Genomic DNA, 72,089 nt, shown 5'->3' on the forward strand with positions numbered 1-72,089 from the left:
AGATGCTCTTGTAGGCAGCGGGCAAAAGCTTTTTCAGTGAGTCTGCCATTTTAGGTACACCGTTTTTAATTTTTTTAAAAAATATATTATACATAGAAAGATCTACAATACTAAGAAAAAACAAGCATTAAACAATAATAGTAACCATTTACAAAAGGACCTTACATGATGCAACAAGTGTTTGATTTCTATAAAGGAGCATACTTGCAGAATTAATACAGTGCAAGTAACTGACGCTACTGACGCTACAGTACACCTCATAAGACAACATGGTTGTGCGTTATCTTGAACCTTGTTATTCCAGAATGGAATGAACAGATACCATTTTTCAACAGCTTGCCTGCCTTCTCTTTTAGCTTTGCTAAAATTGTTCATTGTTTTCTATGGGCTGCTCTCATTTCTGCCACAGGTAAATGGAAAATGACCTCTAAGAAAAATGGAAAGCTGGCTAAAGTATGCAAATCTAGCAATGAAGTCCATGGCTGGAGGTTGTTGAAGCTGCAAATTGAGCATTTAATGCTGCCAACATTATGTATCAAAGGTCTAGTTTCTCAAATATAGTAAGCCCATGAAGTAATTCATCTGGCAGTAGTCTTTAACTAGCATTTTCCCCATTTGTTTTCCTCATCCGTGGCTGACCTTGTCTATTTCCCCCCTACTCTTTTCCGTACAATTAATACTAATGCTATTGCTTTAAAATAAATAAATGTAAAATCTGATGTGTATTTTTTTTGTCTTTTCTTTCTTTTTAAAAGATGTAAACCCACTCAATTAAAAATAAAGTTTAAAAAAGGGGAGATGGAGAGAGGAAATTGAAGGAGGGGCTCAAGCAGGTTAAACTGTTTTTGTTATCATGTATATGAATGTCAGGATCAAGGGGAGGCGCACTGTAACATCAAAAAAGAATCCTTGCCATATTGCCTCCTTCCCCCAGCTATGGAGAAATAAAGTATTATCAAGTCAGTGCTGGTAGTCTTTTAGTACTAAATAAATGAGAATTAAAGCTTCTGCTAGATCATACCGAGGCTCACCTACAGAAGACTGCAACTGAAATCTCCCCACTTGCAATTCCCAGCAACCAACCTACACCGGCATTCTACCCCTGACATGGGTAGAATGCAGCCACTGCAGTTAATGAATACCACAGCAGCAGTGTATGGTTCAGAAGGATAGGCAAGGGAGGGGGGGAGCAGTACACTGCTAGTCTCAAGCACCTCCACAAGGTTTTTGTTCCAGCCCTTGTGTCAGGGCTGTAAATATACTACTGCATTTTGCTCTGAGGATGGTAAAAATACAAATATTCATGGCACACAACTGATATCAAGCTGTGGAGACTTTATCACATCAATTACAGTCGAACCTCTACTTTCCACCGCCGCTTCTTACGGCAAACCTGGAAGTAACCGGTGGGTTTGCAGCCGTTTGCACATGCGCAGGAGCGGCGATCGCCGTTTGCACATGCACAGAAGCGGGCAATCACCGCCCGTGCCTGCAAACAACGGCGCCTCTCCCAGAGACCCGTTTCGACCTCCGGATGGACCTCCAGAACGGATTATGGTCACAAATAGAGGTTCCAGTGTAATTGTGAAATTTAGGTCTTCAACTATAATGGACAAATCACAACATTCCTGATTACCAGAACTACTACTAAGAAAGTAGTTTGTAGACTTAAACCTTAAAGTATACTGCCAAATACAGTAAATAAATGCTTACTGGCATTTGTTAGAATAACTGTTATATCAAGAAGCCAACTGCTCAAACAGAAGCTATATTATTATTTTTTTACTTAATGTATCTGAGAAGTAATTTTTTGCAGTACCCAAATAATTACATTTTTAATTTCAGTTTCACAAAATGACCAGGACTTAATTTAACATATCATGCAGCAGGTATTGCTGAAGTTGTATCAACTTTTGCATCACTGACTCTATTTCACAAAGCTTACGGTTAAAACCTGTTTCCACATACATTTGCTCACAAACAAGTCCCACTGTGGTAGGGCATGATTTGAGATTAATGCAGTCCACCAGAGCAGTCCACCAACCACTACACAGCCTCCCTATGTGCTTTATTTGGAAGCTTTTGTATTGTCATTCTTTGGTGAACTACAGCCTAAAGCTGCAATTCTGCAGTTACATACATCCAGGTCCCTTTGAAATAAATGAGGCAAATATACACACTTTTAGGACTGAAAGCTAATTTGCATAGGGGGCTTCAATGAATTTACAAAGGGATGATTTAGATGTTTGCCATTTTTACATATTTAGGTTCAAATTGATGCAGGAGGTGTGATCCACAACTTCAGAGAGGGCAAGATTAAATGCTCTTCAAATCCACACATAAAAAACAAAAGACCACACACACACACACACACAATCATTTTAAGTGAAGGATTCTCATCACATAACATTCCCAAACTTTAAAACAGTCCTTCTTGGAATAGTTTTATTCAGTATTAAGCTGTGTTTCAAAGAAAAAAACCCTCATGCTAACAACCATTTATAGCTTTCATTAAATTAACAAACAAAAGGCTATCTTAGAATAACAAATGTTTAAATATATAAAAATAAGTTTAGAGTTAAGGCTCATATTCCAGCTGCAATTTTCAGAAGTACCTAGTGATCTTGGCCATGCAAAACTAAGCACCTAAGTTGCAACAAGAGACCAACTTACTAGAAACCACAGGGATTCATGATTCAGCCACTAAAGTATTTTAATATGCCTCATGTTAGGCAATCTAACGAGTCAGTTTTGAAGATCTTGGTTCATATCTCCTGGCCACTAAAGTAATTTCAACAGCTAAGAGAGAAAAACTGTAATTTTAATTAGGTCAACAGAAGAGCAAGTTCAAATACTGCTTGTTCTTCAGCAAAAAGCCAAATGGTTGCCATGACATTAAGCCATGTTTGCCACTGTTTATCTGTTTTGTAGATTTCTTCCCTTATGAATTCTTGTAGATCAATCATCTTGATGTGTCTGTCGCCTGCAACGGACATCTTTCTGGGAAATATTTGACATATTACACATACGAATTAGCTTAACGAGACCGCAATACCACGCTCCAAAATTACTTCTTCTTTCAGTTCTTACAAGTTTAAAAACTCTTTTCCCAACTCCAGTTTGTTGGGGGAGTTTCTGTTGAAACACAAGGCACAATTTGGGAGGGGATATTTCAGCAGAGTGATTGTCTTAAAATATAGTCTACAAAGTTCTTCAAGTCAACAAATTAAGATCTTTGCTTGTTCTACTCATGCAACATCCTCTAAGTAATCTGCTTCACCGCTTAACTGAGAAATGGTGAAATCTTGTGTGAAGTCTTCAAGCTAGGAGAAAAGAAAATATTAAAATGTTAACTGATGTTTAAAATCCAGTGTATTTTATAGCTAAGCTGTTCTTTAAAACATTATCTTCTATTAAAAACTCCTATCAAGAAGATCTCAAGTACTTTCCTATGAGCAAGAGGCAACACACTACTATCTATCTATATGGGCTGCCATATTTTAAAGAACAAAGAGGACACATTTGCTATGATGACTCTACCTGTGAAAAAGAGGACATGCCCTGGAAAAAGTGGACATATGGCAACACTACGTAAGTCTCAGTGAGTTCAATGAAACATATTCCTAGGAAAGATTGTATAGGATAGCAGCTTTAGTACATTAAATTTCCAGTAAAATAAGGAAGGAGAGCATATTTTAAAAATCAATATTTAGAAGCTTTGTGCCACTGCTGATGCTTGTGTTCATTTTATTATTGTAATGCTACCAACAGGGCTTCCCCTTCTCTTCTTCACTACAGCATGCCCCTAAAATCTGCTCCAGAAGATTGGGAGACTCTCTGCAGCAGATTGTGGTGCAGGATGGAGCAGATGCAGGCATAAGGAGAAGAAGGGGAAGTTCCACTGTGTTTGCTGGCAAGATGATGGATTTCATCCATAGTTGGGGAAATATATTAGCAATTTCATATATTCAAACACATTATTAATTTTTTTTCAGTGAAGATTAAAAAAATGAACTTTTACAATATATAGTTGCTACTGAAGCAAAATGAAGAATGAAATGGCATTTGTTAATGTACAGAGAGGCTACAGAATACTCCTGAGGTAAGAGAACAGTGATGCAGATCATACAGATAATTCTGTCCGAACTGTAGACTTAACAGTATTAATCTTTATTAAGTGCACATGAGACTGTTAGTTACTTGGGAAAATCTCAATGTGTTTCAGGTACCACCCCTCCCTCCCTTATTTTGACCATATGGTTTTTAAAAGCATGTGTGAGCTATACTGTGCTATGCTTCTTGAAATATGTGGTATCTCTGAAACCATAACCTCCACCTCTCATCCTCTTTCAAATAGAGAATATACTGCAATTATTAAGGAGATCTTACATTCAAATAAATTAAGCAGAGCTCAGTTCATACATTACTCATTCTGCACAGTAAGGAAAAAAGGCAGGGGTTGCTAATGTGGTACCATCCAGATGTTGTGAACTAGAACTCCCATTCCCCTTAGCCTGTCCTTCAATCCCATCCCCCTGCCTGGTGTTCCAATCAGTGGTGCAAGGCTAGGTCTGAGAGCCATCAGTTAAATTTCCTACAGTATCCCTGATGTAGTGTTGCTCTGGGGCACTGTGGGATTGAAATGCTGATTCCCAAACTCAACCACCAGGCACTGTTTGGAGTACCCCTGCTGCAATCAAGTAAACCGCCTGGGGAGCGAGGATCCCACTAAAAGTAGGTAGCCCACTAGGTGGCACTTGGCAAGGGTCCCTTAAACACAGTTGCAAACAGGTACAGCTATTGTTTGGCTTAACAGTTTCTCACAATAACGATATGTTTGCAAGAAACCTTAAGAATACAAAAATAGGATTCTATGCAAATAGCTTTCTACTGAGAATGAAAATGGATACATGCCCACCCTGATGTAAAGTATAATATACATACTTTATCGCTAGGATTGAAGTCGTCTAATTCTACGGAAATATCATCTATTTCTTCACCAATGCTGGCTTCACTTTTCTCTGACCGATGACTAGTACTGACATGAGGGAAAGTTAAAAGATGGAAACAATAAAGCTCTATTCTTTAATGTTAAAGAACACCTTATAAATTAAAATATCTACGAGAAACATTTCTAAATACCTAATAAATAAAATGTTGAATTTCAAAGTTATGTGTGGGCTGAACTGCTTAAAAGATCCTACATTAAAGTAAATTCATCAAATACCAGGAGTCATTACTTCAAAGTACCAGTGACTTACATGGAGCTCCCCACATCCCACAAAGTGATTCTATAAAGAATTGCTGGTGCCATGTGATCACTTAAGGAAGCGTATATATACTTGACTTCAAGAACCAACCAAGACAGCTCATTAAAAAATATATTTTCACACATCAAAATTGGAAGCACATAATTGGCTGTGTTCATGTCATAGTAATCAATGGCTAATAATTTATGTTGAACATGTAGATAGCTTTTACTCTACTCCTTTCTACTAGCAAGCAGGAGAAAAACACCATGATCCTTGGCTTAGTGTTACATCTGAACCAGGGATCAGGGTCTTGTTTCACTCCAAACAAATCACTACCTGAAGCAAAGGTTTGTGTAGAGTGAAACAAACATGATCCCCAGCTCAGACACAACACTAAGCCAAGGATCATGGTTTGTTAACCAAAAGGAGCAAACTGGAAATTATCAGCATGTTCACTAGTCATGACTTTCCATAATGTGTGAACATGCCCAGAGTATTAGAACATCAAGAAATTAATAAAAGAGCAGTAAATAGTTTGAAAATGCTTGTGTGGTGTATAGCTATATGGAAACACAACTTTTTAAACCCTTTTTGAAAAATAATGGGCATTCTTTTTAACTTATATCAAATGCAAATAAATGCTTTAAGTATACCACTCTGAATTTTCTCTTACCTATTGAAATCATCAGCATATTCCTCTTCATCCCCTGCTTATAAATAATTAAAATGGAGGATTAGAAAACTTGAAATTACATACAGTATTTAATTAGAAAGATGTGTTTGCTATCAACCTAGTTTAACAATGAAAATGACCATGAGGATTCCCCCCCTGAAAAATAGTAACTTTAGAACAGCTTTTAACATGCTGCAAAGCATTTCATCAAACTTATTGATCTATGCATAGAAATAATTTTTATCTTTTGTCTGAACAATTACCAAACAAGATGTGGCAATAAAAAGTTCTTAATGGTGTCCTTCTAAGAAGAGCTACTTGCCTAGTTCAAGTGATCCAAATTTAGAATTCATCATCTTTACATCTTTCAAAATTGAGTTTGCATCTGTAAAACAGAGGTTAGGAAGATCAAAAGTGTGTAACTGCTTCCTACAGAACCTATTTAAAATGCAATGTTAACCAGATAGATGACAGAGTGAAAATGTGAAGTTGCTATGTTGGTATTAAGAGCAGCCATGCTGATTTTCTATGCTCATGTTCTCATGTCAAGATAAGACAAAAACCATGGCTTACTATGTATGAACAACAACAGCAACAATTTATTATTTATACCCCCCAATAAACAAAATAAATAAATATAATGATAATGATAATGATAATGATGATAATGATAAAATAAAAATAATAATTTTTTTATACCCTGCCCATCTGGGCGGCTTCCAACAAAATATTAAAATACAGTAATCCATCAAACATTAAAAGCTTCCCTAAACAGGGCTGCCTTCAGATGTCTTCTAAAAGTGTGGTAGTTGTTGTTCTCTTCGACATCTGGTAGGAGGGTATTCCACAGGGTGGGTGCCACTACTGAGAAGGCCCTCTGCCTGGTTCCCTGTAATTTGGCTTCTCACAGTGAGGGAACTGCCAGAAGGTCCTTGGCACTGGACCTCAGTAGAACGATGGGGGTGAAGATACTCCTTCAGATGTACTGGACCGAGGCCACTTCACTACTCCTTTCCTGCTTGGACTGGAAGCAGCTGCAGTTGGTGTGAAGGCTGAACTGCACACCTGGCTTCTGAATAGCAAGCACCAGTGCTGCTTTCTGAGCAGGAAAGGGGCAAGGTGTGGGGAGCTCAACACTGTGTGGGTCCAGTGGTGGAGCCAATCTGACTCTCCTGCTCCCCCCCTCCCCATGAGCTCCCTGTGCCTCTTGGCTCCTAGTAAGTGCGAGAGGTGTCTGCCAGGTGCCCCGCTGACTGCCATTGACTGGGAGGAAACAAAATATGATCAGTAAGCCAAGAAAAAACCTTGGCTATAGACTGTGTTTGTTTGTACTGAAATAAACCATGATCCCTGGTTTAATGCCAAGCCAACAATATTGGTTTCTTTCATCCTAGCAATGAGTAGGGAGAAGAAAAAGCAGGCGAGATTTGTTTGTGCACAGTAAGTCATGATTTATAGCTTACTGTGACATGTGAATGCAATCTTCATATAATACTGGAGAACATACTTGCCAATTCATTCTCCTACTTCATAAAAGCTGACTGTTGCAGTTGAAAACTGATAGCTATCCAAGAAATATAGAATGAAAATGTGCCTAAGATGTTATTTAATTGTTTTGCTGATTGAACAGATTCTTTTTAAAAATTGTAATCTGCTTTGGGTCCATTATAATAGTCAGCAGATCATATAAAAGAAAGATGCATGCTATATACAGTGGTGCCCCGCAAGACGAATGCCTCGCAAGACGAAAAACTCGCTAGACGAAAGGGTTTTCCCTTTTTTGAGTCGTTCCGCAAGACAAATTTCCCTATGGGCTTGCTTCGCAAGACGAAACGTCTTGCGAGTTCTTGCGAGTTCGTTTCCTTTTTCTTAAAGCCGCTAAGCCGTTAATAGCCGCTAAGCCGCTAAGAGCCTCTAATAGCCGTGCTTCGCAAAACGAAAAAACCGCAAGACAAAGAGACTCGCGGAACGGATTAATTTCGTCTTGCGAGGCACCACTGTAAATTAGAACCTATGTACAAGAACAGTGGGGGACGCAGAAATTTGAATGGATTCTATACAGAATGGGTGACTAGCATGTGGCCTTCCAGGTGTTACTGCACTGCATTTCCCATCATTCTTGACCACTGGCTATGCTAGTTGATGGGATTGGAATTCAACAATTTCTGCAAGTCCACAGGTTAGCTTTATAGCATCTGAACTGGTTGTCGGGAGTAACGTGCTGCAACCCAGCAATGCACAAGAACACCACATCACTATTTGCCAACTAGTCCTGGTTGCACAGCATTTCTCACAGCTAGGTACCTATCCCCTTTTTCTGGTGCAAAATAATAAATTTAAACTGTTTACAACAACACCAGAATGGTAATGATCTAGCACAAAGCTAAGTGAAGGTATGCTCTTGTAATGCAAGATTATTATAATATTTAGAGCAAGGGAGTGTAATTTCTCACTCAACAACTTACTGTCAGACTTTTTTAGAGGAGGTGCTCCAGACAAAGAGCTCAGACCAGTCTTTATAGGTGGTACATCAGAAAGAGAAGCATTTCCTTCCTTGATAGAGTCATTATTCCTTTAAAAAGGAGGGAAGGGGGAGAGATACATCATTTTTTAACTGCTTCAAACTGAGTCATGAATGATGGCTCTTAATGCCAGATATGGCAAGAAAAGCTCTGCACACATTCTCACCTATTCCAAAGCCTCTTCAGTGTAACTGTTTATGTCATGTGATGTTTTATCAACATAACCCAGAGGAAGAGATTCAGGTGTAAATATAAATATAAACTGTATCAACCATGTTATGATTTTGAATTCAAGTAAAATTTTCTTCAGAAGAAGCAGATCTGAGTTGACATGGCATCAGAGTTGATTATTCCTTGAACCTGTATAAAGTAGTATGCAATAACAACCATTTGGTTGTTACAATTTTTCCACTTGCCTCAAGGAAAATATTCTGTGCACAACATAGCATTTGCACGTGGGCAGAGCAATCCACCACCACCCCTCAATACATCAGATTGTTGTTCACTTTTAGACAGGGTTGAAGTGTCTTCTGCTTTCCTCTCCCAGCTAAGCTGGACTCTGCAGGCTGCCAAAAGTGCAGGCTGCCTGCTGGTGGGATGCCTGGAGGCAGCAGTTAGCAGAAAGCCCTGAAACAGAGCATTCCAAGACTAGGGAGGGGCTGAGCTAGTCCAAGATCTGCTTGATCAAGTCTCACTTCTGTCATGCAGTGACATTGAGTTTGATCAGTGTTGGCTTGTGTTGGAGGCGGGTTTCGGAGTGCCATTTAGTTTCTGGGACAGCTTAGTTGATGCACAAAGCTACTTTTAGACAGAATGTTCTGAAGCTCTGCTGCATGCAGGGCTTCATCCATCATTCTCTAAGTTGAAGCACTGGTGTCCCGACACTGCCAGCCTTTGCAAACACACTGAAGCCATTATGGTGTCATCATCACAAAATACATCTGCATATATAAAGACATGAATATAAATATTTCTGAATTACAGGGTTCTATTGTCAAGTAGGAAATATATTTTCTTATTTTTGAAAAAAGCGATTTCTGTAAATGGGGGAAACACAAGGGCAATCTATGGGCACTGCAACAAACTGTTCTTCTACATTTTGTGCAAAACATGAACCCTCTCTTTTATTTATTCTAAGGTAGAAAACTGCAGCATCCTGCAGCCTAAAACGTCTAACTATTTTATTGTCAAAAGGAAACATTTATAGTTGTAGTTCATTCAATTTACCAGTCATAACTTTGTTCTGGTTTTGGTATGGGATCATCAAAGAAGGAATCTCCCTCTGCATCATCTTCTCCTACTGCTAGATTATTCTTTTCTTTGGTATCTACATCTTTGTTTGGTTGAGAAATTAGTTTTGTTTCATTGGGTAAGGAGTGAATGCTGCCTTTGCTCTTTGCTTCTCCAGACAAGATGCTTGTATCACTATGACTTGTTCCAGTAACCTAAAAAAACAAACAAACCATTTCCTTAAACAAGTCATATAATTTGCTTCCCTTGAGCTATAATCCATTTTTGTATACAAAAAAAGAACATACAGTAGTACATCAATAGTCATGTAGGCACAATGTCACTTCAACAGTTTTTCAATTATCTGTTAAAATGTGTAGACAGAAATGCCAGTTTCACAATCTTGTAAAGAAATAAGTTTAAAAGATAAAGGTTTCCCACTTATTTATCTTTTAAATATGTGTATTCCACTGTAGCATTAAAAAAAATAATCAAAGTATGTTTACAGCAATAATGCCATATAATAACACCATAAAAAGTTAATGAGTTATTACAGTTATTAACCCGTAACAGTTATAGTTATTAAAGTTTTGAGATGTTTGCTATTCACTTGAGCCCCAAATTAATTTTACAATATAATCCTAAAACACACTTACTTGGCAGCTTCATTTTATATGGGATATACAACCTTTACACTGCATGAGCATCCAAGGCAACATAAAAACATAATCTAGAAGAAGTATTAAATACTATCCTAAAGCCCAACGACTTCAATGGAATTAAATCCCAGGTTAAATAGATGTAGGACTTCAATTTAAAATTACCAGATTAACAGAAGCAAAATAAATAAAATGCAGTACTCAATAAAACAGCAGTATCATTTTTCATTCATAAGACTGGTAAATTTATTTCCACATCTGCACCAACCATTTTGCCCAAGCCTGCATGGAGTTCCACCTCATTATCAGCCTGATGGGTCAGGACATCGCCACCATTCCAAGCCAGCACTCCACACATCAGCATAGGCAGCCACATGCTTGAGGTGGTAGACTGGGCTTCACCATAACCAGCAACCTTTCAATCGATGTTGAGCTGGACAATCGTATTGGCAAGGCAGCTAAAGCAATGGCTCACCTCTCCAAAAGGGTATGGGAAAATGTCATGCTAACAACCAATACCAAGATGAAGGTCTACCAGGCTTCTGTAGTGCGTACACTGTTTTATGGAAGTGAGTCATGGACAACTTTCACCCGCCAGGAGCGATGCCTCAATGCCTTCCGTTTGTGCTGCGTCAGGCAGATTTCCAGCATCACATGGCAAAACAAAATGTCAAAGAAAGATGTGCTCTCCCAAGCCCACATTCCCAGCATGTTTGCAACCCTGTCTCTGTGACATCTACACTGGTTTGGTCATGTACACAGAATGGAAGATAGCAGGGAGCACTAGGCCTGCTGGCAGACCAATTCTGTGTTAAAAAGATGTCTGCAAATGTGACATGAAGGCTGGTATGGGAATCCCTTGCAGACAATTGTAGTGCCTGGAGACAGTCAGGTCATGTAGCCATAGTGGTGACCAGAGGAGGAATAACCACTTTGAGAAGCAGAGGGAAGAAATGCCATGGCACACCTATAGCACCAAAACCAGATGACTTCATCTGCCCCACCTGTAATAAAATATGTCTCTACTGTATTGTTCTCTACAGCCACAGCAGCTAACTCTCCAACGGTTTGACTTTACTCCCAAAGGCACACTCTTCCCAAGACAGACAGATGCCAACAATATCTGCATAAGGAGTGTCAGCGATTACTTTTAAATTCAGGTCCCTTACCCCAATATAAAACATTTACAGTACTAGAGTTAAAAATTTAAAAGGTGTGGTATCAAAAACTCTTCTTCGGGCTCTCACAATTCAACAAAGCTACAATTTTTTTATAATAGAATTTTTGTATTAGTAATCTGATTAATTTTATAGTTAAGCATTTATGTCAGTTTCATTGTAACCAGTTCTGAAACCAATTTAGTAGTTTTAGGAGGTAAATTGACATTAACCGCTCATCTAGAAATTTCATCTAGATTTTGAAGGCTGACTAATGCAAATTTCCATATAAGTAAAGAAATTACAACTTTGGATGAATGATTTAAAAACTATTCTGAACATTTAAAATGTGGTATACAAATACTAAGCACTTCTCAGTAGCAGCATCCTAGAAGGATGATACCCAAACCCTTGTCCTTTGATAAAGATTTACAGGCTGAAAAAAACTATGCAATGCAAACAGGTAGGCACATCATTCCTCAAACACCTGCTATAGAGTTAATAGCAATATTGGGGAGGGGGTTAAGGTGGGTTTTAGTGCAGTATCAGAAGGTAGGAGTGCTTAACCTTTTCCTTCCCCCCACCTATCATTCCTTCCCAATTCTTCAGCTGGAGGCCTATTTTTTATATTTGATCTGGCAATAAGGGGAAAATGGCCACTGAAAAAGGTTGCAAATGAGAAGGCAGTGGCCACAGCTCAGTGCTAGAGCATGTGCTTTGCATGCAAAATGTTCCAGGTTCCATCCCCGGCATATTCAGGTAGGGTTTAGAAAAAACCCCGAGTGAAATTCTGGACAGCCACTGCTACACAGTGTAAGCTGTACTCTGCTGGGAGTACCAATTGTCAGCCTCAGTATAAAGCAGTTTCCTCTGCTTATCTGCCCAACTGATAAATTTATTAAAATATTTCTATCTTGCCTTTTCATTAAAAAACTGCTCAAGGAAGCCTCTAGAACAGTGGAGGTGACATAATGAATCCAGGGAAATATAATCTTAAGAACAAATTAGAAACTAATAAAAAATAGAAAAGCATCACAGCGTGGAAGAAAGGTTAAGCATCGCTGCATACATGCAAATATCCCCCGCCACCCCACCAGCATTCACACAATAGGAGGCAAAGACAAAACTGGGGACTGTCTAGTTTCATCCTGAATACACACCAGTGAAGCTGGTTCAGAGTTAGGTCACATCCACCCCATGCATTTAAAGCACATGGCTTTCCTCAAAGAATCTTGGGAACTGTAGTTTGTTAAGGGTTTTCTGTGTATGAGTGTGTCTGCATGTGGGTAAACTTCAGTTCCCACAATTCTTTGGAAGAAGCCATGTGCTTTACATCACAGTGCAGATGTGACCAGCTGAAAGTAAAAGCTGCTTTCAGAATAGAAAAAATGCTGAAACACTTAAAAAAAAGCAATCCCACAAATGCCTGCTAGCCCTCAAACCATCTTATGACCAATGGCAGTAAAGTGTTTCAAAAAGAACTAAAGGCCAAGTGCAGTCATCCATTACTCGGCCTTTAAAGAACCTTATGGTATTTTCCTATATGCACGCACTGGAACCTCAGTTCATAACCCAAGGCCTGCTCTAAGTGACTCTGTCAATTGAAGTATAGGTAGTAGCTATGCGTGAAAATACGTTTTTTGCTAGTAGCCCCATGATAGTTGTACGGTCTCCCTAGAGAGACTTTGCTGGTATCTACTTTAACATATTTTTAGTGCCAGGCAAATGCATTTTTTACTTTCCCATGTTTCTTAATTTTTGGGTTATTTTACACTTTGTGGACTTTATCCCTTTGTTTTATATGATTTAGTGCTCTAGTTTTTGATTCTCTGCTTTCTATTTTGGTGTGATCTGTCCTTAGACTTGATACATGTTTTTATTATCTGCTTTTTACCACATTTCAATTGTAATTGTGTTCCTTTTTTATCTTGTTAATCTCCCAATAGCTTCTGTTACAGGAAGGCTTATAGACTTTATATGCAAACAAACAAACAAACAAACAAACAAAACAAAACAAAACAAAACAAAACAAAATAAAATACACTACTTGATGGTGTAGTCTTTGCCTTCTCCATTCCTTCAGGACAGGGTAAGGAAGGGAATATGATAGATAAGTAAAGGTAAAGGTACCCCTGCCCGTACGGGCCAGTCGTGTTCGACTCTAGGGTTGTGCGCCCATCTCACTTAAGAGGCCGGGGTCCAGTGCTGTCCAGAGACACTTCCGGGTCACGTGGCCAGCGTGACGAAGCTGCTCTGGCGAACCGGCACCAGAGCAGCACACGGAAACGCCGTTTACCTTCCCGCTATAAAGCGGTACCTATTCATCTACTTGCACTTAAGGGTGCTTTCAAACTGCTAGGTGGGCAGGAGCTGGGACCGAAAGACGGGAGCTCACCCCGCCGCGGGGATTCGAACCGCCGACCATGTGATCGGCAAGCCCTAGGCACTGAGGTTTTACCCACAGCCACAGCGTCACCCGTGTCCCTCTAATATGATAGATACCTCATAGGAAAAACAGCAAACCACCAAAAGCATCCTTTCCTAGCTCTCTTCATGCCTTCTGGACTGGCTTTCAAAAGATGCACAAGGTTGGGGGTGGAGCAGAGGAGCAGCAGTACTGTATTCAAGTAAGTGAAACAGGAAATGGGTGGCTATTCCCTGAAATCTTAATTGCAACTCTGCCACAAAGCTGTTTTTGTATAAGGGACAGGTCCAAACATCCTAACAGCCAAATTGAAATGTTTCAGATAAAGTAATTCACTCAGGATTATCCAAGATATACTCCATTATCTCAGCACCAGTACACACGATGTTTAATGAGCAACCACATGTAAGTCAGCCCTGCTCTGCCTGGTTGGAATCCTAAAGGTTCTCCCTTTATGCAGGGAAAGTTAGATAGCTGCTTGCCTGCCTCTCACTTTGATGGGGGGAAATTATCGGGTCCTCTATCCTCAGCAAAGTGAAGGTCAGGCAAACGCTTCAAATTTTAAAGTAATATTTGGTATGTAGAAACATTCAGAATTCCAAGTGGGTAGGAAAGGGTTTAATTTCATGAGTTAATGTGTGAACTGGCCTTCAGTTAACCAAGAACTAACAATATACAGTAACATTACTGAATGAAATTGTGTCAAGATACCTAATTGTTAAAGTTTTGGAATCCAATGATGTGACCTTTTGATACAAAAACCGCATGGAGAGTCATAAAATGCAGGAAGGAGGGCAGGCAAGCAAGCAGCCGCTCCATAAATATAGGTAAAGCTTATTAATAAGCTTTGCATTAAATTTACATAATGTAATTAATATTGTGCCTCAGAGTCTGCGTTACATCTACATATTTGTGGAGTTAGTTTACCAAATGCCAGGAGTCAGTTGCAATGATTTTTAGTGCAAGCTGCTCTTTCTTAAAGGTAGAACTAGAAGCACCTGTCAGTTTCTTCTCCTCATGCATTTTACCTGCTCAGTTGTGTCCAAGCACCTTTTCTGTTTACGATGTCCTTTATACCTTGGTATCTGAGCACAAGAATAAAATAACGGCACAAAAATGAAAACAAATTATATGTGGGTTATGCTATGCGAAATCTAGATTATTGAGTTAGATCTATGCTATCACTCTAAAAACCCGATTAAAAGCCTTGCCTACTAATCAACATTCTCTCTCTGCTTGACCAGTAGATTACTTCATGAGCTGTCACCTCCCACCTATTTAAAAATAATCACATGCTTCAAATGAAATATGGTAAGAGATGTGATGAATGAGTCTGATAAATTTCATAAGCATTCTTATAAAATTCTGTGTTCCACCACGCTTTGCTTACACTGCCCCAGCACACATGTAAAATTTTAGCATTCATATTTGGAAGTGAAACAACTATTTTGAGTATGTCCTCTATACTTGGATATACTTTTTGGAATAGTACAGGAAATACATCCAGTGTTACTGGACAGCAGTTACCATTTCTCCTTTTAAGAGAGATGCGTTTTCTACAGCATTTCATTACCTAGTCTACCTTCTAGATAAAAGATCAGAGATATGAAAGCCTGGGTCACAGGGAAAGAAAAACTGGAAATTTTGGGAAACTCTGAAAAGCTCTCCTGAAATTTTGGAATGAGTGAAATGCTTTAATACAGGTTTAATTTACAAAAGATGTGCACTATGAAGATTTACGTAAAATAATCTAAATAATTAGAGAATGCTTGTGTATACTGTACCTATAAACATTCAAATGTGCTATGTATTGCTTAACTCAGTATCCAAATAAACTAAGAGATTGTAATACTGTGATTGTATGAAACCATTTTGTATATGCTGTTTACAACAATATTTGTGGTTCTATTTTCAATGTTTATTTATTTCTCAGATGGCAAAAGTTCTGTGCACACTGTTTAGGTAGCATACGGTGCAGTTCTCTTTCTTGAGTACTGGGTTCATTCACCATTTTGCTTGCATAAAATTAGGGCATTTATACTTTTGATGCTGTAAGCTACACTAATCAAAGAGTGGGTTTTACATATGAGTAAATGAGCATTGCATTAGTTTGCAAGTTCCATAAAAATGCCAAAGAGTACAATTTTATATGCTCAGTTATAAAAGGTGATATTTTGTTGTGAAAAGTAATAAAATATATGTAGGTTTGATAAGGAAGTATTACTACTTCAATTTCCCCCTGAGGAAAACAAATTGGTTGCTTTACATCTCTATACAGGACAATTTATTTATCTACTAGGACGACTGTAAGCACTTGGTAGGATTCAAATGCCTTGAGTCATGTAACCTCTGCTGCTATGTACAGAATTCTGTTCACAGATGTGCAACTTGTGCTTAAAGACTCAGACTGAAACCTTAAATGAGACCACAGCCAGTATGCAGATTTTACAATTATTACTTATACACCTTGAACAAAACATTTTCATTGTTCATTGTGGGAAGTCATGCCAGTTAAAATAGTTTTAAACTAGTATAATTTAGCAAACCACAAAGTTCTAGTATGTGACAACAAAATCATATTCCAGTTTCTCAACACAGACAGTACCATTGTGAGTCTCCTTTTGACCATCAGTCATTTTTAGCAGTGCTCAGAAATACATCATTTAAAACACACAAACAAAAACAAACACTTTAGTATTGCCCAGCAGCCTAACAAAAGGTAGCTATCAATTGTAATCTTCTTACAAGATTCAAAACAATCTTCTTACAACTATCCACAACAGTATCCTCACAAAACAACACTAAAACATTTTATCTTCAGAAAAACATTACTAGCACATCGAAGTTTAATAGTTCCTGTGATCCCAAATGATTAGCAAAGCACTGGAAGTAAGTTCTGTATTATTAGCTATAAACATTTAGAAACCTTAAAAAAGTAACTTGGGAAAAACAATTGGAGTGCATTTTTGTGAATATACTGCCACCTTGCTTTCAATATTTACTCTTCAACAAACTGCCTTTAAAAAAGAAAACAGGTATTGTCAAGATTTTAACTTTGGATTACACAAGGCATTGTGCGGAGAGCAGTTTTCACCTAGATTTAAGAAAGGACCAATTCATCCAGCTTATCCCCCTCTTGCCCCCAATAAAGGAAGATTCATATGAAATGATGCTGTGGGAATAATCCAGGTAATGAAACCCATAAAAGAAACTCTCCAAAGCTAGAACAAACAGCTGCTACTTTAAGCGTTCCAAAAAATTAACAAAGACTTTGGGCTGCATGACAAATTGTTAACATGTACTTTCCAATGTTGTAATGTATGCAAACAGAAACATTAAACAATGCATTGCACTAGGGAGTCAGGATTGACAACAGCTTTCTGATACATGCATACATGGTGGAAAATGTTATTGATGCTGTGTGACATAAAACAACATTAACTTACAGGAAGGCACACGTTACTGTTCAACACATCAGAGTGTGGTTGGGTTTACATTTACAGGGCTCTACTTCACTGATGAAGTAAGTGGCAGAAGTTCTCTCTGTAATGTTGTTTCTACAAATAGACAAAGTCATCTCTGTTCTCTGTCCTACAAGCAGCTCATTCATGCTAAAACAAAGGTACCTTTTGCTCTTCACCATCACATCACTAGCAATAATAGCTACACTGAATACATAATCTCTCTCTTTTAACCACAGCTACAGCAACTGTTTAGCTGGTAAGAGGATTTTCTCTGTTCCACAGCAACACCAGCAGATGTCTTACCAGTTCGTGCCAGTTTTTTATTGTCACCTACAAAACAGATGATTTCTATGACCTGATCATCTTATTGCCCTCTGGTATTTTCTCTTGCAACCCCAACGCTCCCCAAAGAGAGGTGGAAGAATTCTCATTTGTACTTAAATACTTTCTCCAGCAGATCAAGAACCAAGCACCTGGCCTCTGGAAATAGAATGGTGGACTAGATGGGTAAGGAGCCATCAAGCCACCTAATCCAGTATCCTGCTCTCATAGTGGTCAACCAGATGCCTAAGGGAAGTACGAGGCTTCTAGCAACTGGTATTCATGGAGTCACTATTCTTTCAGTTAGTTTACCTCTGTCCAGTACTTCTCTATGTATAGCATTCTTTATTCAGTCTTTATTAAAATAAGCAAGAATCTGGTTAAGAAACATGAGTCTCTTGGGACAAGGTAGAAAACAGAAAAGCAAAGAGGTTGCAAAGAATTTCTCAGTAACTCTTCTAACAATGTAAAGCTTTAATCAAGATAATCAAGGGTGAAATTTCTTCTTAATATTCTGATGGATAGTCAATACCTCCTTTTTTGTATTGGCACACTCCTTAGGAAATATAAGTTTCTAAATAGAGATTGCTTCTTTTGAGGCTCCCCATATTCAAAGCCAATCAACAACAGTTAGTCTTCTACCCGCAGACATGTATCTCATTAAATCTGTTTGCTCCTACAACCAAGGTTACGTAGAGCAACACTGATACAAGCCTTTACAAAATCAAACTTGCTGCCACCAGGGTTCTTTTGTTTACGTTGTAATTTGATATTAGGAAAAATAAAAAATCAACACTACTAAACAACACTTCCTTATCTGATACAAGGAACAAACAAGAACAAATATGAAAATAAACAAGTCACATATGGTCCATATGGTCTACAAAACTAATTTCCCCAGCAAGTATGCCAAACTCTTGTTAGTGCAGGCTTGTACAATTTATTATGTATCAAGGTAAATACATCCACAATAAATCCACAATATTCAAATCAGGCAAGCAACCTTAAGTAAACAAAGCTGGTACAGGCTGCCCCCCACATTAAATTTCAATGGCCTAGTTTGCACATCACATTAAACCACAATTTAAAACAAAAGTTTCCGCAGCGCTCCTTCTCTCTCCTAGCATAGATAAAAGCTAGAGCCTTGATTGTTATATCAGCTGAACCTGTGCTTGTGGTTGGTTTTCACCAAACAAACCATGAACAATAAGCCAAGCACAAACTTTGGTTACACTTGTAACCTTTTGTTCCCTTCAGATAAACCACATGCCTGGATATGAATCACATGGCCATCCAGACTTTGGCTTGTTTATCTACAGCATAGCAGCAGGAGTGCGGGAGAAAAGCAGTACAACTTTTCAGCTATTCATGCTCTGCTTCTCAAATGAAGTAGCAACAAAAATTGCACATCACACATTGTCATTCTAGTTTTATAATATCACATTCCAACTTCTTTCTAATTTATACCTGCATCCCATCAGATTATGGTTTTATTTCATTAAACAATTATCTGCCTTTATCATTCCCCAATATCTTACTTCCTGTCAAACAGGGTCTATTAACAAAATGAAAGACTTGATAGGCAAGAATGAACAGAGGAAAAATTGAAATTTGAAAATGTGCTTCTCAAATAATATTAAGCTTAATTCCAGTATTCTGACTTACCTTACTTGGCAATGAGTGTATGTTAGATCTTCCATCTGATGATTTTGGAGGAGAATGTACACCATCAGATATTACAGGGGCTACCTAAATAATAGTTTTAGAATAGAAAATAAACAATTTTAAACACACCAAAATTTAAACATTTAATTTGCTTGTCATAGTTTGTTTAGCATGCCTACATCAAGATAAACAGTTTATTAAGAAAGTTAGTATAACTAAAATACTACACATTTTCAAAATCCTTACCTCTCCAAAGTTAGACACTCCCTTCTTCTGCTGGCATCTTCTGATCACTTCCAGCAGTAAGGGCCCTTCTTTTGTAGCTTTAGCTTCTATAATTCCCAAGTCCCGTGCTAAATTCTCTCGAGCCTCAAGCCCATTTAACTAAAAATAAGCATAAAGCATTCCAGGCCATTAACACAATATATTTTACACAATTGTTCTTTCTCAAATTCAAGATTTGACAGCTGACTGACAGAAAAAGAAATTGTCCCTAAAGTGCATGAGCATGACATTCAAGTTAAAGTTATTAATATCTTCCCCCCATTTATTCAAAGGTTTAAACAGTGTTCCATTGTATTTTGGGGGGAGGGGGAAAATCAGATTAGCACTGCAGTCTTATGCATGTCAAATCAGAAGTAAGCCCCACTGTGTGCAATGTCTACTCCTAAGTAAACATGCTAATGAACTGGAGAGATGATGCAGAAAAATGAAATTGGGGACAAAATTGAGGATGGGACAATTTCAAGCATTTTGGTTAAATTACTGTGTTATAATGTGTTATTATAATGATTAAATGTGTTATTATATTATGTGTTGTTAAAAGAATTAAAATGAATATAATGTGTTATTCTCTAATGTGTTGTTATAATGATTAAAATGCTTACTTACTGTGCTTGATTCAGGCTGAAAGACAGCCAAAGTAAAATCAAGGTTGAAGAATTGAAGAAATTCAGCAACCAGACTAGCCACCAATCGACCTACAAAAAGAAATGAGCCACATTTGGTTTTCCCGTACAGCATTTGCACTCACTATTAACGTTTTCAGTTGAAATGTGAGTTAAGTGCTACTGTTTACAAAACAGGTATGATATAGTGAAAAAAATGCTTTGGGCATTCAATAATGAATTTGTTTGTAAATAAACAAGTCTTCCTATATTTCATTGAATTTCTTTAAAAATTGCTCCCAAACAAACTGGCATTCAAAATTAAAACCTAAATGTACTGAGGCTGGGCAGGGAGAGGGGAACAGTAAGGAAATTGTAGGCAAGGGAACCCTTTTCATTGAATGGTTATTTTGAAGGTAGACAAGGAAAGGAAGATCCAGTAGTAGTGATACTACACTTGAGAACGGGAAAATAGGAAGAATGGAGAAATAGGTGGAGGAAGGGCTAGTACTATGTAAGTCATATACTCTGAAACACTCCTTTATGAAGGGCTACAAAGACAGGGAGGACTTCCCTTTACACCAGTAGTGGGGAACCTCTGACCCATGGGTCTAATGTGGCCCAGTATGGGTCAAAATTTGGCCTTTAAGGCAGTTCCCCACAAACCGGACCCACCTGCCTCACACTTGATGTCATATACAAGTTACTAAATGCTTAAAGAGTTTAGATTTTAGGTCCTGCGCACTTATCAAAGTTGACTCATGGGTTGTGTGTGGGGCAATCAGGGATCTGATCTGTAGGCTAGATTCAGTTCCCCACCCATTTTACATCTTCTAGAAACTAAAGTCTTATTTCGGACACACACACTTCTGTAAATTCCAAGTTACTTCAGGCCTAAAACCCTAGCAATTATTGGTTAGCAATTCAACTGAGAACATTTCCCCGGAAACATCCATTTCCCAAGTGTGGCAAATAATCACTCTGCAAACTTGCTATAACCTACATTTAAATATGAAATGCATTCTTGTTTCCACTGAGGTTGCTGAGACTGACCTTTAACTGTAAAGCTATGTCGTTCACTTGACTTTGGGTTTTATTATGAATAAAGGATTTATTAAGCCTTTTGAATCTTCAAAATATTTTACAATCTTTGTGTTCTTTACACAATACAACAATCCTGATAGCTTACTATTCCTATTTTACATAGGCAGAAGCAAGAATGATTTGCTCAAGAACATACAGAAAAGAACCAGGTCCAAGTACAGCTTTTAATCCACTTACAAATTCCTATTTAGTTTTCCTTCCTCCAGTTTTATAATTCAAAGGTCAGGCACGAGCAAAACTTTCACTCTGAAACTGCTTGAAGTTTTATGCTTATACTTGCAGCCAACAAAAGTATAGCAAAGTGTAGAATTTGCAGATTCTGTCAACCAAATGCTGACAAGATGGAATTTGAACTAAATTAAGAGGGATGATGCAAAGTTAACAGAATTTGGAGAAGCCCTTGTTTGGGAAAATTCTAGTATAAAGAAAAAAGCAGGGGATTATAAAAAGGGCAGAGGAAAAAACAGAAGGTAAGCAAGTAAGAACATCAGTTAGCTCCAGTGGCATCAGCTGTAGATGAGGCCTTTAAAAACTCCCTGGACAACAGACTGCAGAATACTCTGCCTTCTACATTAGTGAACCTTGCTCTGAACTAACCAGAAATTGTCTATGGCTTGCTTTTATCTATGGAAGGGCAGGCTAACCCCTGTTTGCTGTACATCTACTTTCCACTGCAGTGAGCCATCTTTGAACAGTACTGTAATGATATCTCCTGTTGTGATTTAAGCCTGTTTACATCACCAAAGAACCACAGAAACCCCCTCACTGATCTGCATCAGTGTCCACACATTAATTGGGAACTATATATGGTATCTTTAACTAGCAGGGACAGAGCTTACCATCTTTTGTATTTAAAAACTTTTTCAAACTTTCATTAACCAGAGGTGTTTTGTTCTGTCAAAAAATGAGAAGAACAATTAACGATTACAGACAGAGATATAAAATGGTAGATAACAATTATCTATATATACATGAATGCTTATGCATCCTCATGGTGAAGCCATGGTGAAGTACCAGAATTTGGCAGTGAATGCCCAAACCAAGCTGAACTTGGGTATTCTAGGAAGAAAAGAGCAGGATAAACATTAAATAATAACCAACGCTATGTTTTGTGCAACAATACACAAAGTTTGAAATTTCAGTTCTGGAAGTAAGTTGACAGCAGCAGCACCATTTATTTTCTGTTGACTCATTCTTTACCTACTTGATGATGCCAAAGGCTAGGGAAACAACACCCTGTTATTTCTGGAGCCTTTGGCTTCCATCAACTGTAGACTTTAAAGTAAGCAGAAAGCACACAGTGTTTCCCCCTCCTTCTTTCAATTTGCAGCAGTAGCCCTAGAGTTCAGCATCTCAAACTATACTGTCTACCTTGGGAGACAGAAACAGTTGGTTAGACTTTGGGATGCTTGAACAAATAAGACCCACAAGCCAAGACATAGGTGTAACACAAACTGCAATAACTCAGTGATTCTACTTCTACCTGAAGGCTGGCTTCCAAGGATAGCAATGAGGGACACTTGTTCGACTCCCTAAAACTTGTGTTGTGAGGTCACACAGGATTCTATTATGCTTCTTAATGCTTTTTTACATCTATATGAAATGAAAAGTTGTTTTGGCAGCTCCTTACCTCTACTTTCTCTTGCTCTTCTAGTGCTAAAAATACAGCTGCTCGCAATTCTGCCTGTAACAGAGAGCCAGCATTTGTATAAATGTATAGCATTTTGCAACTATATATTGAGAAAACTAGATACCAAGACAAACCTCACACAGAAGGGTCCAATTTATTACACAGAAACATTATTCACACAGAAGTATGGTTAAGTATACAGTATCTTCATCATTTAAACTACAACACAGAAAACCACATAGCAGCACTTAAGCCATGTGAATGTCACTTCAAGTGTTCAAGTCAACCTGCAATACTCATGAAAGGGTCTAGGGACACAGATTTTCTATTTACTTACCCTTTGCACATTGTACAAAGTGGCCAGTTTAGAACTTGGAGCAATATCATTATTTTATTAATTTAATTTGTCAGTTGCTTTATCTTGCCCAGGGCAACCAAAAGCAACATACAAACAGACAACAAACTCCACAAAGAGCTGTTGTTTGATTTATTTATATGCTATTGTGTTTGATATAGTGAATGCAATGTGGTTTTTTAATGCTATTGTGATTATTATGAGCTGCTTTGAGTTCAGCATTTGTGAAATACAAATATGTAATCAAATCAATTAGATACATAAAACCAAGAAGAAAAAAACATTTAAGATGTCCTGCTCATGTGTATTTAAAATTCATACACAGAATGAAAGGAAAAGAAGTATTATATTCTGACTTGAAGTTTTACAAAAGTATGTAAATGCTTTAAATAATGTTTTAACACAACTGGAAATGGCTAAAAATACAGCTGACAAGGGATAATTTTGGGTAATGGACTGTTAACTGGAGATAATGTAAAATACTTATCACAGTAATATTAGAAGCTAAGGTCACATCAGGGACGCGGGTGGCGCTGTGGGTAAAACCTCAGCTTCTAGGACTTGCCGATCACATGGTCGGCGGTTCGAATCCCCGCGGTGGGGTGCGCTCCCGTTGTTCGGTCCCAGCGCCTGCCAACCTAGCAGTTCGAAAGCACCCTCGGGTGCAAGTAGATAAATAGGGACCGCTTACCAGCGGGAAGGTAAACGGCGTTCCGTGTGCTGCGCTGGCTCGCCAGATGCAGCTTGTCACGCTGGCCACGTGACCCGGAAGTGTCTGCGGACAGCGCTGGCTCTTGGCCTATAGAGTGAGATGAGCGCACAACCCTAGAGTCTGGCAAGACTGGCCCATACAGGCAGGGGTACCTTTACCTTTACCTTTTTAAGGTCACATCAACAAAGGCAAGTGGGCAGTCATTTACTCAAAATTGTATTGATTTGGTATAATTTGTGAAGATTGGGTTGAAATTTAGAAAATCAATAAAAATAATTGGCAAAAAGTAAAGTTTTTTAACCCATGGGATTGGTTTCCTTTCTTCAGGCTGCATCTGTTGGGAAAATGACCTCTTCATTTTCTACTGACACATTCGCATCCATAATTCAAATCCTACACCCCTTCTCTCCTACTCCATCTAGGGACATTCACTTCATGCCTACCCTTCTCTACACAGCAAATTACCCAACTATTTAAGAATCAGTGAACTGTCTCATGCTGCAAGGTGAGACTCTGCCACACATTGCATCCGCTTCTGAAAAATGAACCCAAGTAAATGACTGTGCTAACTTATCATTGTAGAACAAAGATCTATAAAGCTTTTTCTTGGAGGGTAATGTGTGTGTAATCCCAAAGAATGAGAGAAGTGGTCAAACTCCAAATAACAATGCCAAAAGGCCATTGTAAAGCATATATCCTGTGTCTTGGGGAAATGCTATACATTCTAGCTAATATATGTCATGTAACTAACTGTCTATGCTGCCTGTCTGACAGGAAACGTTCTAACAACTATGTATTAAATATCAGTGATCCCCCCTACTTCTACACTATAAAGAACGAAAACACAGACCAAGCTAAAGTGAAAAAGTCAATCAACAAACAGAAGTATGGCTTCAGCCTTCATTTCAGGGTCAACTTGAGCTTTAAGTGCAGCTTATGAAGTGTAGGTGTCGACCGCAGATCAATTTAAAGAGTCAGTTTTTCGTCGTTTTAAAACCTACAGTGCAAGTTTAGAAAAGTGCACTGTGGTGGTCATAGCTTATCTAGAGATAGGGTAGCAAAACCAAAGAGGGACTGGGAGGAGCTCCAAAAGGAACTCCCCAATGAGTGAAGTGGCACAATTTAAGAAGGATATTGACAAGCTGGAATGTGTGTGCAGAGGAGGGCAACCAAGATGATTAAAGGTCTGGAAACGAAGCCTTATGAGGAATGATTGAGGGAGCTGGGCATGTTTAGCCTGGTAAAGAGGAGACTGGGGCAGTAACACTGCGTCCAATATTGACTAAAACTGCCAATATTGTAATGCCTTGTTAAAAGTTTATGTTATGTTCACACTTTGAATACTTTGTGTAGTTCTGGTCTCCCAGTCGTTTTAGCAAAAGGGGAGAACGGGGAGAACGAAAAGTTTATAAAATTACACATGCTGCGAAAAAAGCATGAAAATACATCCTCTCCCTTTCTCATAATACTAGAACTCAGGTCGCCCAATAAAGTTTAATGGTGTCAGGACTTTTTCACACAGCACTGCTAAACTGTGGAACTTGCTTCCACCAAACGTAGGAATGGTCACCAACTTAAATGGGTTGAAAAGAGGACTGGAGCATAAGGCTATCAATCGAGAAATCCGAAAATAGTATGCCTCTGGATACCAGATGCTGGGGAGCAACAGCAGGAAAGAAAGTTCCCACGTCCTGCTTTATGGACTTCTCAGGAGCACCTGGCTGGCCACTGCGGGACAGGCCTTTGTTCCGGGGCAGGAAGTCTCTCCGTTATGTTCTCCTGACCACCAACCAACCCTCTTATTACTTCAAGGAGTTCCACGCATGCGCCACGAAGCAAAAGGCAGCGCGCGACACTTATGCCTAGGCGGCATTGTCCAGAGGGCGGGAATGACAGTTGGGAGTCCGTTAGCGCCGTTGGTGTAGACCCGCTCTCTCGCGAGGGCCGCGCCACCAGCACCTCCACGCACAGCACGCCTCTCCCGGCGTCAGGCGGGCATACGCCGACGCACTTCTGAGGCGCTCCCCTCCATCCCATAAAGCCTCCGTCCCGCTCCCCGCCAGCTCCTCACCTTGATTTTATTCAGCACCCCGCTCGTCTCCAGCGTCTGCACGAGGAGATCCCTCAGCTCCGTGTCTTCCTCCGTCGCGGTCGCCATCTTGCTTCTCCCTGACAACCGCCTAAACTGAGCTAGTGACGAGACGAGCCCCCGCAGATTCGTCGCTCTGGGGCAAAAGGGGATATTTGCCGGGAAGGAGGCGGAGCGCAGTGGGCCAATGACTTCCTGACCACAGTCGCCGCCCACTTTGGAGGAGGCTGCCCAGCGAGCCGCGCTTCCGCGCGCGTCGAATGTGCGGGTACGAACGGGCTGCTTGCGATCCGGCTCCGCGATTGGCTGGGGAGCGCAAGAGGCGGGAGGTTTAGAAGGAGGCGATGTTTCGCTAGATGGGGCTCTGCGGTTCTTGCTACCGCTGAACGAGGCTGCCGGCGCAATCCTAACCGTGCCTACTGAGAAGTAAGTCCTGTTGAATTCAATGGGGCTTACTCCCAGGTAGGTTAGGATTGCAGGCTCAGGCTCAGTCCTGAATGGAAATACATAGAGCGGGGTTTTGTTGGTACGTTTTTTTCACTCCGGCTGGTGTGCAAAATGGTAGAATATGCACTGCACTTTCATAAGGCATAGATATGATAGAGTTCATTTGCCACACGGCTCTTCGCGGACTATTGTCCAATGAAGGTTCATTGTCGCAGAATATAACTAGAGGAGAAAGGGCCTGCTTAAACAGAACTGCAAAAATACCAAACTCCAAAACAATGAATACCTGCAATCCAATTCAATGTACATGGATTTGGAAGAAAATATTTTGAACCACTAGGCACTATTTTTTGTTAAATGACTGGTATCCTTAAATATACTGTAATTCATGAAGCATTTACTTATGCTCCAATCCTAAAACTACTTAAACTCAAGTGCTATTGGTTGTACCCAATGTTATGCCTCCTCATAGTATACGACTAAAGTCTAAGGCTGCGTTCACACTTCCGTTTACTGTGTACTTGTGTGTGCAGTGCTGGGTGTTTAATCTGTTCTTACATGTTGTCCAAAACACACTTTTTGGTAAAATATTACTGTTTGATGTACAGTACTGTACTGTTGTTCAATCCATCTTTACACCAATGAAACCTTTAAGGCAATTCATCTCCAGCTAAGTTGTGAACACATTTGCATGCGTAAATACATCCCTGCCTATCAACGCCCACTGGTGTGTACACAAACAGAAATGAATCTGACACTTAAACTGTTGATGTCAACAGCTAGGGGCAAAGCGATGTGATGGGGGGAGCAACATATTGTCTCTAAGATGGAATTGTGAACACACCTGTAAATTCTAGTTAGGCATCTTAAGGGCTGTATCCTGAAAATATGTTTGTGGTAACTGTAATAGGATCAAGAGCTGAAGGTATCTTCAGAAATTATTTAGGCTGCACCTGTCTATGAACACTTTATCTGTGAGTAACATGCACAGGATTGGGTTGCTTTGCTGGTTCCTGCATGTACCTATTGTACTAATTATGGTTAAATCAGATGACAGTCCAAATAAGGCAGGGTGGAATTGTAAAATGGTAGATGCTAACAAAATTGGAAAGGGCTAGAAATGTTTATTTTATGCCACAGTCTTATGCCTGTTTACTAAGAAGCTAGACTCACTATGTTCAGTGAGATTTACTCCCAGGTAAGTGTGCATATGATTGCAGCTTTAAGATTTCATTAGAGCAAGGAAACATCCAATGTAACTGTGATGCGGGGTGGGGTGGGGGAATCTCACTCAGAGTGGATGTTACTGGTCAGCTCAAAACACTTTAATGATACCTGGGTGTAAGTAACATCAGAATCAGCTTACTTTTTAAAAACCCTTCACCCCTTTTAAATTTTGTTCTGCTGAAAGCAACAAGAAGGGTACACAATCACCTTAGGGATTTTAACCTATGCTGAGCAATACTTCTAGGGCCAGTTTTTGCTAAACCAGTCTGCTGTAAACCAAGATGTAATGTACAGTACTGTGTTGAGTGTTTATCATTGCACAGTGGCCCTGCCTTACAGAGATGAATAAGCCCCCAAACTAATGTCGATGCCAAGCTTGTAGAAATGTGCATTGTACTTAGTGTGAAAAGCTACCCTAATATTCAATGTGATTCCTTTTTTCACATGAAAATTGCATGATTTTTAGTGTTTGTTGTTTCTAGAATTATGCTGCAGGTGGCACCAAAAATCTGTTCAGTACTTTAAAACTGCTGACTTCTGAAGCCGAAGACAAGTATGCAATTTTATGCTTACAGAATTAAGTTCTTAACCTGAGGTACCACTGTACTTGTTTAGGAATAACCACTATTGAAGTTCATAAGACTTATAAATAAGCACACCATGTGAGTCTTTAGCTTATGGGTCTGTTTGTTTGTACTTGGTAATTTGTAGTTTCACTATTATTATTATTTAAATTTGTGCACTGCTCTTCATCTGAAGATCTCAGGGCAGTTCATAGCATAAAAGTACAAGAGAAAAAGACAAAATACACAATAAAAAACAAAACAAAAATGTTTAGGTTTGGCATGTGTAAGCTTTCTGCTTTTACAGAAACCGAAGCACCCAAAGCCTTCAAACTCCAGTAACCTTTTGTAAAACTAGGAAGAAGAAAGAAAGAAAGAAAGAAAGAAAGAAAGAAAGAAAGATCCTAAACAGAGCCACTCTTTTTTTCTAAATGGGGTGGGGGTGGGCGGAGACCCTGAGATCTGAAAAGCCATCTGAGTATTTGTGGCAAACAGCAACAGAAAAAGAAAATTCTTTTTTATTATATGCAGGAGACAAGTGGAGGCATAGCAGTCCGCTCGCTGCACTTACGCAATGCCTCTTTTCCGTTGACTAGGCACGAACGACCCACAAGGGGCTCAGCGAGAGGCTGTGTGTGGGCGGGATTTAGTCGCCCAGCGGAAGTGCTGGTTCCTGTAGGGAAGTGAAAGCTGATGCCGCCCTTGCGCCAGCTTTCTAGTTCAGCTCCTGCAAGGCAGGTACAAACACAGCCGGTTAAACTTGTGAGTTGATTTTTTTTATAAATCGTAATCTCTTGAAAGATTGTAACTTGGAAGTTAAGTCTCCCTGGTGCGTTTTGTTTTGTTTGTTTTCGAGTTCTAAGCAAATATGCAGCTCAGGGCGGCAGCTGTAGAGCCGGGTATATGTTGATTCGAAGTAAGTCACACTGTGTTTAATAGGACTTACTTCCAATAACTAGTGGAACTTCGTACCTACACGATTTGGTATCTAGTCCTATACGCAGCAGTGAACATAGCGGGATTTTCTCGTGCCCTTAAAGAAGACGCTGGGCGAGAGGCGGCAGTTGGAGGCTGTGGTTTCTTAGGGCTTTTCTTCTCGAAATCATTCCGGGCGTAGGACGTTTGAACCCTGTGGGCAGTTGGGAGATTGTAGCATGTAACTCGGCAAGGATGACTTCGAACAAAAGGGGTTAGGGAGCAGCTGTGTGTGTATTTGGCACTTCTGTTATGCGAGGCTGCCTCGGGTCGGAGCTGTTCTGTAGCAAAGTGTATTGGCAATATACACTGCGCATGTCAAAAGGGAAAGAGATTTTGAGTTATGTATTTTATAGTGAGTTGCATGGTGGAAGTTCTGGGTAGAAGTAGAGTTTGGAGGAATTGTTTTTAGATTTGTGGCCTCTTTGTTCTCAAAAGATTTCACAATATGCATTTTCCAGAACTGCTTTGTTAATTGATTACAAGCACCTAGTTTCTATGCTTGGTTTGACAGTTTTCTGGCTTCCAGTATTTGCATTGATATACTACTACCTTTCTTCTGTAAGGCAAGATATTGTCCCTAGGCATCCCACGCAGCCTCTTGTCTAAGCACTGAGTGGTCTTAGTCTGGATTAGTTTCAGATTACTGAAATGTCCACATTATTGTATCATGTGCCTTCATGCCACACTCATCCTAACTATTCCTGTACCCTTTAATGAGTGTGATGTGAAGGGATCTTCCCTACAGTTGTGTTAAGCTTTGAAGGGCTCAAAAATAATGGGAAAGATTCCTTCTCTACAGTAGGTAGCCAAGGTGCTCAGAATCTTTTGGCTGTGCAGAGCCAAAATGAGCCCTAGACTTTTCCTTTAGTTCTGTTGGGGAAAGTTGGGACAGGCTGTTCTTGCATTGGGCAGCCAAAATGCTCAAATGGCTCAGTGGGCCATCATGAAAAAAAGCCTTTTCTCCAAAAGTTGGAGTTGGAGAGCAGAACAGGGCCTCACAAGGTCAGGAGCTGAGGCTGCTTACTTGAAGATGAATCCCATTGTACACAACAGAATTCATTTCTGAATAAACATCTTCTGTATGATCTAGTTGAGATTCCTGCATTGCAGGGGGTTGGACTAGATGACCCTTGGGTACATTCCACCTTTACAGTTCTATGATTCTCTGCATTTGCTTCCACTGAAGATGAGGAGCAGAGTCTTGTCAGTGACAGTTCTTGGCTTGTCTGGCAAGGCCAGCCAACATTTGTGTCCCCCTGCTTCAGCCTGTAGACCTGTTCCTGTGACTAGAGTCTTGTGCTGTTTATAGCTGCAGAAGTGGTGCTTCTTTGTCTTGAGGCTAGTGCCAACCATCTGTCATTCCCTCCTCTTGTCCCCTTCTCAACAGTTAGCTAGCATTTCGTGGCCACTAAGTATGCTCAGACCTCATTGACCTGTTTGGGAGGTGTTTATTGTTTTGTCCCACTCTTTTAGACAACTACTGTCTCCCCAAACAAACAGCTTGCATCAATAAGAAAAAAAGAGAAGTCACTGTCATTATGCTTACGAAGAGACACACAGAAAGAAAGAAAATTGGTGGGGATAAGTAGAGAAGGAAGTTCGCTTTTTTAAAAACAGAACAAAATGGTGAGCTAAAAGAAGACATTTATACTGAATGAGGACCAGATAAATCTTCCCTTGCTGCTCTTCTTTCTTGAATAGCAGTTAGTCTCCTGCCACCCATTTTTTGGCTGATAAATGGAACAAAATGTCCTCCTCCTTGCTTCTTCATCCCCAAGATAGCTAGCAGTTGAAACCAAGGGTTCTTTCCTGAAAGAGAGGAAATCAGACTTCCTTCAGCTGCTCATTTTCTGGCTGATGAATGGGGCCAGGTTTGTCTCCCCCTTTCCAAGAGCAGTCTTATATGGACTTTGGTCCCCTAGACATTGGCCCGTGTATGTTGCTTTCAGTGTGTGCTGCTTTCAGCACTGTAGTCTCAGGGTAAATGTTGTAGTGTCTATAGTGTAGTCCCCAGGTTTAAGATGATAATTTTTAAGAGAGGTTTTTTTTAATGCAAATAATAGAGCATTGTTGAATGTTTTAGAAACAGCAGAATGGGGGGGGCTTCTAATTCTAGGGTAGTCAAGCTGTTGGGGAACTAAGATGAGAAATAAAGGAAGTTCATCAAGGAAAAGCACAAGAAGTGAGTGGTAGTGAAGAGGAATCGGAGTTCTGCTTTATGCATATATATTTTATCGTGTTTGAAGATGATTCTGTTTTGACTTGATCTGACTGGAGTTGGTTTTGTGCCAGGTAAGCTGATGCATGAACAGAACAGAATCAGCTTAAATACAAATACTCCCCTTTAATTGACTTATGGAGAGAGTTTTGACTTTTTGTGATCTGTTGCCTACTTTTTAACGCCATTTAATTCTCAGGGGTTTTATTGGAAGACATTTAAAGGAAGTTTTGAGTAGTGCTCAAATTTGTTTGCATGCGCTTAATGGCTTGAGCAAAGCCAGAAACTATAGAAGGCCCAAACCACTTGGTTTGTTTATAAGGCTCACTCTGTTCTCTTGAGCCCTGTGATACGCAGTTTCATCAAGTCCTGTTTTTTCTCCCCTCTCAAGCATGCAGTCATTTTGCCAAGTTCCTGCAGGTTCCTTCACCTTTCATATATATCCATTGCCAGCTCCCCACCACCACCACCTTATCTGCTATCAGATTTGTTCACACATTTCTCATTGCAAAGGGAGTGGGGAACAGAGATCTGCGATGCTCCTTGGGATCCATCTGCATGTGGATATTTTACTTACAGTAACGTTGGAATGAGTCCCTGTATAATCATGTTAAGATGCATGTTACTTCAAAAGAGAGAAAAAGAAATCTCGCAGGAAATATTAGGAAGCCTATCAAGGAAGAATGACATCCAATAAGATACTTGCATTACCACTGGAAACACTGAAACAGTTCTTAAAGGTTCTTAATAGTAATGTCACCTGTTTGTGGAATTAGTTTTCCTTATAAATAGTGTGTCTCTGCTGAGTGCTGTGTTCATATCTCAATCTGCTGTCCGAACAGCCAGCATTTATGGAGAAAAGCAAAGTGACTCTTAGAGGAATATACTCCTTTTTAAATGTATTGTGTTCAGTTAATCAGGATAAATGTTATACTTCATAAGTTGGCCAGGCCACATTCTAAAGTTGGATTCAACCCACAGAGTTAGGCTTGGTTAAGTCGATTGATTTCAATTTGTTTAAGGGCATTTAAGTTTGTATTAGACTGCAGCCTTAATCACTAGGGTTCACAGTTTTAAAAATTACAAAGGTATAATGTCACTGGGTGTGACTTTCTTGCACATTGCTGGAGCAAGAAATACTAGAAATCACATTGTATATTTGAATTGAGTACATGTGTAGTTCTGAACTAATACATAGGACTTGACTATCAGGAAATCTGGTATTTGCCTCCAATGGATACTGGAACAAATAAATTAGCAAATGAAAGGATAAACAGAGTCCTGATATTAGGATATGGTTTTCCTTTTGGAAAATCATGCACAATTTTCAAGATCTATTGCAGGTTGATTGGCAGCACTTGATTTCTAAAATTTCAGTTCTCGTTCATGGTATCATATGTTTTAAAACTGTGATTGAGAATCTGTGTCCCTCCAGATGCTGCTGCACTACACATCCCATCACCATTGACCATGCTGACTGGGGCCGATGGGAGCTGGAGTCCTACAAAATCTGGAGGGTCAAAAGTTTGATTTCTCATTCACTTCTAACAGTTGCCTGATTGTGGTCTTGTGTTTACATGTTTTCTTTTCTATCATAGAGTCACCAAAAAGGAGCATGAATCCTATTACTTCATACTGTTTGTTTGTTGGGTGCTTTTGGCTTGCTATCTTTGGTGGGACTGCCACACATGAGTTGGAGGAATCGTAAGTAGTGGAACATCTTGTACAGTGAAGAAAGGCAGTTTTAATGATTTCTATGCTCTGTCTCCTATTTCAACCAAATACTATTGCAGGTGTGGCTAACCTTTTTTCAGCCAGGGGCAAAAGTGGACAGAGCAATGAAGATACTCTTTACCTTTTCTACACACCTTTCTCTACTTCCCGGGTTTTAGAATCAGCATTGCACAAAAATAAATCCAGAAAGTGGCTACAAACTGACCTAGCAAGTCCGGGGTGGGGGGGAATATATGTCCATCTCGCTATAAATTCTTCCAGTTAGGTGTCCCCCACATTTTACTCTTAGAGTGTGGCTTTGTTAAACAGTAGCTCTCTAAGTGAGCTAACTAATCTAAAAAAACGTGTTGTGTTTCCCACCACATTGTATTAAAAGGTAAAGGGACCCCTGACCATTAGGTCCAGTCGTGGCCAACTCTGGGGTTGTGGCGCTCATCTTGCTTTATTGGCCGAGGGAGCCGGCGTACAGCTTCCGGGTCATGTGGCCAGCATGACTAAGCCGCTTCTGGCGAACCAGAGCAGCACACAGAAACACCGTTTACCTTCCCGCCGGAGCAGTACCTATTTATCTACTTGCACTTTGACATGCTTTCGAACTGCTAGGTTGGTAGGAGCAGGGACCGAGCAATGGGAGCTCACCTCGTCACGAGCATTCGAACCGCCAACCTTCTGATCGGCAATTCCTAGGCTCTGTTGTTTAACCCACAGCACCACCCACGTCCCTCATATTGTATTACTCTTAGTTTAATTTTAATAACCATAGAAGTCATTTTCTTCTAGTTAATTTCACTTTTGCTTGCCTATGTTTATTTGCTATCCATACAATAAGATGAACTATCTCAGGTTTTTCTCAATACAAATGTGGTAAATGAATGCTTAAACCACAGTTCACCAAATCTATTGATGCATACCGTGGAGAACTGTTTGCAACTGGAGATTTCTTTGTTGTTTCCACCACTGCTGCTCATAAGGTTGCCAAGGGAAGCTTCATTTTAAAATGAAAAACGTGTTTCTTCAGCAGTTTGAACAGTTACTGTAGAAGCTTCAGAACAAACCTCGGACTTTGCTTGCAGTTTTCGGTTTATTTGGATCACAGCCTTAACATTCTTGTTGTAGTAAAGGACCATAGAAAATGACTCAAGTTATCTTATACTAAGCAGTAGAAAATCCCATTGTAGTATTAGGTTGCTGTGTACATAGCTGGTAAAGGTAAAGGACCCCTAACAGTTAAGTTCAGTCACAGACAACTCTGGGATTGCGGCGCTCATCTTGCTTTACAGGCCGAGGGAGCCAGCGTTTGTCTGCAGACAGTTTTTCAGGGTCATGTGCCCAGCATGACCTAAACTGCTTCTGGTGAAACCAGAGCAGTGCATGGAAATACCATTTACCTTCCCGTCGGAGCGGTACCTATTTATTTACTTTCACTTTTTGGCGTGCTTTCGAACTGCTAGGTTGGCAGGAGCTGGGACTGAGCAACGGGAGCTCACCCTGTCGTGGGGATTTGAACCACCAACCTTCTGATCGGCAAGCCTAAGAGGCTCAGTGGTTTAGACCACAGCGCCACCCGCATCCTACAAAGCTGATAGAACGGCACATTTTAACAGCTGTAAAAATTGATACTAAAGATAAAAAAAAAGAGTCCCCAAAATTTCTATTGTTACTTGCTGCCTTTCTGTTCTTCAAACATCTTGAAAAATTTATTTTTTATGTTTCAGTGATGATCATCCTCATAAGTGGGAAATGTTGTACCTTGTGCACCAGTGGCCAGTGACAGTATGTAAGGTGAGTTGTTAATAAAAGGTAAAGGTACCCCTGACCGTTAGGTTCAGTCGCGGATGACTCTGGGGTTGTGCGATCATCTCACTTTTAGGCCGAGGGAGCCGGTGTTTGTCCGCAGACAGCTTCTGGGTCATGTGGCCAGCATGACTAAGCCATTTTTGGCAAACCAGAGCAGCGCATGGAAGCGCCATTTACCTTCCCGCCAGAGCGGTACCTATTTATCTACTTGCACTTTTTGGCGTGCTTTCGAACTGTTTGGTGGGCAGGAGCTGGGACCGAACAACGGGAGCTCACCCCCGCCCTGGGGATTCGAACTGCTGACCTTCCGATTGGCAAGCCCTAGGCTCTGTGGTTTAGACCACAGCACCACCCGTGTTTATTAAAAAAAAAGCTAGTGGTAGATAACCAATTTACAGCAGCATAGAAATTTAATAAATGTAATTTAATAAATAATGATGATGATATTAATGCTCCTGTTCTTTTAACAGCTATAGCAATTGGCAGGTTTAGCTAAGTTTGAATATTGGAACTATTTAGCTTAAAAGTGTGTGTGTTTTTGTTTTAGCATAAAAACTGGCTTTCCCTGATAAATTGGTTGACTTGTTTTCTGCAGATGAATGAACATGATTGCAAAGAAGATCCACTATTGTACTGGACAATCCATGGACTCTGGTAAGGTTTTAACTCTGAAAATAATGCTACATTATATCATATTTAATTAAGAGTTTGGCCTAGATGACCTATATAATTCCTTTTGGTCAAAGCCCGCATATCTAAAGGTGTATTATTGAAACCCCACAAAAAAAAGAAACTCATTGGAATGTGATGCATCAGATCCAATGAATGGTGGTGGCCTTGAATTTGGATTCTCCAGGAATTGGAGCAGGATGCTTAGCTGCAAGGCCACTGAATGCTCACCCACAAACCTTGGTGGTTTTAGTGCCAGGCTGGGGAACCTTTGGCCCTCCAGATATTGCTGGACACCAACTCCCATAAGCTCCAGTCTGCACAGCCAATGGTTAGGGATGATGGGAGTTGTTGCACAACAGCATCTGAAGGACCACAGATGCCCCACCTCTGTTTTAGTGGCACCTAACCCTTACTATTTTACACCTACTTTATGCATGTCAAACTATTAAATACAGCAATGGCCACTTACACTACATCTGTTTACAAGCTGGTAGTGTCTTACATTTGACAAGACTATTACAGTAGTAGTATACCATCTCTGTTCATTTGGAATAAATAACCACCCTATCTTAAAATATTCAAGAAAGGCAACAACTTTAAATGCATAATCACAATATTTTTAAAATACCTTCATTCCTGTTTCCATTGCCCTTCACCTCTATGAGAAAATGCAAGTACGGATCAGCACCTCGTGGTTGAAATTGATGCATTTCTGCACATTTCATTATCACTGAAGTTTGTCCTATTTTTAACAAAGAAAAGATCATTTATGTTTAGGAGATAGATAGATAGATAGATAGATAGATAGATAGATGCTTGATAGACAGGTCAAGTTTTACTGGTACATGCTATTGGATCTCAAAGCAGTTTGAAACTGCTAGGAAAGCTTTTATGTAGCTTATTTGTTTTTATAGTGATATATTGTGAAAGCTTTGTCTTAGGCATAATATTGTAGAAAGGGATTCATTTTTTCCAAATGTAATTTCAAATTGAAATATTATGTAGACCAGTTTCATCCACCACCACCACCACCACTGTTTAGGGGCATTTAAATTTTGTTCTTTTTATTCTCTTATAGGCCTGATAAAGCAGAAGACTGTAATAGAACTTGGCACTTTAACTTATCTGAACTTCAGGTATAAATTATATGAAAATGCAGATACTGAGTATGGTTTTGTTTTTTGCTGTTGCCTCATCCAGATTTTTCATAGCCTGTCAATTGCTATTAGAGGTGGATGTGCTATTTTATTCTAAATCTCTTTCTGTACCATCCAACTCCAAGGGTTTGTGGTAGATCACAAGACATTACATTTTATTTTATAGATAAAGTGTTTGTTTTTTCATTTATTGTTGTTGTTTTGTTTGTTTGTTTCTATTTTCAAAAACAGGAACAGAGAGCACACTTAACCCCCTCCCTCTCCCTCTCCTCCCCCTGCCCCACTTACAGCTTCATACCAAATACAGCATTTATAAATTAAATTAAGAGTAGATATGTGACATTCTACAAAAACAGAAGATCTAGCATTGTTGCTCTGTGCCATGCCTGGAAGAAGCTTATGCATGAGATGACCACACAAGGTTTTTGTTTTGTTTTTTAATGCAGACTGTAGCTGAAGAGATCTGATGGTCCCCTGAGCCCCATCCAAAAAACTTGCTGAGTAGTCCATAGCTTTTAATACTAGCATAGTCCTATGGCAGCCAGGAGCTGAAATACTGGGTTTGCTCCTTATGATTTACAGTCTGCAGGCATAAGTTTACATGGGGATGCTGCCATACCTGTGTTTGCTCTGCAGTCTTTACAGCCAGGGATAGGGTCAGGCTCTCATTGTAGCTGCATGTTATTTGGAGCTCAGTGCTGCTTTTTAGCTTATGAGAGCCTTTACTTACATTACTTACTTACTTACTTACTTACTTACTTACTTATAGGATCTCATGGGTGACATGAAGAAATATTGGCCAGATGTGCTTCATCCAAACCATACCTTTTTCTGGTGAGTTGTGCCACTTTTAAACATTTTGGTAGCGTTACAAAATTATTCATTTTCAGTTCTTTTCACCAGAGTGGATAGACTCTGGACATCCATAGGAACTAGGTGAAAGTGAAATCTAGCACAGAACTTCTAGAAATTATTATGCCATTGCTTTATTTCCCTTTTCACCCACACAAATCTCTGCATTAGATCGATAGTTTCTTCTGCTGACATCAGCAGCATCTGAAAAAGTGGACCATTGCCACCCATTTCTCCTTGCTCCGCACTCCCCATGCTGTGCTTGGGTTTTTCCCAACTGCCAGATGGGCCTTTGCAGGAAAATGAAAGAACTGACAAAAATGCCCCCCTTTCTGTCAGTGGGACTGCACTGGATCAGAAACTTTGGGTAGACAGATGGGAGTCCTTCTGTTGGAAGAAGGCAAAGTCTGGATCCAATCCTCTGTAAGTTTGTAGGATATATGGAATTTTATGTCAGAGTAATATATGTACCAGATCTCAGTGCTATTTATTTATTTTAGACCACCTTTCAGGAATAAAATTCCTCCCAAAGCAGGTCACATGAAAAACAACAATAACATACAATAGATAACATTTTAAAACATAGCAATAAAACAATCCCATATTGTTCAAACTAGCAATTCAATGTCAGATATACAACATAATAAAGTAATAAAGTCACCAAGGCCAGGCCACACAACTGAATCCTGAGCCACTGACATTCTCAGGCAGAATTTTAGATTTCTGCAACCTTATATTGTTTATTTGGGGGGCAGAGTTTATTTCTTTCTCTAAGTCTGATATGGCAGAAACAGCATTTATTCTTTAGAGCAGTCCATCAAGCATGGCTGATGTATAATTCCCATTTCTTCCAATTGAAGGTGCTTTCTGCTCTGTTTGAAACTGGACTGAAATACAGGCCAAAACTAGCCATTATGGGGAGCATATTTTGCCGTCACAACCAATGTCTCTATGGAACTGTCTAGTAAAAATGATATGTGATATAATATCCCTGTGCTCAGTGTGTTCTTTGCCCTGCACAAGCGACAGCCAATAAAGTGGAGTGGGCCCAGGAGTAGCATGCACAGTGATAGTGTGTCATGCCATATGTCTTTCTTTACGAGATGTTGCTGATGAATCAAGGGTTAGAGCCAGCCACACATCTCCCTTAATGGCAGTGTTGGGCCATAGTTGCAGCATCACACTCTTGATGGCTGCATGCACAATTCCATATTGGAGCCCAAAGCTATATAATGTGAACATAGTGCAAAAGTCCAAAAGCTGGTAGTGGAGAATAGAGAATGCAGCTTGCTGTAATGTGTGCTGCTTTTCTCTGTTCCCTAGCTGTCCCATTGATATGTCAGGAACTTACCCTAAATAAATAAATAAATAGAATTTGTATGTTGAATGTGCAAAGTCCTATCTGTTTTCTATGTGTGGTGCTCCTCTTTCTCTAACCTCCTCTGTAACCTTGAAAGGAGGAAGAATCTGTACAAAGCTTTAGCGCTGACAACACGCACTGAAAGAGAATATTGAACAATTAACCTTTGTCTTTTTCTGTGATGCAGTCAAGCTAGTGACATCGTGCTTCATATTTGACAAGTGGAAATCTGCTAGGAACAAGGACAAGATGGTTTTCTTGTCAACTGACAAATGAAAAAAACACCCTAGTTTTTCTTATATGCAGAAGCTTTCAGCGTTTGTGGTTTCCATAGTTTCCAATTTCATATGAAGCAGAAGACGTAGAAATGCTATGTCTTTGAACTGAAGCATTCTACTAGTTTATCTCTTTCTGAGTAGCAACAGGTTCCTTGCAAAATACAGAACCAAACACCTGAAGAACTCCATTAATACAGAAAAAGATTCAAGAGTATTCAAGCATACAAGTTTCTCTTCACTATGGGAAATAATTTGGAACCCAAAATCACAATGGGAAAATATCCAGCAGGCTTCCACTTATGCAGCAGGACTTCCCCTTCCTCTCCCCTTCCTGCATTGCCTCCCAATCGCCTTTGGAGGATCTCCCAACACCCTGGAGCTGATTTGGGTGGGGGTTGTAAGGGTTATATAAAAACTAAACTATAAATATAAGGGGGGATATAATATTATAGGAGCAAGGTATAGGTAACACATTTCAGATATCTGTTTGGATCCAAAGTTAAATTAACACAAAGTTTTCATGAAAGGAAAGTTCCCCATTTCACCCTAATCACCCATCCCTATCAACACATGCTCTTTCTTCCCCAACCAACCCCCCACCATGATGTATACTCTCAGAAATTGTAAATCTACAGAGTGTACATATATATACCAGTGCTACTAGTTGTGGATATATGTTTGTGAAAATGTACATATTTTGCAACTATCCAGTATGAAGAACATCCCACATTCCTGAGAGGAAGATGCATGTTTGGGTAGGAAAGATAAAGAGTTGCAGAAGGGCAACCAGGGCCAAATAAAACAGGATTGTTGCTGCTTACATATCCTTTCTGTACTTCATTACTTCAAAAATGCAACTTTTTGTATCATTTTGTCCCAAAATGAAATGGGGATTTTTCTCTCCTGAAATGGCATCTCTTAGGACAGGCATGTCCAAATTCTGGTTTGGGGTCTAATCCGTCCCGTCCCGTGGCAGTTTATTTTCTGGGGTAAAATCCTAAAAAAAACCTCAACTACTTCAATCCTAGAAAAAGGTCAACAACTTAGGTTGGCCCTTTGGTTGGCTCCCACGGCCCTCTTTGAAAAAAGTTTGGACACCACTGTCTTAGGAAGTGCACCCATAGGCATTTGCAGGAATTTTTGTGGGGAGGGGGCAGAGTAAATACACCAAACAAATGAATAAAATATGCAGAACTAGCATCAGATAACAGTTCTTCAGTGTCTGGGATGCTTCCCAATCTTCATGTTGTTAGGGCAGAGTACAAAATTAATAAATAATAATAGTAAAATAATCACAGCTATGCTAAAATTATGAATACTTGATTCCCCCCCCCCCTATAAGGCAGCAATCACTTCACCAGGGAAAACAAGCATAAAGAATTTGAAAGCAAACCAAGAACTTTCTTCTCAAGAGTCTGGCAATGACTTCATCTCGTCTAATTGGCTAGATCCTAAATGTGAATCATTGCTCTGGCTTCATTCGTTGGTGAAAAACACCAGTGGTGCCTGCAAGTTTTGTGGTTTCTCATACCACAAATGAGGATGGTGCCTGCAAGTTTTGCCTTCTACAGTTGCTAGACAGTTACTTTTTATAAAAACGAAAGCTGAGAATCTAGGGATTGTGGTTTAGTGGGGGGGGGGGGGGGAGAACAGCCACTCTTGCCCTTGTCCTACATTTGGAGTATACTCATAGAAATGAACATTGTGATTGAGACTTCGGAAATGTTTAATGATATGAAGAATGAGAATGCTTAAGGGGAAGAGTGCTTTGAGTTGTAAGTTCAACCAGGTACACATTTGAAATTTTCTTCTGAAATTTTAAGTATTTTTGCTATAGAATTTTTTTTGTAGACCTCTGAATACATCCAAATCTAAAGCTGTAACGCAACACTTTTGTTTTCTTTATGTAGGAAGCATGAATGGGAGAAACATGGGACTTGTGCTGCTATGCTGGAATCCCTTAATTCTGAAGAAAAGTACTTTAGTAAAGCTCTGGAGCTCTATAAAAGAATTGATCTTAACAGGTGGGGAAATGGATGTCTTTGGAGACCTCTGCAACATACAGGCATTCATCAGCAGCTGTATTTGCTACAGATAGCGCTCCACGAATGTTAGCAAGCCACTGCTTTCCAACAGCCAGGACTTTCCATTGAGACAGCATATGTCTATATGACTTTAAATGTTAATTGTTTCTTTATGTGGTCCAAAACTTGAGTTGCCAGTAAAGTTCAGGGTTAGTAGAGAATATATTTTAAAAAATCATAAGAACTCCAGTTCATTCTTATTGAAAGCATCTGTTCTGTAGGTCGCTGGCAAACAAGTAGCTACTGAACACAATGCCTTTAGATATTGGGGATCAATATTTTGAGGAATACCAACAGCTATCAAAAATAACAAAGAAGCTTGTGGGAAGATAAGGAGAAAATTAAGTGCATGGAAAAGTAAAGTATAGATAGAATCTAAAGTGCTCTGGACAAGTTTCATGTGGGTTGCTAGCCACACCTCTAGAGTCTCATGATCATCCCACCCAAACTGAGGCTAGGGCGTCTTACCTCAGTACAAAGTGAGAATATTGGCCGACTATAACACAGTTGCATGTAGTGAATTTTTCCTGTTCAGTGCTAGATGAAATATGTCTCTTTTTCAGTTATCTCTTGAAAGTTGGGATAACACCAGGCAGTACCAGCTACCAGGTATGAGGAGAAATTGTTTTGCATTGTTCTATGCCATTGTTTTGTTGTTGTTTTTTAATAGGTCTTTTGGTGTATTGTTTTAATTCTATTTGTGTTTGGTACCTTTTAAATTATTATCGATCTATGGTTTTAGCTTTCCCTATTTTATCTGTAAACTATCTAGAGCCCCTGTCTGGGGGAAAAGCAGAGTATAAATAAATAAATACAGAGTAGTACCTTAGTACTCGAATGGCCTGGCTCTTGAACAAATTGGCTCCCAAGCGCCACAAACCCAGAAGTAAGTGTTCCGGTTTCCGGTTTGCAAACCTTTTTCAGAAACTGAACGTTCAGTGCAGCTTTCGCTTGAGTGCAGGAAGCTCCTGCAGCCATTTGGAAGCCGTGCCTTGGTTTTTGAATGGTTTTGGGAGTCAAAGGGACTCCCAGAACAGATTACATTCGAGAACCAAGCTACCACTGTAATAATAGTATTAGTAAACTGTTAAATGTTAGTGTTGCATCGTAAAACAAAATGTAAATATAATTCTTTATATTTCTTTCCCATAAAGTTTTTGTGTAAATATTTGTTGAAGTGGTATTTTAACTCTTTCATGTTTTAATCCCTAGCTGGCAGCCATCAGAGATGCTCTTACAGATGCTTATGGTGTAACACCAAAGATTCAGTGTCTTCCTGGAGAAGAGGTATCTGTTTATTAATCTTAGTCAACCTTTCTCTTTTAGAAAGATTGTTTTTAATATTTGACATCTTGAAGTGGGGATTGCCCCCAACTTTTGAAAATAAAGATGTCTTACAGAATTGTATCCATTATGTTAACCTTTCAGCCCACTCTATTCCTTGATGAAAATCTGTTAAACAATTTCTCAACATATGTTGGAGGGATGTCGTCCTCAAATTTTGTTAAGATCCAAATTAATATTCACAGAACTTGAAACCTTCCGAATCTGAAATGATACATTTTAGTTTATGTTTACTTACCTCTTAGTCATCTTGAGAATATAACATTTTAGTCTAATAACAAAAAAATATATTATAAAATCAATATTATTTAATATGAAAAAATGTAGTATACCTCTATCTCATTAAATGCAGCAATTAGCACTTGGTTTATCAAGATTGTGGCTTCATTGCACCCAAATGCCACACAACTGATTAACCAATAAAATTTCTCTTTAGTGTTTAATATTTCTCTTTTTCTAAAAATGTCTATAGTGGACTTTTAAAACAGAAGCTCCATTTTTGCTTTATTTTCCTACCAGGGTCATATACAGATAATTGGCCAGATGAAATTCTGTATCACCAAGGAGTTTACCCTGAGAAACTGTACAGAGCCAAAGACTGATTCTTCTCCCGTCCCTGAGGATCATTTCTACCGTACGGAAGATTTGGAAATATGCAATGATACACTGACATATTATCCTTCACATCTGCATGAATGAAGCAGGAAGAAAGCAAAAGTACTTTTTGAAATACCATTGAGATTCAACAAAGCATATTACATTACTTAGAGAGAGAGCCATCTTTTTATCCCACAAAGATACTTACTGTAATACTTCATTTGAAATTTTTGAAATCCTACTTGCTTCGGAACATATGCAAATGACAGTATTGGTACTAAAGCTATATAAATGGAGAAGATTCATTCTATGGAATAGCTATTCTTTTATTTGGGCAACTAAGTTACCATTTTTATTTTAAAAGGGGGCTTCATAAAGCTTAGCTTTTCTTTTTTGAGGAGTTGTAACTACTTGAAAGTGTTTTCACTAAAGCAAAATTCTGAATTAGTAGGTAATTCTACTAGGATTTTATGGAACAGCTTTCACACTGAGAGCCAGTGTGGTATAGTGGTTAAGAGCGATAGACTGGGGAACCGGGTTCGCATCTCCGCTCCTCCACATGCAGCTGCTGGGTGACCTTGGGCCAGTCACACTTCTTTGAGGTCTCTCAGCCTCACTCACCTCACAGAGTGTTTGTTGTGGGGCAGGAAGGGAAAGGAGAATGTTAGCCGCTTTGAGACTCCTTTGGGTAGTGATAAAGCGGGATATCAAATCCAAACTCTTCTTCTCTTCTTCTTTATGTTTCAGAAAGGGCATGAAACATTCCCCCCAGCCCCTCTCCCATTAAGCAGTTCTGCAGTTTGAATATTGTTGGCAACAATGAAGGTGCAATACTGATTGCTTCCTTTCAGAAAAGGTGAATCTACATAGTTGGTAGCTGGTAGAATAGCAAGCTGCTTCTGGTCTCTATGGCAAAAGCAATAATGTATAGCTTATCTTACTCCAAAGCAATGTCATTGGCATCAGCAGAGTGGCTCTAGAACAAGTATGTTGAAGCTTGAAATTACCACAGGCAGTGACCATTTTAGATGTGTTTGATATGTGCGCAAGCACACATGCATGCATCATGCTGAACCCAGAAGTGACCCGAAAACATCACAAAAAGGGGTGGTGCAGGGGCGGAACAAGGTGTTTTCAGGCTTTTCCACTGATGTTTCAGATGTCTGTGATTTCATGTAAGCATGTGGTGCCTTGGAACACAACCCCCATGTAAATTGGAAGCTGCCTGTGTTCAAACAAACATGGCCAGTACTTTTTATTGGGCCTGCAGCAGTTTATCATCTCACATTCTATGAGGGTACTTTTTCCATCCCCCCCCCAAAAAAAAAGTCGCCAGAATTTCATCTATGGATCATAATTTTTAGCACTGAAATGAGTTTGACAGGATTCAGGATCCATTTCTCTGTATCAGTGATTCCATCCAGCACTTTCAAATGCATGGGGCAAAAGTTTGTGCGTAAGTTGGAGCCTGTCACTTCAAGCACTCTTCTAGGAAATGTCACTTTAAAAAAAAAAAATACTCGTGTTGAGAAATTATGTGTTACCTTGTCAGCTCTTCTTTTTTTCATATCATGGTATCCTGGACTGGTTCTGTGGGATGGTAATTGGGGGCACTGTGCTACAGTAGTTCAGATAGTAGCACTGGGAGAGTGCTTTTTGATCCTCTGGTGGTTACTTTATCAGGGCAGTATTTGGTCTCCAGTGCTATTTAATGTCTATATGAAGCCACTGGGGATGGTCGTTAGGCGTTTTGGGGCAAGGTGCTATTAGTACACTGATGACATTTCAGCTGTGTTTCTCCATAACTTCTGAATTGGGGCAGGCCATGTGGGCCCTGGGACGCGGGTGGCGCTGTGGGTTAAACCACAGAGCCTAGGACTTGCTGATCGAAAGGTCAGCGGTTTGAATCCCCTCGACGGGGTGAGCTCCCGTTGCTCGGTCCCAGCTCCTGCCCACCTAGCAGTTCGAAAGCACCCACCTCAAAGTGTGAGTAGATAAATAGGGACCGCTCTCCAGTGGGAAGGTAAACGGCATTTCCGTGTGCTGCGCTGGTGCTGGCTCGCCAGCTGCGGCTTAGTCACACTGGCCACGTGACCCGGAACCTGTCTTCGGAGAAGCGCCGGCTCCCGGCCTCTTGAGCGAGATGAGCGCGCAACCCCAGATTCGGTCGACCTGTTGGTCAGGGGTACCTTTACCTTTAACTTTATGTGGGCCCTAGGCCAGTGCCTGAACACAGTAGTAGAATGGATGAGGTGGGTGGGAGCTGAGCTTGAATCCTGAAAAGATGGAGGCACTGTGGGTGAATGGTTCCTGTGTCCAAGAAATTGGGCAATTTCCTTCCCTGGACAGAGTTGCACTCCCCCTGATAGCTCATATGCAGTCGGGCGGGGTGGGGGGGGTGTAATTCTGGATCTAGCTTTACGAGTTCAGGCCCAAGTAGCCCCAGTGGCTAGAATCACCTTTTAGGAGTTGTGCCTGGTGTGACATCTGCAACCGTTGGAAGAGCTTGACCACCATAGTTCAGGCAACACTGACTTCCGTATTGGATTAATGCTATGTATTCTGTGGAACATCCTTTGTGCTTGACCTGGCAACTGCTGTTACTGCAGAATGCTACAGAATGGTTACTGGCAGGAGTGAAAGATCTCTGCTCAAAATTTGCTGTGCACTGGTTGCTGAGTTGTTACTGAGCCAATTTCAAAGTTTTACTATTGACTTGGGACCTGTGGGGTCCTGGTTTACTTGCAGGATCGCCTTACAGTGGTGCCTCGCAAGACGAAAAGAATCTGTTCCACGATTCTTTTCTTCTAGCGGTTTTTTCGTCTTGCGAAGCAACCCCATTGGCGGCTAAGCGGATTAGCGCTATCAGCGATTTAGCGCTATTAGCGGCTTAGCGGGCTTAGCGGCTAAGCTGTTAAAAGGCTATTAACAGCTTAGCCGCTTTGAAAAGGGGGGGGGGGCGGAAAAAAATGGCGAGACTCGCAAGACGTTTTCGTCTTGCAAAGCAAGCCCATAGGGAACTTCGTCTTGCGAAGCGCCTCCGCGACGGAAAACCCTTTCGTCTAGCGGGTTTTCCGTCTTGCGAGGCATTCGTTTTGCGGGGCACCACTGTATCCATATATACCCACTCTACCTCTTTGAATTGCAAACTGGCACTGCTACAATTGCCACATAATACTCATTCTACAATTGTAAAAAGTTTATCTTTTGGTGTGGCACAACTTGCACTCTTCAACTCCCTACCTGTTGACATCAGACAGGTACCTTTGCTGTACATGTTCTGGTGCCTGCTTAAAGAATTTAGGCAACCTCCCCCCCCCAAAAAAAAAACCACATAGGTGTTGATGTGCCTTAATCTTTTACTGTTAATTTCAATTATCCTTTTAAAGTTTTTAATTGCTTTTATTAATAATTCTAATATTTCTTGTAAACCACTGAGTTTTTATTATAATCAAGCAGTATATATATATTTTGATAGATTTTGTAAGCCAGTAATCAGTGCCTTAAATGAGACCTTTCACAGAAACATGGATTCCTGATTTGTCTGATTAGTGACTAGTACCAATAAAACTGCAATCTACAAATTACTTACTGTTTTTCTTCAATAAAATTGTTCAATGCCATTTTTTCTCTTTAGGTTTATTAGCTTGTATGCTGTTAAATTAAAACAATTTGATGAACTACTGCAAGCTGTTCATTTGAAGGAGCTTGACCACCCTTTTGCAGATGGTCTTTTCCCTCTTATGACCTTTAATACTGTTATAATAATAGTACCACATCCCCATAGACTGTTTCTTCTCTGAAGATAGAGGATACCCTCGATAATTTATTTGTTTAAAAGTATTTCTAAACTGCTGAATATTTTTAAAGAAACTAAGTGGTGTGCAAACAACGCAAATCAACATAAAAACCTAAAACAGGATCCAGTCTTAGAGCAGGGAAAGTCTGCACCAAAAATAAAGAAATAAAATACATTGTTACAGGACATCTGAAGCAAATAATTGATCTAATTCTCATAAATCAGTGAAGTGGACTTTAAGTAGATGCTGAATCATTGTAAAACAGTGTCACCGACTCATAGGAAGATATCGTCAATAGTATAGAAAACATCTGAGTGGCAAGTTTGTATTTCCTCATTCCCCCCCCCCCCCAAAAAAAATAAGGTCATCCATAAGGGTGATCAGAACAAATTCTGTCACCAAATGGCTGAACCCAAGCTGAATGGGTCAACTTATTTCGTTTTCTCCAAGAATGTCTGCAGCTGAAATACTGCTACCTTCTCAAGCATCTTGCTCAGAAAAGGCATTTGACTGAACTGGTTGTTAAGTATCTCATGCTCCAACAACGACTTTTTTTTTTAGGAGCAGTCACACTTCTGCTTTCCTCAGGGTGACATGCACCATCTCATGTAAATATACATTACTACTCCCCTGGTTTCACACTGGGTAGCTCGAATAAGCCATGCTGGGCAAGGGTTGAGAAAGTATGCTTTGGCCTGAACCATGACAACAACCTCGTCCAAGTCCTCAAGCCTCATTAACTGAAGCTGATCTCACCAAATCATGCAGTATGTTGCAGCAGACATCTCAAGTGGCTTTGTAATAACGGCAGCATTCAACTCAGCATGGAGAGCTAGCAATAGTTCCTCATCGAAGTGCCTGACAAACTTGTCACAGTAGACCCTCAACATTTCCAACACTCCATTCCCTGGGACAGATGTCAGCGGTCCTCCTGCCATGTAGAATAGTCTTTGTGGCCTTGATGGCCACACATCGGGTGTGACTTTACTCTTAACATGTGTCCAGTTGCATAATACAACTTATGTTCTAGCTGCCATCCAACCTGCATTGTGGCTTGAAACCTCCCTGGATTTAGGCTCAGGAACATTCTGGCCTCATCACAAATCTCATGCCAATACAAATGAACATTAATTACATATTAATATAAAAAGCCAAAATCATTTTTTAAAGCTCTGGACATTTAAAACACCTATATTTTCCTGCTCTTCTAAGCATCCAGATTGCGCCCCCTAGCCACGGACAATTTAGCTCTTCTTTCTGCCTCTCCCCCACCCCCACCCCCCATTCAATTCACCCTCTATTTAAAACCAATTCTTATGAGGCAATAATCAATATATTTATGGACTTATATATTTTGCGCCCCCCCCAATCGCCTGTGCCCCTGGCGGGGGCCACCTCACCACCCCCTAGCCACAGCCCTGCTTCTAAGGACCTCAGAGTCGTACTGTACATACGTTATTGATGTCTGTTTTATAATCCTGTCGTGAGGAAGATTATGGTGAGAGATTAAACCCTGGGCTAGTCTGCTTAAATCTCTTACAGGTTCACAAATCAATGAGGGAATATTAGCTGTTCATTTTATGTGTGCCTATCACTGTAATAATAATCTGCTGTCACTCAGAAGACAAAATAATGACTAAGTCTTAACCTTGCAAGAGATATGGTAACCTGTTGTGGTTATTTGTTAGCAGAAAATTGCCTGCACTTAAATTGTCACTGTAGAAATTAGGTTTTGCTAGACTGTTAATAATCTTTAGCTCCCTTGCTGTTAAATGCCTGTCTTTTGGAGAGTGTTGAAATAGTACTTCTAATGCACTTCTGCAAAAATTCAATAAAATTCCATTTTTTAAGGAAAAAATCATTTTCTTCTTCATTAAATGTTTAGGTGCATCGCTGTTGAAATAAAGTGAGATATTGCCATAATATGTGATTTAAGAAACTTCCTGATGGAAGAGTCTGTCTCTAAAATACAGTTTTAATCGAACTGAAGTACCATGAACGGCAGTGATGGAAACATGTTAATAACACTGGATATATTTAATAGATGTATTTCTTCTCTGTTTTGAACTGTAAAACTTGTATAAGAAGCCTCCTCAATTAAATGCAGCCTGGTTTGGCTGCAAAAAAACAGTTTGTTTCTGGAGTACTGAAAGACACACAAAGCTCTCAAGATGTTTTGAACAATATCATTATTCTGATTCTGGTACTCTACAAGCAGAAAATATGAGACAGCCAAACGCAGAGGTGCAGGATGAGTAAAGGTACGTATATAGTTAAGACTTCTCATGCTAGTGATGGGCAACCAGTGACCATTGGACTACAACTCCCATCATCCCTGACCATTGGCTATGCTGGTTGAGGCTAATGGGAGCTGGAGTGCAACAACATCTGGAGGGCGCCATGCTGGTGGCAGCTTCTGTAATTGTCCAGTTGCGTCAAGACAACAGAATAAGATGGTATAACATTTTCTTACTCCTGAGGGAGATTAGAATTAAAATTTGTTGGACATTTCACATGCTTTAAGAAAATGCCTTTTAATGATGATATATTCAGGTTTGTATATAGAAACAAAATTGCAGAGAGAACTATTGCCAAAATATTGCTGCAAATCATTCCACAACTGGAGCGAGTTAAAGTAGTGTGCTATGTCAGGAAAAAGCAGATCACCTACAATAACAAAACAAAAACCCTTGTAGTGTATATAATATTTTGTAAGCAGATACAGTCATACCTCGAGTTACAGACGCTTCAGGCTACATGTTTTCGGGTTATGGACGCGCCAAAACCCAGAAGTACCGGAATGGGTTACTTCTGGGTTTCGGCGCATGCGCAGAAGCACTAAATCACACTTTGTGCATGTACAGAAGCGCCAAATCGCAACCCGCACATGCGTAGACGCGGCGCTGCGGGTTGCGAACACTGGATTGCGAACGTGCTTCCCACACGGATCACGTTTGCAACCCAAGCGTCCACTGTACAGTCAAACCTTGGTTCCTAAATGACTCTGTTTTGGCTTCCAAATGCCGAAACCCCAGATGTAAATGCTCCAGTTTTTGAACATTTTTCGGAAGTCAAACGTCCAACGTGGCTTCTGCTTGAGTGCAGGAAGCTCTTGCAACCAATTGGAAGCCGCACCTCGGTTTTCAAACATTTCGGAAGCCAAACGGGCTTCCAGAACGGATTATGTTCGACAACCGAGGTTTGCACAATAGAAAGTAGTGGTACAAGTAAGTGGAAGTAAATATTGTTGCCATATTCCTAGCTGCTCCAGGCTGTCCCTGTTGTTTGTCAGAGTGAGGTGTCCATCTCAGGCAACAGTTTATTGCAGGCGGGGGGGGGGGGGGGGAGAGCAGGTAATGGCAGTGAGGTGTTGGTGGCTGTGGCAGTATGTGCTGTGGGACCTGCTTATTGCTCTCAGGTGTCCCTGTGTTGAAGTAACATTCAACATTCACCTGTTAGTCCAGTAGATGGAAATGGGTGAGGTGCAATCTAGCCTATCAACTTTGGTCAGCCTTACAAGAAGGTATCCTTCAGCCCACCTGCACACATATACACAGCTTAGTATAATGTAGAAGAGGGAGACTTGGGACCCCTCTTGTCAATGGATCCTGTTTTTCCATTGAGTGTTTTTAAATTTTTTCTAGGTGTGGTTAAACTCTTGCATTCACAACTCCTAAGAGGCAAAAAAACCACCACCTCAATGGAGTCCTCAAGATTGTTTATTTTGAGCAGGGGGTCTTTGGTGTGACTTGTGTTAAACCCCCCTGGAGAGCAATAAATAAATCTCCCTTTCTTAGGTATTTGCATTGGGGCGACAGAGAGAGGAAATTATGATACACATTCTAAATGTACATTGCAAAGAGCTCTTAACCTCCTTTTTCCAGGTTCTTCATTTTTCTCTGTCGTATTAATTGCAACATTATTATTGCAATTTGTTCTTTGAAGCAGTTTTCTGTGCTGGATCAGAGGATGCTGAGCTTGGCACCTACAATGCTTTCAGAGACGTTTTTCCTTGTAACAATTGGAAAATGCCAAAAATTCTCATGTTGCTTTCTTCTTTTGATCACTGACCTCATAACACACTCGTCTCATATGTTCCTGCTTGCTTTTCCTTGATGAAATTGTAATGTGTGATATTTTTTTAAAAAAAAGGTTTAAGCATATTTTAATTAGTCACATTATTGCACAGCAGTTCTCTTGCCACATGTGGGAGTGAAGGTATTGTCTTTTAAACGCAATTATTTCAAAATTGCACATGAAACCACACTCTCTGAATGCAAACCTTTGGTGATGTGCTTTTAAAGTGTGTTTTGGGGGGAGAGAGAAAACCCACACATTTGCCTTTTAGGTTAGAAGCCCCTCTGTTCTAAACGTAATATTTGACAATAAATTGAGTGGGCACATATTCTCTTAATTATTTTGTTAATTTTTCAAGGGTGTTCATTGGCGCCCACAAAGAGGAAGGGAGAGAGAAAAAATATCTAAATGCATTTATTTTAATATTCACAAACACAGAGACCTCTAGTTAGTCAACAAGAAGTTTAGAGTGAAGTTTTGAGCCAGTGTGGTGTAGTGGTTAAGAGCGGTAGTCTCGTAATCTGGGGAACTGGGTTCGTGTCTCCGCTCCTCCACATGCAGCTGCTGGGTGACCTTGGGCCAGTCACACTTCTTTGAAGTCTCTCAGCCCCACTCACCTCACAGAGTGTTTGTTGTGGGGGAGGAAGGGAAAGGAGAATGTTAGCCGCTTTGAGACTCCTGAAGGGGAGTGAAAGGCGGGATATCAAATCCAAACTCTTCTTCTTCTTCTCCTATTGACAATGGCTGCCACACTCAAACTCCCTGCACTTTCCTGGAGGGAGTGCCTTTCTGGGCCAGTGGACAGCTCAGATAAATTTTTTGCTTGTGATCACAAGTGAATGTTATTCCATGATAGAGCCAGTCACCAGAGTTCTGCAGTCTGTGAAACTACATAGATTGCCTGCACTTAAATTGTCACTGTAGAAATTAGGTTTTGCTAGACTGTTAATAATCTTTAGCTCCCTTGCTGTTAAATGCCTGTCTTTTGGAGAGTGTTGAAATAGTACTTCTAATGCACTTCTGCAAAAATTCAATAAAATTCCATTTTTTAAGGAAAAAATCATTTTCTTCTTCATTAAATGTTTAGGTGCATCGCTGTTGAAATAAAGTGAGATATTGCCATAATATGTGATTTAAGAAACTTCCTGATGGAAGAGTCTGTCTCTAAAATACAGTTTTAATCGAACTGAAGTACCATGAACGGCAGTGATGGAAACATGTTAATAACACTGGATATATTTAATAGATGTATTTCTTCTCTGTTTTGAACTGTAAAACTTGTATAAGAAGCCTCCTCAATTAAATGCAGCCTGGTTTGGCTGCAAAAAAACAGTTTGTTTCTGGAGTACTGAAAGACACACAAAGCTCTCAAGATGTTTTGAACAATATCATTATTCTGATTCTGGTACTCTACAAGCAGAAAATATGAGACAGCCAAACGCAGAGGTGCAGGATGAGTAAAGGTACGTATATAGTTAAGACTTCTCATGCTAGTGATGGGCAACCAGTGACCATTGGACTACAACTCCCATCATCCCTGACCATTGGCTATGCTGGTTGAGGCTAATGGGAGCTGGAGTGCAACAACATCTGGAGGGCGCCATGCTGGTGGCAGCTTCTGTAATTGTCCAGTTGCGTCAAGACAACAGAATAAGATGGTATAACATTTTCTTACTCCTGAGGGAGATTAGAATTAAAATTTGTTGGACATTTCACATGCTTTAAGAAAATGCCTTTTAATGATGATATATTCAGGTTTGTATATAGAAACAAAATTGCAGAGAGAACTATTGCCAAAATATTGCTGCAAATCATTCCACAACTGGAGCGAGTTAAAGTAGTGTGCTATGTCAGGAAAAAGCAGATCACCTACAATAACAAAACAAAAACCCTTGTAGTGTATATAATATTTTGTAAGCAGATACAGTCATACCTCGAGTTACAGACGCTTCAGGCTACATGTTTTCGGGTTATGGACGCGCCAAAACCCAGAAGTACCGGAATGGGTTACTTCTGGGTTTCGGCGCATGCGCAGAAGCACTAAATCACACTTTGTGCATGTACAGAAGCGCCAAATCGCAACCCGCACATGCGTAGACGCGGCGCTGCGGGTTGCGAACACTGGATTGCGAACGTGCTTCCCACACGGATCACGTTTGCAACCCAAGCGTCCACTGTACAGTCAAACCTTGGTTCCTAAATGACTCTGTTTTGGCTTCCAAATGCCGAAACCCCAGATGTAAATGCTCCAGTTTTTGAACATTTTTCGGAAGTCAAACGTCCAACGTGGCTTCTGCTTGAGTGCAGGAAGCTCTTGCAACCAATTGGAAGCCGCACCTCGGTTTTCAAACATTTCGGAAGCCAAACGGGCTTCCAGAACGGATTATGTTCGACAACCGAGGTTTGCACAATAGAAAGTAGTGGTACAAGTAAGTGGAAGTAAATATTGTTGCCATATTCCTAGCTGCTCCAGGCTGTCCCTGTTGTTTGTCAGAGTGAGGTGTCCATCTCAGGCAACAGTTTATTGCAGGCGGGGGGGGGGGGGGAGAGCAGGTAATGGCAGTGAGGTGTTGGTGGCTGTGGCAGTATGTGCTGTGGGACCTGCTTATTGCTCTCAGGTGTCCCTGTGTTGAAGTAACATTCAACATTCACCTGTTAGTCCAGTAGATGGAAATGGGTGAGGTGCAATCTAGTCTATCAACTTTGGTCAGCCTTACAAGAAGGTATCCTTCAGCCCACCTACACACATATACACAGCTTAGTATAATGTAGAAGAGGGAGACTTGGGACCCCTCTTGTCAATGGATCCTGTTTTTCTATTGAGTGTTTTTAAATTTTTTCTAGGTGTGGTTAAACTCTTGCATTCACAACTCCTAAGAGGCAAAAAAACCACCACCTCAATGGAGTCCTCAAGATTGTTTATTTTGAGCAGGGGGTCTTTGGTGTGACTTGTGTTAAACCCCCCTGGAGAGCAATAAATAAATCTCCCTTTCTTAGGTATTTGCATTGGGGCGACAGAGAGAGGAAATTATGATACACATTCTAAATGTACATTGCAAAGAGCTCTTAACCTCCTTTTTCCAGGTTCTTCATTTTTCTCTGTCGTATTAGTTGCAACATTATTATTGCAATTTGTTCTTTGAAGCAGTTTTCTGTGCTGGATCAGAGGATGCTGAGCTTGGCACCTACAATGCTTTCAGAGACGTTTTTCCTTGTAACAATTGGAAAATGCCAAAAATTCTCATGTTGCTTTCTTCTTTTGATCACTGACCTCATAACACACTCGTCTCATATGTTCCTGCTTGCTTTTCCTTGATGAAATTGTAATGTGTGATATTTTTTTTAAAAAAAGGTTTAAGCATATTTTAATTAGTCACATTATTGCACAGCAGTTCTCTTGCCACATGTGGGAGTGAAGGTATTGTCTTTTAAACGCAATTATTTCAAAATTGCACATGAAACCACACTCTCTGAATGCAAACCTTTGGTGATGTGCTTTTAAAGTGTGTTTTGGGGGGAGAGAGAAAACCCACACATTTGCCTTTTAGGTTAGAAGCCCCTCTGTTCTAAACGTAATATTTGACAATAAATTGAGTGGGCACATATTCTCTTAATTATTTTGTTAATTTTTCAAGGGTGTTCATTGGCGCCCACAAAGAGGAAGGGAGAGAGAAAAAATATCTAAATGCATTTATTTTAATATTCACAAACACAGAGACCTCTAGTTAGTCAACAAGAAGTTTAGAGTGAAGTTTTGAGCCAGTGTGGTGTAGTGGTTAAGAGCGGTAGTCTCGTAATCTGGGGAACTGGGTTCGTGTCTCCGCTCCTCCACATGCAGCTGCTGGGTGACCTTGGGCCAGTCACACTTCTTTGAAGTCTCTCAGCCCCACTCACCTCACAGAGTGTTTGTTGTGGGGGAGGAAGGGAAAGGAGAATGTTAGCCGCTTTGAGACTCCTGAAGGGGAGTGAAAGGCGGGATATCAAATCCAAACTCTTCTTCTTCTTCTCCTATTGACAATGGCTGCCACACTCAAACTCCCTGCACTTTCCTGGAGGGAGTGCCTTTCTGGGCCAGTGGACAGCTCAGATAAATTTTTTGCTTGTGATCACAAGTGAATGTTATTCCATGATAGAGCCAGTCACCAGAGTTCTGCAGTCTGTGAAACTACATAGATGCAATGGAACCTAAGGTCATATACAAGAGTTGCTAGGAATAATGGAACAGCAAAGGGAAACCAAACCTTTAGCATAAGAACAGAGAAGTGCAAGAAATTGGCAGAGGAAGTAGGTGTGGAGCATAAAATGCCTAGACAAACCAAACAACAGCAAAAAACAAAAACACGCCAATCATCCCAGCCAATCCACCAATGAGTTCAGTGGTCCATCTACATTGCCTACCCTATGATACAGCAATATCATATTGTGAGTTTTCTCACTTCTGTTCCTGTGGCAGCTGGTCACAGCATGATGGTGCCTCGTTGCACAGTAGACATACTACAATATATCTCTCATTCAGTCTTTCATTGGCTGAGTCTCTCATGGGTTGCTATATGAAGACCTTGAGGGAATTATTGTATCCAGAACTGCATAGGCACATTTTCCCTAGAGGTAGCAGCATTGCCCCTCAAAACGCTGCCATGATGGGAGAAGCTGGGGGTCAGAATCCAACAACATCTGGAAGGCCACAGGTTAGCTACCACTGCTAGAACCCAATGCTGGACTAGCAGTAAAAATGGAGACGAAGGGAAATTGTTCAGTGGTCTGGATCATTTGTATCTTAACATTCCTTTAACAGAGCTTGATTATATAACAGTGCAGTTAATACAGTTGATTTCAGTAGCAACTGATGGAACATCCTTGTGAGCAACTGGGGAGGGTAATCGTAATTATTTTTTGTTATTTGTAGGGAAGGTAGGGGAATTCTGTTTCATGCTTTCTGACTTCTGAGCAAAACATTTATTACACTTTTTGTTTATATAGAAATGGAGCTCTGAAATATCGAAACAAGCTGAGATGTGGACCTGATTTGCTTCCTCTTCTCTAATATTTAGATATTCTTCACTGTAAGAAGCCCTGAAAAATGTCATTCTTATATCTACATATATAGAGGCATATTCAGAAACACAAGCACATTAAATAAGATTCCCTTCATTTTCTCCGGCTTTGCAGTGAGCCTCAGTGATCTCTCTGGATCTTCTGAAGGCTCCTAGGGCTGTGGAATTTTCAAGCACTGCTTTATTAAATGCCATAAGAAAAGCAAGTCTTTTCACTAATCTGGAGCTGTTTATACATTACTGCTTACTCTGCATCCAGTGTGCTCCTACTTCTAGTTTCTTAAGATGCATACACATAATGTTAGCCACAATCCGTTTTGATTCTTCAGTATGTTGAAAAATATGGCTGTTTGATGCACTTTTTTTCCTTGGGAGGCAGTGGAAGACAGGAGTGCCTGGTGTGCTCTGGTCCATGGGGTCACGAAGAGTTGGACACAACTAAATAACAACAGCTTCGGTCCACCTAGAAAACTTGAGCCACATTCACTTAGTACTTGAACCAAGTGTGTACATTGGAGACAGTTGCTATGCATGCACAGATGAATGCACATCCAACAATGATAGCTGTGGGAATAGGTGTTCTGGGGGGCTTGGAGAAACCAAACAGGTCATGTGCATTGGGTGAAGACAGCCCTGTCCCCACACTGATGTGTACAACACCATGCCAATGCAATTTGAAATGAAGTGGAGGAGAGGGCAACCTCGCTGCATTTTAAGCTCCAATGCATACATAGTCTGAGTCTGGCTGAGTGCAGGTCTTCTATGATAACGAATGTGAAAGCTGTTGAAGAAGACAACTCAGCTGAAAAACATCCAACAAGTAGACATTTAAAACAATGATTACAACTGAATTAAAAAACAGAAATGTAGGTTCTTACTCAGAAATATTTTGCTTACTAAATTATAGCTTGGTGTTCTGTGATTCAGATGACTGTACAGTTAGTGTTACAATGGGGACAATTTTACCTGTTTCTCTGTAGTTTTTTTTCATATTTAAGTCCAATGTTTCATCTGTTTTCTTGGACTTCCAGGACAGCATAATTCTGATAGTTTAAAAAATGAAAATCAGGACATTCTGTTCCTGGGTGCATTTATGTTTTGAATGCTTTTGTGTGAAAATAGCTGTGATCAACATTACTGTTATATAACAGGATTTGATGCATCTGAATATCACATTTCATTTAATCTGAGGGGGGGAATTACATTTTATAGCTATTGGGTATGAGAGTGACTGTTTTATAAGTGGGCTATAGATTAAGATATTAGCATACAATCCAAACTTATGGATGTGCATTACCTGATTTATTTCCCCACACCAAATTCCAATTCACTGAAGTTGTTATTTGCACATGTACAATGGCTGCCTGAAATGTACACACTGGCCACTGTTTTCTAATTCCCTGGACTGAGGGAAAGCACATCAAACAGGAGTATTTTCCAAGAAGCTACAGGATACAGATGGATTGTGGCAAACGTCATGAGTATTTGGCTGCATGAGTATTTGGCCTGCTTGAGCCACAGCAAATGGTGATGTGTACACAGCCTAAGTGCCAGAGGTCAGTAGGCTCAAATAGCATGATCCAAACAGGCTAGTGACCAGGTTCTGGAGCAGACAGGCAAAGATACAAAGGGCCAGAAGCAGATGATGTGATCTAATTTGGGGTGCTGGCGTTTAAGTACTGGAGGGAACAGACAAGGGTGAGGTGAGCATCTGCTAGCACTTTCTTGCTCAGGAAAAGACATAATAAGGCTAGCAGGACCTCTATTGGCTTCTGAAATCACCCAACTCCTTCTGGGCTGACTTTCCTTCTGTTTATTACTGGTGGGGAATAGCGGTGCAGCAAAGCTCAGGTCTGCCTGTTTATCCTTCCCCAAGCTGTCAATAGTGATGCAGAGAGTAATGCACCCTGCTGCCAGATTCCCTAGTTTAAGCCTGCTGGCACCTTTCAACACATTTAGGGTTTCCAACTGACTACTTTTTAGCTACTTCAGCCTTTTCTTTTTAGCCAGTTGCTAGACAAGAAAGCTATTCATTTTAAAATATTTACCTTCATTTTAAATTATTTGAACTGTAGATGTGCCTGGAGTGAGGGGAGTCTGACTATTTGATAGGCACAAGTCAGCAGCATTTAAAGCTATCTGTCCAGCAAGGCTCCCTGACATCCTCCCAGCTTAATCTAGTTGGGCTTGCCCAGCTGCCCGCCCCCACAACTGTGCCAACTGCAGGACTGGGGAAGTCAATAAGGCTCTCAGCAATGCAGTGCCCCCTCCCAGCTTAGCCTGGTTGCCCCAAGCACCATGCTGCCATGCACAGTCCTCCCCAGATTGACCTTGCTTGCAATCAGAGAGGCATGGGAGGGTTGATAAAGCAACTCTTTACCAAACAAGTCTGTTGATCTGACCTGTTTGTCAACCTGTTTATGTATGCCCACATGTCCTGTCCCCAGATCTCTATGCCTCTCTACCTTTTAGGGTCTCTGCTCTTGTCTATCCCTGGAGCTGATTTTATTATTTGGCTGTGCCTCTTCCTTGCTGGCATTTAGGAGGCTGGTGAAGGCTGTTTCATTTCAGAGGGCATTTGGCTGAACTTCAGTTGAAATTCTAAGCTGTGGAAATGAAGGCTTTAATTCCCATTTGGTTGTTTATTTCATGGATTTTTTTGTGATGGTTTTGCTTTTTGAATTTCTTTCAATAAATAGAGAACTATACAAATCAGCAACCTATACATTTAATAAATAGCCTAGAGTCTGGACAATGGTATGATCTGTGATGATGTGATACATGCAGACAGTTAGTATTGCTTGATGATAGGGGACTAATAAGGACATGCCAAGTATGAACAGATGCATTTTGCAGTGGGTTCTGCCCTTGGAACCAACTCTGAGCCTGGCAAGCCCCATACTTGGACCTCCCTTAGAGCTTAAGAGTTGGCAATTCTATGAGATTTATTCTGGGGGAAATCAGTTCTAGGGGGAATTTATTCTGGAGTCCATTTGCTTAGAATGATGTCAGGGTTTGGCTATGACTTTCCAAGACTGGAGCAAAAGACCAGGCATTTTACTGAGTAGAACAATTTTCAAGAGGGACATCTGGACTTTTCATTTTATATACCAAAGACCTTTAAAATGTCCCTCCCTAGTCCATATGCACAATTGAATATGTTACAGATACTGTACAAGTTTACAGAAACACATCAAGTATCAGCACATAGATAACAAATATGCTACTGATGACACATATTGGATGCTGCTAACAATGAAAAGTCATGGAGGAAACCATTATTTATGAATACTTAATTAAGCAGAAAGGCCATATAGTCACACAGCAATCCATACTAAAACATGTTATGGGAAATCAATGGGATGGTACATAACACAGCAGGCGATATCTGCAGCAATCTGCAGGGCCACTTCTGGTGGATGCTCTGCAAATGCAATTAACATACAAAAGGGCACTTACTGTGTTTGCAAGAGGAAATTACGGTACCCATTGTTACAAGCAACTAAGCATAATGCTTTCTCAAAGCATCAAAATAGGTGTCAAATAGCAATTGCAACTAGGTTATGAAATCAAACTATGTTTTTTGGTTAACCCTAATGATGGTGCATAACTCATCTCCAGGTTGGGGTAGAATTACAGCTTCCAGGGGATGGTGGGGAAGCTTTCCAGAGCAGGTACAGAATGTGTGGCTTTCTGTGAGACATTTTCTGGAGCTACATTAGAGGTTGACACGGTACAGCCCTGGTTACTCCACAGCTGTGCTACATTTTAGATGCCACAATCCATTCTAGAATTTTGTTGGAGTGAAACATATCAAATCTGTTCCAGTTATGCTTCCACATTTTTCTGGAATAGCTGTGCTTTGTTCACTCACTTTTTATGGGGCATCTACATGACATTATCACCAGATCACCATTCCCTTGTGCTTTCACTGTGGTTCCCATGTTTTTTCAGACTGCAGAATATCAAACTCTGGGGCAAAAGAACCAACTGGTAGTATAAACCCTCCTGCAGCTCAGTGGCAAAACACACATGCCATAGGTCACTATATTCTGCAGAAGAGCATATCTCCTTCAAGTCTCACAAATTTCAGAAGCCCACACCACAATAACTTGGAGCAGGGCTTTCAATGTGGCTCACTCTGTTCTATGGAAAAGCATTCCTGTTGATATAAACAGGTGCCCACTATCTGTACTTTCTGAAAACAACTGAAGACACTTTTGTTTCCAGCTGGGTGAAAAAAATCACCACCATTTTGCATTGTTTTTAAAACTATTTTTAGCTTTTTTATTGTGTTTGTAAATGCTTTTTAAAAACTGATTTACCAAAACACACTGCTTTTCCAGTTGGTAACATTTTAGCACCATGTTTGTTTGCTGTTTTTCATTTTGGCAGATCCTTAAATTAGCACTAAAACACTTTTAGCCAGCCTTTTTAATTTTTCATTACACAATAATACATAAATCAGAGGAGGCTAATGGGCAGTTCAAGAGCCTATTTGATACATCCAAACCACTGGAAAATGCTTACAAGACCCCCAACATTGTGGCAAATGTGTAACAACTTTTTTGTTTTTAAAAAACAAATTGCTCTGCAGTAACACAGAGTAATATATGTTTAGTAGCATTCCAGGGCAGGGTGGGATGTTTTTCTTGTCTTTGTTTTTGGAGAGCACAGACCACAACCACTTCATGCTTTCCAAATGACCTGGCTATGCCATGCCCTTTGAGGGTGGGTGGAACACAGCAGCATGGATGCTGTACATACACAATATGCTGAAGCATGGAAAGCCAAGTGCAATTTTGCATATACAGTAACTTTCAAATAGCAGTGCCTTATGAGAAGGACAGAGGAAGTGGTGTTCTTCTTCCAGTGGCAACATTGTGCTCATTGTGACAAGAATGGGATGGGGGGGGGGGCGGTGGCTGCAAGGTTGGGGGGCTAGGGGTTTCACACAACACACACCTGCAGGATTGCCACCACAGCCATTTATTTATTTATTTATTTATTTGCATTCATTGAGTTTACCATTGTAGAAGTCCAAAAGAGGCGTATCTCAACTTAATTTGAGCTTGATCTTATGCTACGTTATCAGCAATAATTTCAGTATTGGGCCTTATGAGTGGGGCTTAATCTCACAGAGCTGTTACGAAGTAGATTACCAAGCACTGAAAGTACTATATGCATATTTAACAATTGATAAGCATCATGTTGTTGGAAAGCCATCAGATACTCACCATAGCAGAAGGCTCAGCAGGTGGATGCCCAAACAACCAACAAAAATAAATGGAAAACAGAATACAAGATGATAATTGAGCAAATATCAAACAATGTGTTAGGGAAACTCTTGAAAATAATTTATCTGTAAAATGAGGAACTTATAGTATTTGTTGTTGTTGTTGTTGTTATTTAGGCTGCAAATGCTTCCCTCAGAAAGTAGGCACAGTATGTTACGGTTCCTTGGATAGAAGGGTCAATAGGGAAATGCATATTTAATTAGCTATTCACTAACTTAAGAGTCACAGTGACACAGCAAAGCAGGGATGCACTTAATCCTTCCCTCCATCCTCTGCAATTGTCAGCAGCCAGTAAGTAATATAATCATGACATAAGCAAAGCCCTGGCTAACCTGTACATTGCTGTCTCAAGGGGAAATGCAGAAAAGAACAGAACGGAGAAGGCATCAATCATTTGTGCTTAAAATAAGCTGCTTCTGAAGTCATGAGAACTTTTAAAGTTCTAGCTCTCAGGGCAAGCAGAATCCTGATTTTGTAACACCAACATGGGCATAGCGAGAGAGGCCAGGGGGGCAGCTGTTTCCCCTAAATCAAGTAAATAAATAAAGCTACTGAACTACGAGTAGAAATAATCAGAATATTTGAAATGGAAATGCTCGCTGATGTCACTTGGATGATTTTGTGGTGCATTCTAGCGAAATAACTGGCAACCTGACTTAGCGGTAGGTGTGGCTTCTGCAAAATGACCAATCGTGTTGCAGGTAGCTCGGTTCTAGAACAGGACAAGTGGGTGCCCTGACCCCCCAACATAAATCCTGGTCACGCCCATGTTTTACATGTCTGCACAAATTCTGGCATCCAAGTATACCGTACTTGTGGCTAAACAGACATCTGAAACTGCCCTTTCAATATCCAGAAACAATTTCCACTGTACTCTGAGCCAGTTACCAAGAATAGATTAACTTCTCTATTTTATCCATATAAAACTGATCCCAGTGTAAGATCTGAAAGGCACGTGCAGTCACCACCTAGCTGAAGTTAATCAGGTTTTACTTGGCAAGATGGGAGACCATCAAGGAATCGCAGGTAGGCTCTAGGGTCGCATGATGGAAGAAAGGCAGGATTTAAGTGGAAGAAAATGAGACATTTTTCATTAGGCATAGAGAAGCAACAAAATATTTGCTAAATAAAACAACTGGTGTTTCAGTGCCCTTGGGAAACGATTGCTAATTTGTCCTAGAACTGTTATTACTGAAGAATAAGTGAAGAATTGGTAATTGCCTTGCAGTTGTTTTGTCCTCATCTTTTAACAACTTGATTGGAGGTACTGCTGCAGTGCATTCCAAGTGTTTATGAAGCACTAAGGATTTTTATCATGAGCTCAGCAAACTTGGTGGTTCTCTCCCCGCCCCCCCCCGCCCCATTTCACCTTATAAGTTATTTAGATGTTAGAAACCTTTTTCGGCTTCGTTAAAAAGCACGGGAGGTGTTCACAACTGCACAGCAGACATCTGTGTTAATTCTATTGCAAAGAGATAGGCCAACAAGGTTCGATCATTTAAAAACGTGTTGTTCAGGTTCTTTTAGCAACAATGATCTACAAAGACGCAACTGATAACATTTGGCAGACCCTTTGATTGAACTCTAGTGACACTGGAATTGGTATTTACGGCAACTTCATGCAATCTTGCATAAATGTTGATATATGCCATATTTTGGTCTATAGTACAAATGGTGTAGAATACATCCCCCTGTAATACTGCTGGCTCAGACAGTTTGGGTGGGCATGGTGCCCTGTCCTTTAAATCATCTGCACCCGGCTGCAGGTCACATTTCTGTTCCATTACTGAAGGTTTGCGTTCTCCCCCTCTCTAGTGCTGGGCTGCATTTTTCACTCCATTTCTTATTAAAGTGGAGCACAAAGTCCGTTTCTCTCCATGCAGTGATGGTCCCCACTGATGCATGGGGATTGGATACTGTTGGCACTGTAGCATCACTAGCGTGAGTATACGGTAATTGAAGGGAAACTAGAGGTATAGATAGATAGATAGATAGATAGATAGATAGATAGATATAGGAATGGCCTTGAGAAGAGTGCATAGACTCCCAGAGTGGCTGAGGCAACTCAGATGGGTGGGGTACAAATAATAAAATCATTGTTATCATCATCATCATCACCATCATCATCAATATAATAATAGAGAATATGGCAAATAAGATGGGGAAGATGAGAAATAAGCAGACCATCCGATATAGCTGTTTGCTGATCTCACTCTCCAAGGATGTAGGGCTTGCCTATGGGTATTGCCAGAACAGGGAAATAATAACACACCACACGGCTCTCTCCCACCTCTGCAAAAGGATAGAAGCTGAGGGAATCACTGTTTAGTCTGGAGTCGACAGACTGTTTCGTGTTTGGGCTGCTTCTCCCTCCCCACTCCTTTTTATCTAGCTCTCCTGCAAATGCACGGAGGCTTTTGTCTGCCTCCCTCGCCCTGACACATTTGAAGCGAGCTCCCCTTCCCTCTCTTCCCCTGTCCGCCCCTCTCGCCCCCTTCTTCCCTCTCCGCAGTCAGCCCTGCGGCAGGCAGGGAAGGGGCTCCCGGCTCGGCCCTTCCGCCTTCCTCGGGGCGGGAAGCAGAGGCCCCGCGCGACGCCTCCCTGCAGCCCGGTGCGGCGGATGCAGCAGTTGCTATAGCAGCCTCCGCTTCGCGCGGCCGTCTCCTCAGGCTCAACTTTCACCCGCTTTTTTGTGCGAGAACGAATTGGGAGGGAAAACACACACGTAACGGTGGGTTGAGGGAGGAGAGAAAGACTGAGGTAAAACGTAGTGGAGTTGAAATGCTGCTAAGGAAGCTGTTCTCCTGCCAACAAAGTCAATTTGCAGCGCAGGGCTGTAATTACCGCCCCCCCCCCGCCGCCGCCGCCCGCTTCTCTTTCAGACGAGCGCTGTGAAGCAGAAGCAGCGGCAGCTCCTCACAGACTCTCCCCGGGCAGCTTAGTGGCTGTTCCAGAAGCCATTGCTTGGAGAGCCCGCGCTCCCGCTCCCGCCCCGCCGCCAGGCGCCCTCAAGTGGAGAGGCGCCTTCCCTCGGGACTCCTCTCTTCTTCGGGAGCGGGCTATCTTCCTTCCCGCCTTTGCTTCTGCTTCCCTTCTCGTCAAAACTCCTCCAGCGCGCTCTCTCCCTTGCAGACAAGAGAAAAGTCCTCAGAGATGCCAATTGCCCATTTGCTGGAGCTATGGAAAAAGATAGAAGTGGAAGTGGAGCCTATGGAAACGGAGGTGAGCAGCCTAAGGCAGCGCGCGGCAGCTCCCGAGCGCCTTGCATGCAGGAGCAAAATGGGGTCAGGGACGCTTAGGAAGCTGGTTTCTCTCTTTGAGGGAACTTATTTGTGTGTGTGGGGGGGGGGAGACTTATCCGAGCCCAAGGGGAAAGAGTGAACACCTGTCTGGTCAGTTGGACTTTAAAGATGTGTATCTATTCTCCCCCCCACTCTCTGCGTGACGTATGCAGAGCCACTTGTTGATACACTTCGAGAATGGGAAGGGGAGGAAGGAAGGGAGCCTTGTGACTAGTTGTTCACAGGCACATGCAAGAAGCGGCTCAGATTTAAGGAACTGGCACGCGCTGTTTGCGAGCTTCTGGCCTCTGCAGTGCAGGCAGGCAGCTTCAGCTTCGCAGGATTTCTGCATTAGTCCTCGGAGACCAGCCCTACGTGTGCGATTCACAAAGTTGGTGCCTTGTGTTCATCCAGCACCAGAGACAGCTGCATATTGTTCCTCTACGTTCCCTTTTTGTGTAGGGGCTTGCCTTTCCCTGCGACCACAAAGAGATGGCCCTTGCCTTAGTTAGGACTGAGCAACTCATAGGATAGCAAGGTTTCTGTTTGGTGTAAAGTTGCCTGTACTGGGAGTCTGGGACAGTTTGCATCTTTTCCTTTTGTTGTGTAGCACCACTAACAGGTGCATGGACAGTTGCCATGCATATGTGCCCTCAGAATTACATAGAGTTGTGATCGACCCTCTTCCTTAAAAGTAAATAACAGTGAACAGTAAATATCCAGACTTGATAGTTTAATTTCCTTCTTCAACAAGTGTGTGTGTTGCCTTCTGTCACCCTCCACACACAAAGGAAGAAACTAGTGATTGGTTCTCTTTTTATGCCACTTGTTTGGGAGACTGCACTTCATTGCTGCCTCTCTGTCAAAATGCAATACATTCAGTTGCATGTCCTCATGACACTGTTCAGTAATTTATATGAAATTACCTGTTTCTCTGAGCTATCAGCATCACACAAAGCTACTTTGATGACCTGAAAGTTCCTTATCACAGAATGCTTTTTAAATGGGATGCATATTAACACCTAACAGTGCAACAGATTAATAATATTGGGGCTGCATCTGATACCTGAACTTACAATAAGTGCCTTTTATCATAGGTAACAAGTTGGCTATGCTACAGCATCTTTACTGTGTTTCTGCAGGCAGATATACTAGCTAAAATGTTCTGGAAGAGAGGTGGATGAATATAAATTTCGCATCCCTCTTATTCTGGTAGCAGTCATAGAGGACTTTACCAACTAACCTTAAGCTTGTAGATGTCACTGTTTGATGTATAAAGCAATTGTGCACAGCACAACTGTAGTGAGATTCTGACTGAGCAAGTGATCTCAAGACCACAATATTCATACTCTACAGCAGTTCAGTGGAATGTGATGGTAACACTGTAGAGAATACAGGACGACAGCCTGACTATTTCAGATTATTTTTTTCTGCTTCAGTCATTCATACGTTGAATGGTTGAAGTAGCCTTGTCACCACAGCATTAAAACATGTATGAAAATAAAGCAAACAATAATTGGGCAGGAAAAAAACCATTTTTAAAATAATGTTAACAAGCCTTCAGTATCTTGTGAATATCAGATACACAAAGCAGTGCCATTTAGCTTTTATAGGGTTTCAAAGGAACTGGTTTATGGGTGTCTGTGGACTTCAAGGTTCTTTGGCTGGGACAGTGATCACCACCACACAATGTTGGTGGGTGCCATTTTTCATTCTGCTTCATCTTATTTATTTTAAATCACCATCTCTGACTCAAAAACATTAAGGTAGTTACACCTCTTCTAAAATGGTGCATGACACCTGCTGGCACTACATGATGATGCATGGCTGTTTACAATTTTTTTTCAGTACTAACATTAAAATACTAGATTTAAAGCCAATCAAAAAAAGGTTTAATCTGTTAATCTAATTCATTAATCAAATGTAGCATCCCTAGTCCTAATATCCCTAGTGAGATATTGGATTCGATTGTTGGGTCAAGAATGTCCACAAATATAGAACTTTGGGGGTATAGTGTTGTTGTGTGTACTGCATGATCAAGGAAATCTGCAGTCCTGTTTTACAGGCAAGAATGAGACATGAATGGGGTATTAATTTTAACATCAGAATTCAGCTTCTACCATTATTCATATGGTATAATACCTTCTAATGAGCTATACCTAAGCAACAGATGTGGCATTTGGGAGGTTTGTCCTTTTAAAACCCTAGCCCAAATGGTATGAGCTATGCTCAAAACTGGTTGTGTTTTATGTTCTCCCTCAGAGAAAGATTTTGTTGTTTTCCAGCTTTACAAAATACAGTCTGTCTTGATTTCAAGTCAACAAGATTATTCATAATCTTGTAATGTTAATTGAACAAGTCTGTTCTCGATTATTCACCCATACTTTTGCATACCCCCCCCCCCGTAATTATTCAGACATAAGCATGCTTACTTAGGAAGCGATTCCCACCAAAAAGGGATGAGACTTCACAGTAAACATGTTTTAAGACCTTTGGATGTTTACATACAGGGGTTTAGCACTGTAAATAGGTTGTTGAGATATTACAAATTGATCATTGGTAAACAGTTTGGTTTATTTATTTATTGGATTTTCACTGGAAAGGGTAGGTCTGAATTACATGTGGGTGAAAACATGAGTTGGCATTTTGACAACAGTGTTTTGTGGATGGATGCTGCAAAAAACGTGCATGTACACAGAATGCCCACCCCACAAAAAATACCCATTTGGAAGTACCCTTTGTATCTTTTCACGCATGCTGCTTTCTCTTTATTTTTATATCTTATCTTCCTTTGACTTAATTGGAATATTTTCTTAAATAAATGCATAAATTACAGGCTCATGCACATAAAAACAAACTTCTATTGAGTACTTTATACTGTTCTTACAAAAGAAACAGGTGTAGATGCAATATCATACCATATCCAGGAGGCAAAGATTGTGCACGTATCCCAACCCCTACAAAAAGTGTACACTCCACTAATGTTAGCTAATTCATTAATTATTCCATACATTCATTACCCACCCTTCACAAATGATCCTAGTGTGGATTACACTGTATTAAAACAGTACAACAGTAAAATACACCAAATACACAAATAACGAATCACTAAAACAACAGTGCAGCCAGTAAAGCTATTAAAAAAGGATGAACGGTAATCAGATGTTTTTAAAAGTCTGGATAAAAAACTATGCCCAAAGCTTCTTGGGTCTGGGGGCCACTGAGAAGACATGGGGCTACCAAATGTCTGGATCTTCCCAGACATTACTGGAATTTCAAAGGTGGAATTGATGTCTAGGGGGAATTTCCAAAAGGTAGCACTTTGTCCTGGATCTTAGGCAAGTCAATCGAAAAATCGCATTTTTAGGGGTGTCCTGGTTTTTACTTTTTGAAATATGGCAACCCTGTCTTACATGGTGCCATCCCATAGACCTCTGAGGGCACTGGTATTTCCAATGAGGTCTCCTTTGCCAATGTTTATTTCCAGGCTGGTTTATAAAGAATGAGGTGATCTTTCAGGTATTTTGCGACCCAAGCTATTTATACAGTATGTCAGTACCTTAACTTGTCCCTGAAAACAAATAGGCTACCAGTGCAGTTCTAGCAGAACTAGTGTAATATAAGTCCTGCTAGCTGTGCTAGTCTGCAGTCTGGCAGCTGCATTTTGCACTAGTTGTGCCTCCAGTCATATTCAGGGGAAGCCCCACAAACTGTGCATTGCAATAATTCAGTCTAGAGAACCCAGGTCATAGATCACAGTTATCAGGTCATCCCTTGATGGCACTTTCATAGAATTGTAGAGTTGAAAGGGACCCTGAGGGAATCTAGTCCAAGCTCTTGCAATGCAGGAATCTCAGCTAGATCATACATGACAGATTACTATCCAACCTCTGCTTTAAAACCCCTAAGGAAGGAGAGTCCACAATGTCCTGAGGTCTGTCAAACAGCTCTTACCATCACAAAGCTTTTCTTTTGGTGCTGAATCGCACAGTTGATACTAAGACCTCTAGATACTTTTCACATGCACTACTGGAAAGCCAGGCGTTTCCCATCTTATATTTGGCAGCTGGTATTTCCTGCCTAAGTGTTGAACCTGATATTTGTCCCTATTGAAATTCATTTTGTTAGTTCTTCAATCTGCAAGGTCATCTTGAATCCTGATTCTGTCTCCTCTGGCATTGGATACCCCTACCAGTTTGGTGTCATATGCAGATTCGATGAGCATCCCCTCAATATCTTCATCCAAGTTGTTTATAAAGAAGTTGAACAACAATAGGCCTGGGACAAAACCCTGTGGCACCCCACTTATCACTTTTCCTCAGGTTGACTAGGAACCATTAGTGAGTATTCTTTGTGTTCAGTCAGTCAACCAGTTACAAATCCACCTAACAGTTATCCTGTCTAGTCCACATTTTACCAGCTTCTTCACAAGAATACCATGGGGCACTTTGTCAAAAGCCTTACTGAAATCAAGATGCAATATGTCCACAGCATTCCCCTGATCCAGCAGGCTAGTAAAGCTATCAAAAAAAGAAATGAGATTTGTATGGCATGACTTACTTTTTAGAAACCTATGCTGCGTATTAGTAATCAAGGCATGTTTTTCTAAGGACTTACAGACCCACTGTTTAATTATCTGTTCTAGGACTTTTCTTGGAATAGACATCCAGCTGACCAGTCAGTAATTACCTGGATCTCCCCCCCCCCCCCATTTTGAAGATGGAAACAACATTTGCCTGCCTCCAGTCCACAGGGACCTCACCTGTTCTCCAAGAATTCTCAAAGATTATAGAAAGATGCCCTGAGATTACATCTGCAAGCTCCTTTAGTACCCTTGAGTGCAGCTCATCAGGCCTTGGAGATCTGAATTCATTTAAAGTAGCCAAGTGCTCCCTTACTACCTCTTTTTTATCTTGGGCTGCAGTTCCTTCCTTGCATCATTTATTCTGTCATCACCATGTTAGGCACTGACAGGCCTTTGATTCAGTCTTCTTCAGCAGGGTCTTCTTATGAACCATGAACCAGTTATTGGCTCTTATCCTAATCTACCTCACAAGGATACCGTTTTGAAGAAGGGCAAGATAAAAACATGACAGATAAAATAATATTGCTATGATCACTCACCGATTCTGTGTTGTTTTTAGCCACTGAATGAAATAAATCCCCTTATATGCAATAATGTTACGATAGCTGGGGGGGGGGGGTTGTTTAAAAAAAGAACAATTTATGTATTTGATGTGCAGTTTAATGGTTTCTCAGATTTACAGTGTCTTCATAACATTTCTCTTCTCTCTTTTTAATTACCAGCCGGCAGCAGAAGATGCCAGCCTGGATGAGGGCTTGGATGAGTCTACAAATGAGGTAATTCCATTTGTTATGCCCACTTCATTAAAAATAAAATAAAATACTGAAGATGCTTAGCACTGGTTATGTTTTTAGAAATCTTGGGGATTTCTATTGAGGAAACATGTATATGTGAGCGAAGTCTCTAGCCAGGATCGTGAATTCATCAGGGAGCTGGACTTGAGGGTTTTGTACTTGGCTCTGGGCAGAGACCAAAAAAGGATCTCGTTGGTACACTGGCCCCCCTGCAGCCCAGCTACTTCCTTGACTATGCTAGTGGAGGGGGTCTCTGGTGTGGCATTGGATAATCGCAGGACATAAGTGCTGAACATCTTCAGTATCCATGCAATCCTGCTTTGCCTGTCCAGCGCAGGACTTCATGGTTGTGTGGGGCTTTCTCAGTACACCATACATCCAATGCATAATGCAGGTCATACCCTAGATCTGGTTTTTGTTACACAGGGGATTGGGAAGGATATGTTGGTTCTGGGGTGTGTGGGGGTGTAATCCATTGGTATGCACAGATCACTTCTTGGTGAAGTTTGGTTTGGTTTGGTTTGGGTGTGACTTGCACACCCTGCAGGGGAGGGAGAACAGTTAAGCTGAAGGATTTTTGAGCACTCGGGGGGGGGGGGGGGACTTTCCAGGCAGTATGACAGATGCTTCTGTTGAAGCCCTAGTTTTACTGTGGAATAGTATGATGGAAAGGGCCATTGACTTGAATCCTCAGAGAGTCTGAGAAGTTCATTGGGTTTCTGAGGAGCTCCAAGCGATGAAACAGGCCAGTTAATGACTAGAGTACAAGTGGCACAAGAGGTACAAGCACACAGCCATGCCTAACCTGTGGCAGTGTTGCTACAAAGAAAATATATCTACCTGCCTCTGTTGCATCCTATGAATTGTCCAGCACTTCATCATTAACAATGGACCATTCAATAGCCTGCTGTGAAAGGTTTGTGAGGCTCTGTCTACCTGTTAGAACCATGAGTCACAGTGCTGCTTGGCTTCATTCAAATAAGACTTCATAAAGTAAGAAGGTTAAGAAGTGATTACTGGACATTAAGAATGAATCAGCATTGATAAATAATGCATTTTCTTCATTTGGATGTTTTCTGAATACATATTTTTGTAGTACGCCAATAATATATGAACTTTCATCAAGGCTGGCAGTAATCTCCACTCCAGTCAGAAATGCACTTTTGGTACTTGGAATAAATTATGCAGATCATGGTTTGCATTAGTTTACATACCAAATTCAAATTACAAAACTCTCTTTCAAAATATATTCCTCTCTGATGAGTTTCAGGTGGCACTTAAAAGCATTAGTCTTTCACATAGCCTTTGGTGAGGCAGATAAAGGATGTTCTCTGCTACTCAAGGTTTTTAAATGTCTTATTTTTGTCTATTCTGAGTGTTAAGCTATTATGCTGATATTAATTCTAGGGTGCTTTAAAAAAAAGTAAGCTGCCTGTTGTACACTTTTATTTTGGAAAGGCAACATCTGAAATATTACACATTAATAAAGGTTTCGAGGTTTCAAAATGCAGAGAACCTCTTTCAGCTCAGCCCTGTGCATCTCTCTACTCAGCAATTAAGTCCCATTGAGTTTAGTGGGGGTTACTGCCAGGTGAATGTGTGTATGATTACAGCTAGTAGTGCCATCAACGCAAGACTTTGGGGCAGGCAAATAAGCCAGATGGCCCCCAAATGCAGCAGGGCTGGCTTACCACATTTTGAAGTAAGTGAAGCAATGCATATTACTATATAAATAGTGCCCCTCATAA

The 72,089-nt window shown here is 40.6% G+C and overlaps 3 protein-coding genes across 9 annotated transcripts in view; 2 read left to right on the plus strand and 1 right to left on the minus strand.

Annotated features, from left to right (window-relative positions):
* Positions 1–1,767: 1,767 nt before the first annotated feature.
* CEP43 (centrosomal protein 43) lies at positions 1,768–26,260 on the minus strand. 2 transcript variants are annotated; one of them, XM_028723881.2, is made up of 13 exons: positions 26,128–26,260; positions 22,990–23,043; positions 22,199–22,253; positions 20,260–20,348; positions 19,615–19,752; positions 19,369–19,452; positions 14,947–15,003; positions 9,675–9,892; positions 8,391–8,497; positions 6,248–6,310; positions 5,926–5,959; positions 4,945–5,038; positions 1,768–3,323 (listed from the first exon to the last, which is right to left on the minus strand). In XM_028723881.2, exons 1-13 carry the CDS (start codon positions 26,212–26,214, stop codon positions 3,249–3,251), a joined length of 1,155 nt encoding a protein of 384 aa, XP_028579714.1. In that variant the 5' UTR covers positions 26,215–26,260; the 3' UTR covers positions 1,768–3,248. The 2 variants fall into 2 exon arrangements, with proteins under 2 accessions (XP_028579714.1, XP_028579715.1); XM_028723882.2 differs by lacking the exon at positions 14,947–15,003.
* Positions 26,261–26,281: 21 nt separating this feature from the next.
* Positions 26,282–47,600, plus strand: RNASET2 (ribonuclease T2). Of its 6 annotated transcripts, none has more exons than XM_028723886.2 (10): positions 26,282–26,413; positions 33,177–33,282; positions 35,028–35,094; positions 35,705–35,763; positions 36,860–36,917; positions 37,708–37,772; positions 41,339–41,452; positions 42,076–42,121; positions 42,725–42,799; positions 43,376–47,600. In XM_028723886.2, the coding sequence occupies exons 2-10, from the start codon at positions 33,194–33,196 to the stop codon at positions 43,553–43,555; spliced, it is 753 nt and encodes a 250-aa protein (XP_028579719.2). In that variant the 5' UTR covers positions 26,282–26,413; positions 33,177–33,193; the 3' UTR covers positions 43,556–47,600. The 6 variants fall into 6 exon arrangements, with proteins under 6 accessions (XP_028579719.2, XP_028579721.2, XP_028579718.2 ...); XM_028723888.2 differs by lacking the exon at positions 26,282–26,413 and adding an exon at positions 26,582–26,671; XM_028723885.2 differs by lacking the exon at positions 26,282–26,413 and adding an exon at positions 29,003–29,144.
* Positions 47,601–64,198: 16,598 nt separating this feature from the next.
* RPS6KA2 (ribosomal protein S6 kinase A2) overlaps positions 64,199–72,089 on the plus strand; it is a 172,564-nt gene continuing 164,673 nt past the window's right edge. Inside the window, exons 1-2 of the mRNA XM_077925835.1 lie at positions 64,199–64,903; positions 70,270–70,323. Of these exons, the coding sequence (XP_077781961.1) occupies positions 64,835–64,903; positions 70,270–70,323 (123 nt within the window). The 5' untranslated portion in view covers positions 64,199–64,834. The remainder of the gene's footprint in view (positions 64,904–70,269; positions 70,324–72,089) is intronic.

The sequence above is a fragment of the Podarcis muralis genome, chromosome 3 (genome assembly GCF_964188315.1).
Source record: "Podarcis muralis chromosome 3, rPodMur119.hap1.1, whole genome shotgun sequence".
NCBI lineage: Eukaryota > Metazoa > Chordata > Lepidosauria > Squamata > Lacertidae > Podarcis > Podarcis muralis.

Bases quoted from the DNA above. Each gene is read 5' to 3' on its own strand.
- CEP43 (XM_028723881.2), bottom strand. From the start codon at position 26,214: ATGGCGACCGCGACGGAGGAAGACACGGAGCTGAGGGATCTCCTCGTG. The intron at 22,254-22,989 runs GTAAGGAGCTGC...ATTTTTTGACAG, and splicing joins AAGAGCAAGAGAAAGTAGAG to AACAAAACACCTCTGGTTAA. The intron at 6,311-8,390 runs GTAAGTTGTTGA...TCTGTTTTACAG, and splicing joins TCCTCTAAAAAAGTCTGACA to ATGCAAACTCAATTTTGAAA.
- RNASET2 (XM_028723883.2), top strand. The intron at 35,095-35,704 runs GTGAGTTGTTAA...TGTTTTCTGCAG, and splicing joins GGCCAGTGACAGTATGTAAG to ATGAATGAACATGATTGCAA. The intron at 42,122-42,724 runs GTATGAGGAGAA...TTTAATCCCTAG, and splicing joins CAGGCAGTACCAGCTACCAG to CTGGCAGCCATCAGAGATGC.